Source organism: Camarhynchus parvulus, chromosome 4A (assembly GCF_901933205.1).
Source record: "Camarhynchus parvulus chromosome 4A, STF_HiC, whole genome shotgun sequence".
Taxonomy (NCBI): Eukaryota; Metazoa; Chordata; class Aves; order Passeriformes; family Thraupidae; genus Camarhynchus; species Camarhynchus parvulus.
Genome location: NC_044600.1, coordinates 11,907,994 through 11,979,182, shown reverse-complemented (window position 1 = coordinate 11,979,182; position 71,189 = coordinate 11,907,994). Strand labels below are relative to the sequence as shown.

The window sequence follows — 71,189 nt, the reverse complement described above, 5'->3', positions numbered from 1 at the left end:
TAACACAGTTATGTAAAATAATCTGAAGCCATCCTGGTTGCTCCAGAAAGATTATAATTAAGCATGGGGTTGTTTTTTAAATGTCTGCTATCATCAGTTGATTCTCCTTTGCAACAAAGCAAAACAAAAGTCCTTTTCTCATTTGTTTGAGAAGTGGTTTCTGTTCCTCTCCTGAAAAGGAAAATGATTCGGACATGTTGCTGAGTGCTCTGCTGTCAGTCTGGGTATTTATGTCACAGAATATCTTTTGAATAGTAATTTTTAACATCTGATTAATCTTCCATTCTGTTTGAGCAGAGAAGCACCACCATGCTGGGCTAGAGGCGGAAGGGTCTCCGCACTCACTCAGCAGTGCTGTCCTCTGCAAGGGCTTGCAAGCAAAGTCCCAGGGGTTGTGTTCAGCCTTGCCAGTCAGGAGCCTGGCAGCTGCTTAGCTTAACGTTGGGGAACCAGATTTTTTTTCCATAGGAGTCTATGGCAAGTAGACTTTACAGCAATCCTCTGGTATCCTAACATGTACCTAGGATACACACAGAGAGCAACTCGTGTACCTCACGTGCTGTGTCCCATTGTGGGGTTAGAAGGGGACCCCTGGACCAAGCTGTACCTTATGCATTTTGTTACTTTCTGGTTTAACTCATTTGTCTCCTGCGTCCCTTCACTATGTGTCTTCTGCTTTCTTGCCCTCCACATTACAAGTTTTCCTACATCCTGGATAAAATGACTTTTGAATTAACCTGGACGTGTCATGATTTAAAGAGAGAATCCATCTCCATGCCAGCTGGTTGGGCTAGGGGTTTGGCTATCTGTGCCATTGCATCAGCTGCCACCTGTGCCACACATCTGAGAAGGAAACCTTCAGCTTGTGTTTGATAAGCTCCTAGCCAAGGCAGATAAGCCGCTGTGCTGCTGACAGTCTCCCACAGCTGCATGGTTTAACCACAGTGGAGGGAGACCTGTGGAAGTTATTAGCTGGTACCCAGTTTTTTTTATGATGCTGTCTTCTTTTTCATTTCACTATAACTAAAGCAGAACTTCTCATAGATGACTGTGTTTAGGGTCACTTGGGTGCCCTGCAATATGTTCACATATTTTCCCCCTGCTGAATGAAAAGGAGAAAATGAATGTGATACTTGTTGTGGGTGTCTGTCTTGCTTGCAGATTTCTGCACAGCTCCTTTTCTGTTACATGGGGCTTTCAGATTCCACTATTGATTAGAGTGGTTGCTTTCCTAATTAAAAGAATTCCCAAGTCTAACTATTGACTTGGACAGTAAGTGTGCCGGGTTATTAAAGATAAGAGGCTTTAGTCAGAAAATATCGTACCCTCTGTCACAAAAGAGGTCAGTGTAACTCGAGCAAAAGAGTGTCCTAAAAATCAGAGAACAAGCAAAGGAAACGAGAAAGTAGGAGCCAGGCAAATGCTGCTTATGTAATGACAGCAAAGCAAGTAGGACAGAGGAGAGAGCGGGGAGCCAAGCTCAGCCTCCTCCTGCCTGCCGCTCAGGGCAAGGCAGCCCTGCCTGTGTGGCTGCTGCTCCTGCTGCAGGGGCTGCTCTCCCCCAGAGAGCCTGCATGGCCAAGCACAGAGTGCACGGACCTGCCCCAGGCGAAGGGACAGTGATGGCAAAGTGTCTCTTTTTGGGATGAACGTGCACAGGGCCTCACTGTACAGCTGCTTGTGGTAAGTTCAAGGAGGTTTGAAGGTACATTTCAACCTCTTCTGTAAAATATTCCTTCTCAGCTCTTGACACACCTCCCCAAAATATTACAACAGCACGACCATTTCCAGAAAACAGAATTTCCTGCAATGGGGTTGAAGTCACTGGGCAGCCTCCCATGCCTTGCCCAACAAACTGCCATGGCAAGAGAAGTTGCATGCATGCAATGCTCGTGCCTCTGAGTCAAAGCCTTTGAAGGAACCTTTCTCCCTCTACTGTTTCTAGAAACAAGTCAGCACAATTAACTGGGAGTAAGCATTGAGTTCTTAAATAACTCAGTTTGGCTGAGATGAATCCTGCCCTGGGGAGCCTGAATTCCTTGAGGTAATGCATGGTTGCCCTTGCTGGAAGTTATTCACACCTCCGGGCACAGGTCTTGTATGTGGTTCTCAGTGTGTTGTGACAGTTACAGGACTTGCAACATTTTATTTGTATACTCACATCCATCACCTGGGGACCTGAAATTCCTGCTTATAAGGGTCAATAGACAGGTGTTTGCTGCTGGGCAAGCAGAAATGTGTGCAGTCAGCAATGATGGTTCTAAGACCCAGCCTTGGCACTGGGGGTGTGATTTGTAGCTCTGCTTGGTCTCAGGCTCATGGAGGCACTGGGTCCTTTGGGTGCTGAGCAGAGATCCCAGGCTCAAGGAGGCACTGGATCCTTTGGGTGCTGAGCAGAGATCCCAGGCTCATGGAGGCACTGGATCCTTTGGGTGCTGAGCACACAGAGAGCAGCAGTCAGGACCCTGAGCAGTGCAGTGCAGGATGGTGCTGGGGCAGGGGTGCAGCCAGCAAGCAATGGGAGGGGAGCAGGATGACCAGGAGGTGTTGCCAGGGTGGCTCTGAAGGGTGTCTGGGATTTTGTGATGCAGCTGCTTCTGCAATACTCTTTCACAGTGACAGCAGGGTTGTGAACAGTAAGGTTTTAGTAAACACACACCCATATGTGTAAGAACCAAATGTGGTTTTGGTCCTGCTCTCTTTGTGTCGTTAACTGGTCTTTCTTTCCATTTTCCACCTCAAATTTTTCAATTTCCCTATGCTTTTAGAGAGCTTTACCTTACATCAGATGATTTTTTCCACTTTCTTGTATAAATTTTACCCTTGTCTCCAGTCCTGAAGTATTTATAGCTCAATGGCACACATAACCATTTGGTATACGGTAATTTCTCTTTGAATACTTTCCATATTTCTCCTGTGTGCTTTTCCACCCACACGTGTTCCATTGCCTCATCCCAAAGGATGTCTTTATTCCTCCTTTATGCTTCTGGTATCTTTTGTTTTTTTCATGTCTTTCTTCTTGATGGGTTGAGTGTTTTTGCACATCACACAGCTTGAAAAAAAAAATTTCCCTTCAGACTCTTTCATTGAACCAAATCTTACTCATCTGATATGCACACAGACTGAAATTCAATCCTGAGTAAAAGAGCAACCTAGCTGCTGCTGAGAACCCGTTTCTGTAGAATTTTTGTGACAAAGGCCTCAGATTGGCCTCTGCACAGGGAGTAACTTCACCCACAAGAGTCCCACTGGCCATAGTACTGTTATGACCTTGAGGGTTGTAATTGCACCTCAATTTTCTTGTTGACATTTGCTTTCCTATGGTATTTTTGCACCAAAGCAGAATTTTATTTATTTTTTTTTAACATTGACAATTTTTTTCTGGTGGGAAAGCAAGTGTAATGGTGATCCAAATTGTGCAGTTATTTTTTTTCCTGCTTTTATTTAGCCCTGTAAGGTAATACATAGGGAATAGCTGCCTGTGGCAAACATGTGGGTGAGGGCTGATAGAGAATTATGCATCAAAATACACAGATGGGAAGGCAAACTCACAGGATTGAAAGTAATGGCTCTGGATGAGACTTTAGGAGTCACAGTTAAATAGTCACAGTGCATTAGTTAGAGGGACTACAGTCAGGGATGTTAAGTGATGTTGTTTCTGTTCATACAAGCCTTTAGTTCAAGAAGGATGATGAAAGTCTGCAGAGGAGCAAGAGTGACAGAGGGATTGGAAAATGCATAGGTTGGTAAAGTGCCCACAGCTTCCACCAGCTGTGCTTGCCAAAGAAGAGGCTTAGGGCTGATTTGACTGCAGAAAGGGCTAACAGTCCCTACAAGGAACATTTCTGAGTAGGGAATCCTCCTGTTTAGCACATAAGGCATTATATGAGTGTCAGTGTCCAGAAGCTGGAGTTCTCAATTCAGTTTGCACAGATCTTTGTGGCTCATCAGAGATCAGATCCTCCTGTGCAGGGCAGTTCCAAGTGCAGAGAGATTTTTTAATGTGCTGGTGGCCAGCCCAGCGTGCCCCAGCCAGAGGCATGGCAGCCCCTGCTCGGGTACCCCCACAAGGACAATGGGGTGGCCAGGAGGGACAGCTCAGGGGGAGTTACTGCAGACACTGTATGGGCTGCATCAGTGTCTAGAGCCCTGATGAGATGGCCAAGGTATATTTAGCTTGTAAGGGCAATAGTCTCTTTATAAAGAAATGCTGCCAGAAATATAACACTCTTTGGCCTTACTTTTCAAAGATAAAGAGTGCCAAGAATGAGTTGAAATTGCCTTAGCATTTCTGAAAATCAAGCCATAACTAATTAACCCCTGCATTATTTTTTTCCATTTAATTTAAAAGAGGAAAAGAGAAACTTTGGACTTCCCAAAACTTGCAGCAAGTTTGTGGTCAGAACTTGGAAGATCCTGAATTATCACCCTATCACTACTTTTTTCCCCCTTTCTAATTGAATGAGCTTTGACCATCACCAGTGCAACCTATTGAATAGCATAGCACAGACACAGGACAAACTCCAGGAATCCCTGACTGCATTCCCATTCAGAGCTGGGATATGCCAGCCAGGAGCACATCCTGCCTTTAATTACACTGAAGAGGTCTTGGTGATTTGGTGTCCTACATCAGTATTAGGAAGCTTGGGCATTGAATTGCTATAAATCAGGAGCTTTGCTGCTCTCACAACAAGCCCAGTTGGGAGCCTGACTTTCTCAAAGAGCTTAATTAAAGAGTGCTTATTGTCAGCTCACCCCTGCAGCCCATTAGAGCTCCACAGAGATTTCTGGTCTCCAACATCACTGTGAAAAGTGGGACAGTCCTTGCTTCTGAGGAAGCTCTGTGTTCATAATCACTTCCTAGCATGTCAATACAGTCCTGGTGATCTGATAGTCATGTTGCAATTAGTTGGTGATAGTTGTGAACAGGGTATATCTGAATAACTCTTTATTGGCCAGACAGTTATCCAACAGAGCCATAATTTTCCTTCTAGCTAGTACTTTCTCTGGTTGTATCTCAGTGTGCTTGAAAAGGCAAAAGTAATGTGTGACATTTCCAAAAAACAGCAATTTTCTTTCCTCAGAAGCACGTACAACCCTGCCTTCTGAAGGGATTTACAGACAGAACCCAAGCTCCCCTGTCATTAAGGCCCTTCAAAACATTACTTACTTTTGGCTTGAAATCCATGTCAAGGTAGAGTTGCACTGTAGTTACATGAATTATTCAGTCTGCAACCTCTGCTGCTTGGTAGCACCAGCTTCAGTTTTTTCTGTGCATAGGGCTAGTGTACTTGGGCCCCTGTTAGTGCCATCCACCTTCAGCTGGCTACTTGTATGCACCTCATCAGTGAAGCAACAGCTGCCATCAGACACCAGGACGCACAGGTGCACAGTCAGGGGATGGTGAGAAGAGAGGGTGCTGTTACCCCAGCCATGCTGCAGGGCCTCCTGTGAACCAGTTCCTCCCTGGGCTTGTCCCACCCAAGCTGAAGCCACCAGGCACAGTCATCACCATGTGTGCCCCAGGAATGCTGAGAAAGAGTTTTTAGATTTGATTCAGAATGGACACTTCCCCCATTACAGAGGCACAAACAGGCACCTCCCTGCATGCTGCACTGGGGCAGTGCTGCAGCCAGGCAACCCAGGGATTGTGCAACTTCTGCCTCTGCTGGCTCACCCATCCCAAAGGAGCTGAGAGGACACATTGATTCAGGCTTGTCCATTACTAAGTGTTATTTTCCCAATGCGTTTATGGAGCCATCCTACCTCCAAATTTCAGCTTGGAGAGGTCAGAGATATTTGAAGGCTCCAAAAAGAAATTTTGAGCAGCAAAAAATGAGAAGAAATCTCATGGATCTAGACTTTGCAAGTTCTTCTTAGAACTTGCACATCCTTCATGATTGCAGCTATAAATAGATCTAGTATTAATCAAACCCTGGCCAACTAAATGTGGCAATGAGATTAAGGGGCAAAAGTGTAGGCTGTCATCCTGCCAGTGGCTATTCCCAGTGCAAAACTGACTTTAACAGAGCCATCTGTTAAAGAGATGGGAAGCTCTTATGCAGTGATACCACAAGGAAAAGGCTCCTCTGACTTGTGTTCTTTGTTATTACAGGAGTGTTTCAAACTTGCTGAGCTCTTGTGTTCTTCACTCTGTGCTAAGCAATCCCTAAATTGTTTTCATTATATTGTGTCATCATTGTCATCCTGATGGCTGCTTCCCCACCCAGGAAGTGTTTACAGAATCCTCATGGAGGGCAGGAGTTTATCCTAGAGAATAAATAAGTGGCCCTGAGAGGGAAGTTGTGCCTGTCAGTAAGTGACATATTGTGATATGTAAAGCTGGCAGCCACTTGCTCATGGCTCGTGTGCTGGTTTGTCCACAGTCCCTCACCCTGCTGTTTCATCATGATGTCTTCTGTGCAGATATAGATCTGTCCAAACACAAAGTCTGCAGCTTTCTTGTGGCACAGGTGAAACGCTGCAAACCCCACCTGCACACTGTGCCTCAAATGCCTGCAAAAACAAGTGCTTTTCTGGCAGGAAGCAAACCCTTTCCCTCCTTGGCACTCTGCACACAGCAGATGCTGTGCCACAGGCTCAGGGGGCAGCTCAGAGAGCCAGGTTTGGGAACCAGCCCAGGGTATGGAGCAAGGGAAGTGCCACCCCTGGGCAGGGACAGGGCCTGAGCAGGGATACCAGGGAGGCAGGATTTCCCCATGCACACAATCAGTTTTCTCAGTGGAACTGGGGAACAAGTTTGACTCATCAGGCACAGGGAGATGGAGACCCCCAGAGTCTTGGAAAGGGGAAAGGAAATGCAGCTCCAGTCCTCCTGGCATGAAAGTGGTCTGGGTTTGCAGGTGGGCTCCTGGCTTTGGAGAAGGGATATTTAGCAGCAGAAGTTCCTGAGCACTCTGAAGTTTTGTTTATCACCTTCCACTGAAAATTAGCACCCAATAATTTTCACTGAAAATTCTATCTGATTAACTAACTGAAGAAGTTTCAAACTCCTGGAGTTTAGCTGTTCCTTTCCCCCAAAAAGGATTAACACTGAAAGCTCTGCTGAATTGATTAACCACAGAACCAGGAATTAAGATCTAAAAGTTAGGGTACACTACATGTCACAGTTCTTCCTATGAATGCACACTCAAAGCTACACCTTCATCCCACTTTAACCAGATTATCTATGACAGTAAGTAGGATAATATTTTCTTCCTTATTTACTAAAATAATACTGGCAAGGAAAATGTATTTTGCATGATCACTTCTCAGTCTGAAACACTTCTAGGCTAAATATATTCATCTAAGATATGTGCTTTGGGCATCTGTTTTCAAGCTGCATTCTCCCTGCAAGCAGCACAGAAGATGCTGTTCTTTGCCATCGCTGTGTACAGCATGGGTAGATGTAAGAAGAGAATTCTGCCTGAAGGTTTCTGTTATCTTTTTGTTCAGTTGGAGGATATAGCTCTACTTACTCCTCTTATAAATTGCATATAAGATGCAGTCATACACTTACCTGGCTGAAAACCTTGGTTATATCTTCAAAGTTAATCTTAAAATACAGCTCAGGCCCTGCAGTCCAAAAAAATAAAATCCAGTGCTCCAACATGCAGGGGAGCCTAAGAGAGAGTCTGTCCTTCACAGCACACAGTTATCTCTCCCAGAAGAGAATTGATAGTCACAAATGCTTATTTCCCTTTAAAATTTTGCCCTTTATATGTTTTATGAGGACACAGAAGAAAAGGTCCCTGCTATTACCATTCTGAGAGGATTTTAAGAAAATGTGATTAAGTTCTCTCCCCACCAGACTTCATGAATGGACACCTCACCCTCTGGGAAGTGTAAACAACACAATTTTTGTAGTAAAAATACTGCCTGCTTGTTCAGCTTTATTTTTACAAATGTAAGACTTGAGCAAAGTTCATCTTTACTGGGCCACAGTGCATATCACTCCAAAACACTCTCCAAGGCAGCTCTTTTCAGCTTTAGAGGTTGTGTTGAAATGAGCCACCATGGCAAGGCTGAGTCCCACCCAGGCAGTTTTGTTCTGTGAAAAATTCCACATTTGTTTCTAGCATTTGTGTCTGGGACCTTGTTTGTTAGGTTGAGCAAAATGCTCATTTGCTTATACTCATCTGAGTGAGGAAAGGTCACAATACAGAGACATTAAGCCACAGGATTATTGAATCATGGAATAGTTTGGGTTGTAGAAGACTTGTAAAGGTCATCTGGCCCAACTCCTCTGTATTGAGCAGGGACATCTCCAACTGGATCAGTTTGGTCAGAGCCCAGCCTAACCATGAATGTTCCTGGGGGCAGGGCATCCACCACCTCTCTGGGAAACCTGTCACTGTTTCGCCACCTTTTTGGTAGAAAATTGTAGTCTAAATCAACATTTTTTCATTTAAAGCCTTGTTCCATCACAAGAGGTCCTGCTAAAAGGGCCATCCCTTTGTAGCTGTGAACAGCAGAAAAGCTACACAAAGGAGGAAATTATTCTTCCAAGGATGACAAATAAGCACTATCTGGGATGCCTGGCTCTGCCAGCCAGCCTCAGGATGAGGAGTCTGTCCTGTCTATACCCACATTTCCATTACTCCACTGCCCACTTTACATCTTCCTTCTGTGACTGTGCAGGGTGTCAGTGCCCAGCCACTGTGGGCAGGGGAAGCTGCACACCAAACCCTGCCTTGGCCTGGGCAGGGGAAAGCTTGCATTGCTCTTGGTAAAGCTTTTGAAATCCACTCTCTAGATGACTTGGAAAGACCCATGTTCAAAAGAATGGGCTCCACCTTCTGGTCCAGAAAAAGCAGCCCAACAAAAAGCAAACAGACCATCTTTCATTCTTCTTATAATTAATTGATGGGCAGAAGCCAGTACACTCTGGGTGTGGAAATCTGAACAGGAAAAAGCAAGCTGTTGTCATAGAGAGCAGAAATTCTCCCAGCTCCCTCTCTTCCCCAGCCTGTCAGCACAACCTTAGGCTTATCTGGGCTGGGTCACAGCCAGCTTGCCCTCATTCAGGCCCTGATCCTGGCAAGACAGCAGGTAAGCTGATCAACTGCTCCAGCCAGCTCCAGCAGCTGAGACCTGAAATAGAAACACTCAGCTGAATGTTGGCCATGCACAGGGACATCTCCAGGCCTTCATGGAGGGACGAGGAGGAGGAGATGGAGATGGTCCTCAGAGATCATTTCACTGCTCCCTGGCCCCTGTGTGCTCTGATCAGTGATAGCAAAGCACCTGATGTTCATGTGGACAATGGGTTTTGCCTGTGACTAGCAGGAAATTACAAATTCAATTGGTTCAGCACCTCAAAATATAAGTTTTTCTTTTAGAGGAAACCTGTTGAAAAGTTGAGGTTTGCCCATCTTCACCAGCAGCTGTAACTCTAACCTATACTGAGTATGAAGATTTAAAAAACCCATCCAGAGCTGTAGTCTCAGCCACTAATCTGTGATGAAAGCTGCTTTTCAAAAAGGACTGATCTGACTTCTGTGAAATGAAGAAATGCTCTCCCAGCTCTTAGGGGCTGTGATGAAACCCTGAGCCATGTGCTGAGAAGTTCAGGAGCTGCATGAGACCATGTGCTGCATCTTTCCACCAGGAGGGCAGGAGCTGCAGGCCTGGGTGGATCAGGAGAGAGCTTTTGCTCCCATCCAGGCAGCAGCACTGAGTCCCAGGCATACACAGGCAGGAACCAAAAATCTTGGGCTTAATCATGGCTGTGAAAAACTCCTTGTTCCCTCCTAACATAAAAGTCATGTTTTCAATCTCTCTTCTCCTTTGGTCCCATCACTGAGGCTCCTGAGCTCTCAGCGCTATCAATGTATTGAGCAGCTCCTGCAGAGCCCATGGAGCACCCACCTGGAGCACCCAGGATCTGCAGGGTGGTGAGACACAGAGTGTGTTTGCTGAGGGCTTATGAAAGGCACATGCAACAGGAACAGTCTGTTCCTTTCTCACCTTTATAGATGAAAGTGTAATCTGCCCCCCCAATGAAATACTGATTTTTAGTGAAAAAAATCTTTGGGGCTTCTTAGCACTTTAAGTATTTCAGCTTGTCTGCAGCTTTTTTTTGTACCAGTTCTCATACCTCAGCCATTCTTAAGAGGCTTCTTCAATCTGAAAAGACTTTGTTCACAAGTACCTACGTGTTTATTTACGGAGGAGAAGACAGCCAGAAGGGTTTCTGAGCAGATACAAATGCATGAACAGTTAGGCAGAGACTCTGAGAACAGCTTGTGTGACAGCATGACTGATGGACAGGTAACGTTGTCAGCCACCTGCACGGGGAGCTGGGATGGAGAACACTTCACCCAGCACTTCTGAGGCATGGAAATCACACAGGCTGCTCCTGCCAGGGTTTAGGGGTGCCCAAAATTACTTCTCCTGACGTCTTTCCTCTTTAGTGCAAAGCTGCTCTGTCCAGGGAATACAAGTTGAAGAAAATACACAGAGCTGGTGGCAGCCATTGTGTAAAAGTGCTCCACATGGAGATGGAAAAAACCCAACCCTTCAATCTGAGCAAGGGCCTGAACTCACTGTTAATTCTTTGCAAAATCTACCTCCCATGTGAGCAGGTGGGGTTAAAGACACCAACCAGGCAAAATTTTCTTGGCCATCAAGGCCACCACAACCAGCTGAAATACCCAGGTGATTTATATGGTCCTGTTACTCATTCAGGGCTGCACATGAGCAGCGTTGCCTAAGATGCCATTAAAGGATGTGTTGGCTCCTTGCAGTATGTATTGGAGTCCATATCTTAAGAAACAGTTTTAAGTAAAATACAAAAAAAGAAATTGGAAAGGAAACTATTGCCTCCATATGCGAATGGAAATTAATTTAATTATGAAACATAACTTCTATGCAGCACTGCCAAAAGGGCAAACAACTGAGAACTTAACTAAAAGGAGAAAATTGACAGTCTTTCAGCACATAACCATTTTGATCTGAACAGCAATAATTATGAAAATGGGCAGAAGGCTGTTTGACTGATGATAAATCTGCAACATGCCAAGCAATATTTGAAGATTCATATTTAATTACTGTGACTACACAAATTAAACGGTGGAAAAAAGTTGTCAGGGCTGTTTTTTAAAGCAGGCAAATGGATCCAAAGCCAAAAGCAACATTGTTAACGTCGGGAACTCAAAGAGAGAGAGTTTCCCTCTAGGCTAAATCTTGTGATAAAGGAGAGATGTCACCTATTATGCACTTTTGAACGTGTCTGGCAAGGTTAAGAGGTAAATACCCAGAATAATTATTGTCTGGGTTGGTAATAGTTTTCTCAGTCGCATATTTACTCCAAGCACATTCTTGGTGTTCCAGGTTACTCATAACTCTTGATCACAATTTGTTGTTTTCTCTTTTTTTTTTTCCCATCCAGAAATCACTTTAAGGCAAATAATTTTGGAAAATTCCATGCTCCACTAGAGGACCAGGCATGGCAAGGCTTCAATGAGCTCTTAGGATAGAGCAAGTGCAGCCTGGCCACCCAAGCTGGTGGCGTTGGCTCACCCTGTGTCACCAGCTGTGCCTGTTGGGGAGCAGCACGAGGTCTGGCATGGGGAAGCCCATCTGCCAAAGGGCAGTGCAGGTTTGCAGGGTGCTTGGAGCTGCAGGGTGACCAGGATGAACTCAGCAAGGACAGTGTGTGCTTTATTTTAGCACGCAACATATTACCCCAAGCACAGCTCTGATCTGTGCAGCAGCGCGCACAGCTCCACTGTGTGGATGGGGGAAGATGTTTTCAGAAGCATCTTCTGGAACAAAATGCTACAGGGAGCACAGTCCTTTCTCTGCAGTGCTCTGGCTGGCACAGGGAGTGCCCTCCATGCCCAAACTGCCCAGTGTCCAGCAGTCATGCAGGCACCCAGGTGCACCCCAGACCAGGGCTCAAGGAGATCTCTGTGGCATGTAGTTCCTGTCTGATCAGAGGCACAGATGCTCTGGGCTCACTCAATTTTCCCCCAGCAGCTGTTCTGCCCTGATGGTGCAGATTTTGGCTGCAGAGTTCATCCCACCTTCTTGCAATGCTCCTGTCCCTGGCCCAAGTGATGTGGGTACAAGCACCAGTCCTGATCCTGCTCTTCTGTGGGGACTCATGTGATATTTTTTTTTTAAGATTTTTTTTTTCTTTACCTGAATTGCTCATCTGTAAGATAAACAGAGAAGTTCTCCAGAGATTACCTTTGCAAAGTGCTTTCAGATGTATTACTGAAAGGGATATGTAAGAACCAAGTAATAAATAGTATTAGACAAAAGAACTATGCCATGGTAAAGTGCAGATTAATCACCGTGCCTGAAAAACACACTCTGAATTGCTCTCAAGGACACAGAATTTTGTAGGATGCATGGATGGGAGCGGTTGCTTTGGAAGATGCTCTGTGTGAAGTGGATTATGTGCCACATTCTGCTGCAGTTGTCATGGCAAGTATTCCTATTTCCCATGGCAACAGAACCATCAACTTTTTATGCAGTAAATAACTGCATAAAAAGCTACATTTAGTGACCAGGGCACAAGTTAATTCTCTCACCAGCTTCCTTAACGTCAGCCCTTGAATGGAGATGAAACACTCCACTGAAATCAAGTGTTTCCTTGGGCTTGTGACAGGTTTCCTCTTCATAGTTTCATTATGATTCAGCCACCAGTTGCTGTGCTAGTGACACTATCTGTGCTGGGTATGTGGTGCTGCATGGTGTCTGAATTCACTGAAGGAGATGATGACAAGGCAGCAAACCCACAGGGAGTGCTGCTTTTGTAGTGCTCTGTGCCAGTGCTGTCTAATGCAGGTCACCCAAAGTGCTGCCACTGAAAGGACTGAAGCTCCAAACAAACAATGCACTTTTAAACTTTTATTTTTGGGATCTCTTGATTGTGTTTTTCCTCAGCTGAAATTATTTATTCTGCAAACTAGCACCACCACCAGCGTTAAGGGCAGGCATATGTGTTAAATGGACATGGGAAGGATGAAAACTCAGGGAAACTAGATGTCACAATGACAGCAATGATGGTCCAAAGAAGGACAGCCTTTTGTTTTATTGAAATGAAGTTTGTTGTAAGCTAGAATTTTCCTAAAAATGGTTTCCAGTTCTCTAAGAACCTTCAGACTGTGTTCTGTAGAACTATATTGTTTGCATACTCTGCTGAAATTTAAAAAAATCAAACCCACAAAAAAAAACAAAACCAAAAACCAACCAAAACCAAATAAACACACACACAAAAAAAAAAAAAACAAAAAAGAAAATCTGAAAAAACCAGATCCACACCACAAACCTCATCAGGCTCATCTGGCAGCCTGCAATGTGCTGGGAAGGTGCTGCTTGGCTTGCCAGACAAGGAGCACCAGGAGATGCTCTCCTGGAATAAGTGAGAGGGGGTTTCTTAATGAGGAGAGAACCTGAAACTGTTTCTAAGACAGACAGGGGTGCAGTGCAGGTTTGGGGTCAGGGTGAGAAGTGTGGCAGTACATAACTGCCCTCATGATCACCTCCATATCTGGGCCAAGTCAAGAGCCAAGTCCAAAGACCAAAACTGCAATCCGTTTTTCACGGGTCTTACTTCTGCAAAACACTTCCTGACTTTCATGAAAACATGCTCACTAGATAGCTCCCCTCTCCAATCACAAGCCCTGACCAAAACTGAACTTGATATTCCCATTTAGATGAGGAAATTCCAACTGTCTCCTATACTCATTTTCTATAGGCACACAAAAATGCCATTGCTTAGAGCTGCATAATGAACCTGTTTTCCCCACAGAAAATCAGAGCCAGAGGTTCATTTCCTCTTATTAGGGATGACTTTTTGCAACACTCCTTGTAGACAAAATCTGTCACAGAATACTAGTTTCCAGTACCATAATAATTCACTGATGGTGTTCAGCACCTCCCTTGTGCCCAGAAAAACCGTGTGCTTTTGTGTGAGTAGAGAGTGCAGGAACATCCCACGCAGCTCTGAATATCTTTTGGCACATTTCAGTATCATTTTGTGGTAAAACAGTGATAAAATCTCATAGACTTGCAATTTAACTTGCTTTTGTTTAGGTATGAGCAGAATGGCACAGCCTCAGTAACACATGAGGCTTTCAGCCCATCCTGCTCCCTGGGCAAAATCTCTGTTGAATATGAGCCCACCCTTTTCATGCGTTCAGGAAATTATTTAGAAAGTTTCAGTGTTTTTGAAGAAAGGCAGAAGGAAAACAGTGGAAATTACCCAAGAACCATGTTGACTTTGGTGCAGGGATGAAGGACACTATTTTTTTTTTCTGTGTATCCTAAAAGACACAGGAAGGTGTTTGGGGAGCTCTGCCCTGGGGCTTGTGCTTCAGGCTTCTGTCCTTTCCAGTGTCTGGGCTGTGTTGTCAGTGGTCCCTTGAGACCCTCAGGCTGCTTAGTTCTTCTAAAGAACCACTGGCACAGTTTTTGCCTAAAAAGCCTCTGCTTGACATTTATAATCTGACTGTCAAACTATGCCTGGCCTTTCCACAGTGGTTGTTTGAGGTGAGCGAGTTTGCATGGTACCAGGTACATACACAGATATATTTGTATTGTTTTTTCAGTTTTCCAATCAGGGTGTGGTAAAAGTGTCAACCTCACTGTCTTCTCCACACAAATGCCCTGTCTGCTTTCTGCTGCATCCTTATCCATCTTAAATAATCTTGATTTTAATGTCTTCTTGTAGAGAGCTGGGAAAGGGCCACACAGGTCACTTGGTCATGAAAAGGAAGACTTTGCTTTCCTTACCAAGTGAAATCAGCAGTAGCTTCTCTCAGCACCCATTGCAGGTGGGTCTGCAGGGGGAAGGCTGCAAAGGGGGCAGATGGAGCCTCTGGAACTGCCTGCAGGGCATAGCCACCCTAATGCCACTTTCTGACCCACTTACCCAGTTGTGGGAGATTAGGATATAGCTGGGAGCCCTCTGGAAATAGCCCAGTCCAGACACAACACAGGAGGAGAACGACAGTCAGAAAGATGGGGAGGTATCGACGGAGCAGCTCCTGCACAGCAGAGCCTTCCCAACAAGGGTGTCCTTTGTCACCCACAGGTACAACCTGGGTGTCTGCTCAGACCCTGGGTTGTAGGAGGAAGTCCAGGTGACCAGGGGAACTTTCCATCTGGCATGTTTGGCCAGAAGCCCATTGGGTTTTTTCTTGGAGGCAGCAGCTGCTACTCTAATCCAATATGTTGAAAACTGCAAGATTATAATGTTACCTTTGCATGTGCCCTGAGTAAAGGCCCAAGAGGGAAAGGGGAAACCTTCAGTGCAAGGAATAGCTGACCTACACAATTCCAACTGCTGTGAATGGGATCAAGTAACTAAGAATGGACAAGTACCAAAGAGAAGCTTTAAAGCATTACCACCACGTATGAATAAATTTCAGCTGAGTATTAATAGGAAATATCAGTGTTTATCAATGTGGATTATTTCATGTGCTAAGTAGTAACCACTGATTTATTAGGAAGGATGCATTTGCAGATGATGGACAGTAATTCTGCACTAACTTGTCTGCTCTTCCTCTGTGCTCCATCCAAGGGCAATACTGCAGCTGCTGCTGCTGCCTGCTCCCTCTGCTCATTTGTCCTCTGCCTGCTGAATTCAGTGGGATTTGTGCCTTTAACATAATTATTATTAAGTTTCTATTTTATGTCCCTGTTCAAGAGGCTCCTTGGTAGCTGATTATACTAATCAGAGGTGACTTAACCCATATTTAAATGCAGCAGTCTGAATTTGTCTTCAGCGCAGTCTCCAGAAGATATGAACCAAGCATCAAAGAAAATTAATTCATAGGTACATTATCCTGTGGGAGCAAGCTAAAATGTGGTCAAAGAGCTTTAGCTTGTATGCTCTCATGTAAGGATATGGGCAGGAGAAGGCAGACAGGCTCTTGTTTGTGCAAGTTTCCCCCCTCCCTTCTTTGAGTTAGGCAGAATAACAGATCACAAGAACACTTATCAGAGAATATTTTACTGCAGTTAAGTCAGAACACTTTATTCCTTTACAAAAATAATAATTATTTTTGGAAGTACGATCAGCCACATGAAAAGTATTCTTTAATCTTTTTCTGGGCCAAAATTATGACTTGGGCACTTCTCGGCTTCTCATATAAACACATTCATTTATCTGGCCAAGGTATTACTCCAGCACAAGGCAATACAGGACCCTAAACACACACAAAATTTGAGTACTTCTGTTGCCTCTATAAGAACCATCTTAAAGCATTTTCTACAAAATAAGGTCCTGGATGATGGAAATGAAAAAATTCCAGTTGGTTCTCAAAAGCCTAGGCGGAATTTTGTCCTAAATGGTGATTAATTCATTCATGTATGTTCATAATCCTTTAAAGCAGTTGCATAATATTCCAAGTGGCCCTCAAAGATGCTGTGTAGGACAGTGAGTAGCTCATTTCAGCCCATGAGAATGCAAGATCTTATGCTAGGGGGGAAATACTGTTCACACTAGAGTAAATGTGTTTTTTGTTCTGCCTTTAATGGTGTTTCTGTTCCTTTTTCTGAACTTAATTGAGAATGGGATTTTACCCATCTCCACACATGATTCTGGTTCAAACCTGAACTCTACCTTTGAGCCCTTTTAAACGGGGAAAATGAAGGTGAAACTAAATAAACCCAGTGAACAGATCCATCTCCAGGTGGAGAAGGACTCTGATAACCTTCCTGAAGCAGAGGTGTGCTCTAAGCAAACAGTCCCTCAGTGCCAGCAGTGCTCCAGGTCCTGGGCAGCAGCTGTGCCCCCTGCCCTGCTCCTACAGGTGGGCAGCGCTGTCCCTGGCCAAAGGGCCCTTCCTCCTCCCACAACATACACAAAAGGGGATGTTTGAGGTGAGGAGAAGGTCAGAATGCCACAGAAGGGAAAATGCTCTATTTCCAGGGACTTTCAGTGAAACTTCAGACTTGACAAAGATAAGGCTAGATAAGGAATTTCAGGGACAGAGTTCACACGGGTAAACTCTCAGGCAGTATATTTTTATGTTGCAATTGAGACTAAAATATTCCATAAACTTTCACTATATTCTTTGCATTAAATCCAATAATTAGTTATTCATCTCCCAGCTTTGATTTTGTTAAATAACCAATACCCTAATTCAGAGGCAAGAATTTAATCCATAGAAAATTCTGTCCTGGGAGAAGATCAAAGTGAGTCCCGTGGTGTTAAGCACACACCTACAGCACTTGATCCTGAAAAAAAAATTAGGTGCATGTTTCAATCAGCCTATCCCTTCTTACTGGTTCCCGTGCATTAACCTAAGCCTCTGCTGGAGCATTTTTGGGGTAAGGATCAAGGACCTGTGGAGATGCCCACAATGAGAGAGTAGGGCTCTGAAAAGGTAGCAAGCAAACAGGTGAGAACCCAGCAGGCTGTGATGGCAATGCCTCCTCATTCCTCTGCATCTACCAACGCTACAGGAAGAGATTGAAAGTCTCTTGGGCGACATAAATACGCACGATAAGCTCGAACAGAAAACACAAAGGTGAAATGGCCCTGCTTATCAGGCACAATTAAAATGAATAGAGGATGACTAATAAAGAGGCAGTTTAAAATCTTTACACGACACAGTGTCAAGGCAACAGTGTTGTGCAATAGCACTGACACAATTAACTCTGTGTCCCTGCCTTGGGCTCCCGCCCGCAGCCTCCGATGGCGAGCGCGGGGTGGGCGCTGCCGCTCTCCGCTCCCTGCCGCGCCCGGGGCCGCCGCGGAACCCGGCAGGAGCAGCGCTCCGGAACAAGGCAAGGCTGCTCTTCCCTCTTTGCCATCTCTATTCCCCTCTTTCCTTTCCGCTTGCGTGATCCCAAGCCTCGCGGTTACTGCTGAGTGAAAAGGGGAAAACATCACGCTGGATTTCTGGGCACGCTCTGGAGGGACAGAAGGCTGAGGTGACTGATCCTGAACCGGGGCTGGTTCTTGACTTAGCGCCGAGGAATGCAAGCGTTTCCTGCGTAGGAATTTCTGCAGTGTGTAATTTACAGGCTAGTTTGGACAGCCCTTTGCTCGGGATGAAGGATGGTGAATGGGAGTGTGATCTTCCAAAATACAGCTCAAGGTATCCTTCTAGTTCTTCATTTAATTATGTTGCTCCTTAGTGGTGCCTGTCAGGCTGCAGGATCTCCCAGTTCACTGAGTGAGTGCAGCAGGCTGGGTTTATATACATATATATATAATATGAATATACGTGTATGTACATATTTATACATATACATAGATTATATATATATATTATACACACTTCTATTCACACACAAGAACATATATAAAAACATACACAATAATATTTATAAGAACAAGAAAGATAATTTTTTTCTTTGATGTTCTTATTTTCTGTCCAAAACCAGCTCTCTCTTAGTCTTATTGCTGGCATGTCTTTGCAATGCAGCACTGTCAGAAACTAACAATATAAACAAATTTGAGGCTGTGCCAACCATCGCTGAGCACGGCCAAAGCTGCCCAATGCCACAACTTGCTGAACAATGTGTGAATTTTTGCAGTGGCAGAAATGTCTGTTTCCCTGTTCTTTCTTAACTTTTGGAAAGATCTTGGTGGAAAGTGTGTAATTCTAAATGAGATCATTAAAGAAATTGATATGAAAGCTCCTTCACCATTGCTGCAGGAGGAGGGGCCCCTGTATTTGCCCAGCCTGCTAGCTCTACCTGCCAGGGTCTGCAAGGGAGTTTCTTGGAACACTTCAAATAAGACATGATTTCTGGTCAGCAAATAATGTTTTTTTTATGAGGTAAAGTGGTACTTCTGAACAGTTTGCTTTATTAGAAGGCAGTGTTGATGCTGTTTCCTGTGCCTGTCAGACTTGTGGGATGGGGGATGGCCAAGGAAGTGTCCCAGCAGTGCCAGCTCCCCTGGCCAGCTGCTAGCAGAGCTCAGGGCAATGGCTGTGGCACTTGTACCTTGAGGGGAAACCTACCACAGCCTCTTTGGGGCCACATCCTGCCTGCCTGTGCTTCCCACCCATCCGTCTGTGGGTACTGAATCTTCAAGTGCCTCAGACACAGAGTCTGATGTTCTCATCATTCCCCCTCTACCTCCCCAAATGTGTATCTCCATGTCCATGTAGGGAGGCAGTGACATCCATCCCACTGGTGATGGTCCCGGCTGTGCAGGGCTGCAGAGGCACACCTGAACCCAGGTAAAAGTGGAGAGAAATGCTGCATTTGACATCTGTTGGTGTCTTGCCTGAAAGTGAGCAGGAAGGATTTTTAACACCTGAATGAGGGAAGGGTTGCTGTGTTTCACATGACGAGGCTGCGTGCCTCAAAAACCCACTCTAAGTGAGAAAAAGAGATCTGCCACTTGTGGCAGGCAGCACAACCAAGCTATTTTCTTTGCCTCTGATAGCAAAGTAAATAAGAAATATTAACTGGTGTGCAAAGGTGCCCTTTTACTTGCGCTCATCAATACCAGCTGATGTCCCTCAGGGTTATTGCTGTACCACCACTTCCCTTTCCTCACTGGCATCAGGTTCATATTAGAAACCTCATGGCCTCATAGGAAAGTCTTTTGTCCACTGTCCCATTTGTGGTTTCTGCTTTTGTCCCTCATGCTGTGCTTTGGGACACTGGCACGTGTGGGGATGGGGTGGTGCAGGCTGCCTGCCCGCCTGCCCCTTTCCTTCTGCAGAACGAGGGCTGGGAGAGGAACAGGAATTTTGGCTGAGCAAAGAAAGGCAGCGGTGAGGATGCCAGCTGTGGAAAAGGGCTGCTAGGCAGTAACATACTCCCAGAGGGAGCAGATCCCCCAGCACTGCATAGGTGAAGGAGCAGCTTTCCAAGAAGAAGCTGCTTGGAGTGGAGAGGGGGGAAAAGGACTCCAAAAATTAATTTGCTGGTAAGGGAGTGCGCTCAATTTTGGAAGCTGCTTGGAGTAGCCCAGGGCCAGAGTCAGGGACTCAGCGATGTTCTCCCAAGTCATCCCAACTGTGGCATCAACCAGTGGTTTCCCAGCGCTGGTCCCCACCCGGCGGTGCCTTGAGAAGAGAGAGGAAGAGACTCCAGAAGTCTTAACGCCCCAGCTTTGGTACCTGCTGCTTCCAGATACAAGAGGAGCATAAACCAGACTCTGGCGATGTGCAGGACCACATGGCACGACAGAGCAGCGGCCCCAGCCTGACTGTCCGGCGACACCGTGGCAGCGCAGGCGGGACCCCGGGGCTCCTGTCGCCGGCTGCGGCTCCGAGCACGGCCGTAGTCGCGGGCAGGGAAAGGAGCTGCCCGCTGTCCTTGGAGAGGAGGGTAAACAGTTACGCTGGAGAAAGGGAATTAAAAACCCCCAAAAACCTTTGAGGAAGGAAGCGGCAAATGTTAAATGGGTGACTCACGGTACGGGATGACTAATCCCGTCAGGGCACAGCTCGTGCTGCGCAGGGAGCCGGTGCCGCGCTCCTGGCGGGGAGCGCAGAGCGGCTGCGGCTCCGTCGGGGCAGCCGGGGCCGGGCCTCGCTCCGCACGGAGAGAGGACGGGCCGGTCCCGGCAGGACTCCGCGGCCGGGGCCACCCCGCGGCCGGTACCCGCGCATCGGCGGCGGTGACCGCGGTGACCCACTTTCCGCCGCTTCCTCCCGGCGCACGACACCGCCGCTGCCCGCGCCACCTGCCCGGCCCCGTCCGGGCCCCGCGCCCGCCGAGGTGCGCGGCTCCTCCCGTGCGGAGCGCTCCTCCCGTGCGGGGCGCTCTGCCCGCGGCTGCCGGTGGCGGTGCCGGTGGCGGCGGGGCGGGGAAGCAGCGCGCCTGTGCAGTGCCGGGGGCCGGGCCCAGCCCGCCGCGTTACACAACCGGCCGCCGCCACAGCCGAGTTTCACAAGTCCCGCAGCCCGCGCCCCCCGTGCGCCCACCGCCGCGCATCGCCGCGGGTCCCCGGCACTGCCCCCGGCCTGCCGCGCTCATGCCATGTCACCGCCGGGCAGCGAGACCCCGCGGGCAGCGGTAACCCCTGTGGCCGGGGGGACACCGCGCCGGGGCTGGGCATGGCACTGAGAGCGGCTCCGGGACGCGCATCTTCCTAGGCGGTACGTACGGCCGCGGGGCCGCGAACCCTGCGGGGTCAGGCGGGAGGGACGGAGGGAGGGGACCCGCACCTGCAGCCCGTGGGAAAAGCCCCCGCTGCAGGGCCGGGACGCGGCACTCGCCGCTCCGCCCTACCTTCGGACGCTGCCAGGACGGTCCCAGGTAAGTTCTGCAAAGGAAAACTGACAGCCGCAAGTCCTCTGTTTTTTTCCTTTAAAAATCCTTGTACCGTGAAGACGGGCAGAGGACGCAGCACAGGCTGTCCGGGGGGCTCTGGCTGTAGAGGGCAGGCGGGAAGGGGACCCCGGGACCGGGATGCAGGAGCGCATCCCGAAGCCGGCCCCGGCATCCCCGTCCCGCAGAGCCCGCGGACCGCGGCGCTCGGAGCTGCTCGGGAGCAGCCACGGGCTGAGCGCAGCTGAGAGCTGCGGTGATTTGGGATTGAGAGAAGCTGATTTTCAGGAGACTGAAATGGGTCTGATCGCAGGCTTCTCGTTCTGTCTTAAAGTTCGTCGTTCGTGGAATGTATTTGGCTGAAATAGGCTGGAGAAAAACCTCCGAAATGAGTCTTGCACCTAAAGATATCGTCTAAAATCCAGGTTGAAAAGTCATTCTTCCCACCAGGGTTGTTGTGTCATTTGATTTTACAGAATGTTTACATTATAAGTGGGGAATTAAGAAGGCTTTGAAAGTCCCTCACATGTTTCAGCCATGGATTTGTGAATGATAACTCCACGCCTTGGTCCTTAGTGGCAGAAATTGTGAAGTGATTGCTCTGGGTGGCTCGCACTGGAAGCGCAGGTCGGAGCTGAGCCCTGTGTGATTCATCAGTGAGGTGTCGCACGCGGTTTGGAGAGCTGTAGTCCTTTGTGAAGTGCCACAGTCCCCGAGGGCAGGAGGCAGATCCCTGCTCAGTGGGTTTTGGAGAAGTCCAGCACATCAGTCCCTTTTCAGAGACAGAACTGGCACCCGAGTGCCAAGTACCCCTGATCCGTGGATGAAGTTGTGCCCTTCAGCAGGGGGGTGGCTCTCGAAATAATGTCCTGAAATCAAAGCTGTTGAAATGCCCCATGCCTTACCTGCCTGGGGAGGGTAGGGGTATTTATTAGCTGAAGTTTATTTTGCTGTGTGCAGTGAAAGCTGTGGTGCTGATTTCACTAGAGGGATTAGAATTTCTGGTGTATACATGAGAAAATCTTAGGAGTCACTTCTTTCATTTTTGAGCAGAATGCCGGTGCTCCCCTGTCCTTATTTTGCTGGATCACTGCTGGCTAATCCCTAGCTCTGGAAAGGCGAATTTGGCTTAAAGAGACAGCTAGCTCTTCATGGGTTTGATGTGTAGGCTTCACAGTCCTCAGAGATGTAAGGGATGTTGTTTGAAGCTGCAGACACTTTCAAGAGTACGCAATGTGCAGCCCTGGTACTGAATGTCTGACAATGTGGTGTTTTGGTTGGGAATTTGTGTAATTTTTATAAACTTCCTAGGCTGCAGTCCCTCACCACAGTTATTCAGTCAGAATAATACATTCTGACTGAATTTCATGTGTTTCAGAAAAATACATTGGATTTTTGGTTTTTAGAAACTGTATTAAAAAAAAAAAAGCAGATCATTCTCCTGTAATGTGTTAATCAGAGTAAGGCAGAGTGTCAGTGCTGCACCAGGGAGGACCAGAACAACTGCACTCAGGACTCTGTGGCTGATGGAGCCCTGACAAATGCAGCAGGCACTAATGAGGACACAAAGCTCCAGGAAAAGCCAAAAACTGAAATTTGTGTGTAAGGGAGGCGTTTGTATCTCTTGGGCTAAACATGTGTAGTACCAAATCTTTAGGATTTTTCTGGAAGAGGTAATAGGAAAAATGAACTTGTTTTCAGGAGTGGTTGCTTGCTGCTTACTTATCCTGACTGTTCCAAGTTGTGGATTACAATTAATTGATTTAGAGGAAAAAGTTAAATTGGTTTGAAATGTATAAATGAAAAAGTTAAATTGGTTTGAAATGGAAGAAACTGCAAACTTCAGTAAGATGTGTGATGGTTCCTGGGTTTTAGCCACTGAGACTGTATCTGTATTAAATTATTTTTCTGGTTTAATACATACATCAAGTACACAAAAATAGCTCAGAGTTAAAGATTAAAATTAGCAAATGAGTAGTTCATAATTAAAGTCTCATGATAGAGGAAGTGGCATTACATTGCAGAGATACTAATGTCAAATCCAACTTCTCCTCATTAGTAGTATCAAAATACTGGTAGGATGTCTTTACAGTTTGGAGCCAGGGCTTGTCTGTGAACAGAAGTTGCTTTGTTTTGTCCTAAATTACTCAACCTCCCAAGATTCACATGTAATGCTACAAAGGTTTTAGTGCCAACATAGATCATTCTTTCAAGTCTGGAGAAATAAGCTGTGTGCCTATATCAGAATAACTGAAGTCAGGCTTGTGCTGGAACACTTACAGATCCTAGTGAAATAATATGGCTTTAAGCAGAACAGTAAAACTTACAAATACCAAAATAGTATGAACCAATGCTTTCTGGTATTATTGAAATGATAGACCTCTCTACCACTTCAGTTACAAGTCTCTGTCAGGGAAGTCAGGCAGGTGAACAACTGTATTTATTTGTTAGGACCTGGATGACCCCCTTCTTTTGAGTGAGTCCTGGCTCAGCTGGGGCCGTGCTCTGCTGCAGCAGCAGCTCTGTGCCCACCACAATGGCCCTGGTGATCAGCTTTCCTGCCTGTAGCTCCACCAGCTCTGTCCCATCCACAGCCCAGGCTGAGGCCATTCTGGGTTTTTTTGCCTTGTTTCACTGCTACTTTGGTGTGACCAAAAAGATATGGCCTATATGCCCTGTGGCCATAAGCTGAAGGAGCAATGTCCCTGTAGAAAAGTCTGCAAGACCCTACTTATTGTTACTCCAGTCTCACTTAAGCCCGGATTTAAGGGAGGCTGAGGTGGTGGCAGGCCCCAGCAAGAGCTCTGTGCTCAGCTGGGCACATCTGCCCAGCCTCAGAATCACCAGATTCAGTCAAACCACAAAGGTGTGTGCAATTAATGAGAGACTTTGACCTGTTTCATATTCCTTTATTGTCTTTGGCCTTGTCTACATGGGGAAATTGCACCAATTTAGTTTAAGTCTGTTTTTAAAGTGATTTGATTAACCTGATGTGACCTTGTGTGCGGACATTCTTATTTAGGTTCAAATGAGCTTATTTGGGTTCAACCAAAGCCTGCACTTAGTCAATTTGCACAGAACCGAAATTAGACATGCCTAAACTGGAAGGGGAACTGATGTCTCTAAATAATGACACAACTTTCTCATGAAAGCAGAACCTTCTGTAGAATCTGGAACAGAGTGTAATTACTGACAAATCTGCAGGCAAGTGAAAGCTATTCATAGCAAAGGTTTCAAAAAAACCCAGGGAAAACAGGCAAAACTTAAATATCTTGGTGAGACAAATGAAGAAGTGCCAATAATCCCAGTCCTGGAATACTGAAAGCAGTGGCACAAGGCTTGCAAAGCTTGCAGCAAGACTCTCTTGTGGCTCTTCAGATGCAGAAGAGGGGAAGCATTTGTGTCCTTTACAGGGAGTCCCTAGAGACTCAGAAAATAAAAAAGCAATGCAGGAAATGTTAGGCCAGCTGGTTTGAACACAACAGTACCCAGCATCTTATGACGTATTTTGTAGGAAAGAATAATCAGGCATGGAAATAATGAGGAAGCAGGCTAAATTACAACAAGATTTTATCAAAGATGGATTGTGCTAGACTAATCTAACATCTTTTTCATATAACAGATTATTTAGACGGGGTAGGGTAGGAATGTCATTTATCTAAAGCCAAGTATGTGGTACTATGCCCCACAGGATGTTATGGCTTAAAATGAAGATGGTGGTTCAAGACAAGAATTGAAAGGTAGAAAAGAACCTGGTCAAAGAGTAGATACAACCATTGCATGCAAATAAAGTTCTCTGAATGGAAAGAGGTACTCAGAGAAAGTCACCAGGATAGAGGGAGATTGGTGGTGCTGCTCCCTTGGGACCGGGCTTGAGCCTGTTGAATGGATCCACTCTGACCTGTGTGCAGGGTGTGGGTGTGTGCCCAGGAGCTGTGTGGCATGACAAAAACTGGGGAGGAATTGTCAGCATAGAGGAGGGTCAGATTATCACATGAAAGGTATTTAGATGACTTTGTTGATTGGGAGTGATAGACATAAAATGGCATTTAATAGTGCTGAGTGCAAAGTCAAGTCGTAAGCATGGAGACCAGTAACAAGAATTTCCAGTGTGAAATAGGAGCTCATCAGTTGTCCATGACAGAAGGGAGAGATGTGGATGCAGTGGCTGCTCAGAAGATACCTGGGAGCAAGCACTGAGATGTAGCTGGGAAGGAGACCACTGATGTCCTTGGATACCAAAGGAAAATAATGTGAGAAATTCAGGGCAATGTGATAATGATCATTGTACACATCATCATACAGGGTGTCAATACAAGAGCACCAGGATGGTTTTGGAGTGGTTTACTGATATTTTGCATAGTTCCAGACGCCTCTTCCAAGAAAACATTAAATTCCAGTGGTAGGAGGGCGAGAGATGTGGTTCCACAAACACATCTGTTGTACAAAGTGAGGTTAAAGAGCATCATCTCTTTAGCCAGGCCAGGTGAACCAGTGAAGGGACAGGCTACACTGGGGTATTTTACACACAATTGGCACTATATAACAAGAGGACAGGAAAAAAGTAGTCTAAAAGATAGCATCTGCACTAGGTCAAATTTTCTAAATTGGTCATGAATAAATTTGGGTGGAGAGTTAGAAGAAAGCTTGTATCTACCCAAGGATTGAAGTTGCATAAGAGTCTTTCAATTAGGGTAGTTTTGAGATAGATCTTGATAATCTTATGAAAGAGGTTATACAATTAAATTAGAGAGTTCCTGGAGATAGGAAATTACATTTGCAGAATTAGTTCTTTGCTCTGCAGTGTAGTCATATTTTTAATGTATGCTTGAAAGGAGAACGGATCTTGTTTGTTTACATTTTAACCCCATGTATCAAGTCTTCTGCTGTTTTCTTGGGAGATGAGGCAAGAAATATTATTCTCTGTTGCTGCAGGTCTGAATCTTTGTTCTCCCACATCTGAGTTCCTCTCGACACTAGACATTGAAAATGAACAGTGCAGATTCCTTGTAGCATTAGACAGGCACAATTGCCTTCAGATTTTTCTGGCATGCTCCCTGGTTCAACCTGTTCATCAGATTTTGGGCCAGAGACGTTTTTCCTTCAGACTGTATTGCCAGTGACCATATTACACTCCATGGTGAATTTTCTGGGCTCTGTTGCTGGCATAAATAAACTCTGTGTGGCTCCATGGGCTTGCAATACTGGCAGTGATCTCTACCTGCCCTTTTCTGTGTCACAGAACAGTTTAATCTTACATGCTTCTTATGTGAATCATAGGTTTACTGTATGACATGAGGATGTGTTCTTGGGCTTCTGGTGCCCCTTGGCAGGTTGAAGAGATGTTGTTGTTTTCCAGGATTATTTTCCAAGACTGGAGTGCTGGGTTGGGGTTCCCTTTTAACCTGATATTCCTAAAGTAAGTTGGGAACCTGGACTTAGTATCAGCTCTGCTCTGGTGCTGATCAGAGCAAAATTCTCTAAATCATGCAGGATAAAATCTAGAAGAAAGAAGTGACTGCTGACCACTAGTGATGAATTAGTAACTTTAAAAACACAGTGTAATTAGTGTAAAGTTGAATGTATTATGTCTATCTTATTAAAAGAAGGAGAGAAGGAAGTAGATAAAACAAGACAGAAATGAAGCAGGCAAGGAAGAAGGAAAACAGCTCAACTTAGCGTGCAGCAGAGATCACCTACCTGCCAATGTGCCTGTAAAGGGAAATTGAAATATTGAAAAATGTCAGCGCCAATGAGGGTAACACCGAGGTGGTAGAAGAGGAAATACGTTAACCAAACTCCATGGAGCTGTTGAAATGCATTGAATCATCTGACTGACTTGTATTCTTAGGCAAACACAATTATACAATTGATTAATTTGTCGACATTCCTTTAGTGCATAACGCTATGGTAACCGGGAGGCTCGCTAAACATTGCTGTGGAGAGCGCTGCAAAACATCTTTGTTTGGGAGAGAGGGAGGGGGCAGAGCCAGGCCTTGGAGCCCGGGCTTTGGAGGACACACACACAAACACACACATAAACACACAGACACACTCACATACAAGCATGCACAGCTGTGCATTGGAGCTGGGCTCCTGTTGCAGGTGGTGGGAGGTGAACATCGGGTGGTTTGCAGGTCACACACATGTTCTGGGATGATCAGAGAGGTGACCTGGCTAACAACTGCCTTCAAACATTTGCTGCCTGATCTTTGCAGAGCTGACAGCCTGTACCACCCTCCTGCTGGATCCCTGTCCCCTGGTGTGACAGCAGGCAGGGACAGCAAGGGGTTGGTCTTTCCTGCACCACTCTCCCATGGCATGCAGGGCTCTGCCACCCTGCACAGCACCTTCCATCAGCTCCTGGGACCTCAGTTCTTCAGGGCTGCTCTGCAGGGGCCTGTTGTGTGAAATAGAAATGTGTTTTCAGTTTTACACTGAGTTCCCAGGTTTTGGCTGGCTGCTGTGTGGTACCTGCACTTGTACCTGCCTGTTCTCTGGGCCCTGGCTCTGGGCAGAGGCTTCACCCCTGTTTATCCAGCAGCAGCATCACGGCTCAGCAGAGACCTGCACTGAGCCTCTGCCTCCCCAGGATTGTGGAATATTCTGAGTTGGAAGGATTATCGAGGTGTTCCCCCTCACCTATAAGTAAATGTGAGGTGCTTTGCTGAGTGTCAGTTATAAGCAGATTGACTGATTGACTAATAGATAAATGCAAAGATATTTGTAGGTGTGTTTATTCTTGTTTACAAAGTGCCAAAGCCTAGGCAAGATTTTCGAGTATGTAGCAATGGCAGGAATCATATCTATAAAAATGCTAATCTCCTTTCTTGCATCATCTGTTCAGCCCACAAACACATGCATACACACATGCTTAAAGGAAACTAATAAAAGGTTTGTTGGTTCTTTTCTGGGCTCAGCCTACTTTAATCTTGGTTTAATGCAGAGCACAATGCAGTGCATTGCTTCTGGACAATAAAGTTTTGATCATAAACAACGAACTAAGTAAACCATTTTTTGGGGTAATTAATGAGCAATAGATGAGCTGATAAGAGCTCCCATTGCTGACAGGTATTTTGCATAGATATAGCAGCATTATAGGAAGATTTTCAAGGCAATGCAGAGGCTTTATCTGAAGGGAATGAGGTAAACCCCTGGCCCTGATGAAGACAAAGGTTGAACTTCCACCAGAGCTCTTTGTGGGGACCTCTCCCAAAGTACCAGCCGAAGAGAAAAAGAGGAGTCAGTGCTTGTTTTTAGGCTGTTCAAAGCTCTGCTGCACAAACTGCAAACAGGTGTTTATGTGTAGAGGAGGATGCTGTGTGTTTGGTCCACTGTTGGCTTGTGACAGCAAAGGCAGCAATTAGGGAGGCTCTAATGGCTGGGGAGGGTTACACCCCTTGCTGAGGAAGTTTGACTATAAACCTGTTTGTCCTGTCTCTGAGCACAATGTACACTGGCTCAATTTACAGTAACTTAAAAACATTCACTCTGATCAAACTGCTTCCAATCAAATTTTATTAAGTGATGTGTTAAGTGTGTGTGTTAAGTGACTCACACGAGACAAAAAGGTGGGACTTGGGTTGACTCCGCTACTGATGTATATATTAAAGATGAGTATTAATAGTTTGCTTTTACTCCTGAATAATTGTAATGGCTTCCTTTTGTAGCAGCCTTTCCGTCCAAAGGGCACAGCAGGAAGTATTAATAAAACAAACTCTTTGTGCTAATCTTGACACCTACATCTTCTGTTTAATTTTGCTTATGCAGAGGGCTGAGCCTTCTCATTAGTGGAGACAATGTGTCAACAGAGGAAAAGTGAGTTACTGTATTTTCTTTCCGTCATAAACTCTGGGGTTAACCTCCCACACTCAGCAGGGATGTGCAGCTGTGTAATTGCACGGGGCGCTTGCACTGGCCTTGGGTGCCAGTCCTGGGGCTGACAATTCTCGTTGCTCATTCTGCTGCAGCATGGGCTTCTGAGAAAGCACCTTCTCATCTGAGCCATCTGCACATCTCATGGGACTTGGCCTTTCAGCTTGGCCTTTCAATGGACTTCAGCTCCAGTCCGGTGAGACCTCCAGGTGTCTGTGTCTCACTGGGGCTGGAGCTGAAGTCCATTATTTGGGGAAGGTTGCACAACTCAGGAGGCCTTGCTGAAAATTATTTTGCATGGGAAAATTGTCTGCAATTCTGTTTCTCAACTTTCTGGAAATTATTCAGAGAATGGAAGGAGAGGCTCCCAGAAGAAGGTGGTTAGAAGGAAAATGTATTTGATTCTGCAATAATCCTGGTGTATTGTCTGGAAAGGGCAAAAATCCATCGCCTAAAATGGGAGAAGAATAATTGCAAAAAAATGGACTAAAATTGCCACTAAGCCATTTATAAACCTGAAATGGGGCTGAGTCAGAGTTTTGTCTTATCCAGGGTACATGTTTTGAATCTGGAGCTGAATTCCTTATATTGGATATAGTCATAGTTAAAAGGGCAAGGAGTGTTCAAATGGAGTCTGAAGTGTTAGAATGATGAGTTTGTTGGTAATATACTGTTGTGACTAGAGCAGAATTTCTGTTTTCACTTGGGGGATGAAAAAAAGACTAATGCCAACAAGAACAGCTTCTGTGTTGTGATTTTTTTTTGAAGGAAAGCATGTGAATATTAATAAATGATCCAGCTGGGATAGCATCTTTCTTTAAAATTGTCCTTAGAGATAGTGTATTATATTAACAAACATGAATTTAGTTGTACAGTAAGTAGAATTTTATAAATATAAATCATCAACTTATTTCAAAAGTTGCAGTGCTGAGGAAATTTTTCTGGGATTTGCTAATATAGTCTGGTTTGAATTGTTTGAATAAGAAGAGATATTGGTGAATAAATCAGATAATGGGCTGCTTTACATAGAAGCCATAATGCCTATTTATGATGTATAGAAGTCCTAAGAGAGATGAATTGCCAGTTTAATCTTCTTTGGATTGTGTTTGAAATCTACTTTTATGCAGCATTTCTGACTGCTTTAGAGATTACTCTTCAGACACTTACATAGACTTCATTTCTATTTGAATTACAGCTCTACAAGGTCACTGGCAGGCCAATGTTCATTTATTTCACTTGGTTTTTACTCCCTTGACCTTCAGGTAATACTTGATAAGTGTTGCCAAACATTTTCTTCTGGCCTAGTTGCTCTGGCCAGAATTTAGGAAGCTCAATTATCACCCTTACCAGGAGTAATAGAGACCAACTCTTCTGTCATTGGAGTTTTTGCTTTTATGTGAGAAAATATTTGGAATTATTTTTTGTCTTTCCTGACATGAACATCGTGCTTTGTGAGGGTATAATGTCAATCAGCTTTATTAGCAGCTGATTTTTCTCACAACCTTGCAACACTTGCAGCAGCTTCCATCAAAGGGCCCTGATGGGGAAACATTGGTGAAAGGATGACGTGCAGTGCTGGAGAGTGGAGGAGTAGGATTGCTACTCTGCATAAAGGAAGCAAGCATCTGGGAGATATTAAAAACTTCTGACAGGGATAGGAAGATAATTCTCAAGATAATTCTGCATTGAGCTCTGCTCTAGCTTCTGTCTCCTGCCAGGCTTCCCAAGCCCTGGGTCACAGGGTTAGAGGGAACTGTGGGCTGGTTGTGTCACCCTTCAACTGCAGATGCAGCAGAGCTCCCCCATTGCAGTGCAGCACCACCAGACCCAGAGTCTGTTATCACCCTCCTATTGAGGATGATGGTTTCCAAAACATTAACATTCACGTCAGGTCTAGATAGGGATCAGCAGAGGCTTAAATCATTGTCAGGAACAGATGTGAGACACCTAATCAGTTATTTCCTAAGGAAAATGAGTTTGATTGCATGAATAGTTGTAAATATTTCATTCAGCAGCTCAGCTACTACAGCAATGGTAAACAAGCTTCTGAGGCTGAAGAGAAGCATTTTGTGGCACTGTACTTGATTTCTTATTCATTTTAACTTCAGTGTAGAAGGAATAAGTTTAGGTACTTTGGATTACATTTTGCAACAGCACTGATCGTAGCCAGGGGCTCACTTTGAAGACAGCCAAAGAGAAGCATTGAAAGGTTTGGGCTGGAAGGGACCTTAAAGATCATCTGATTCCAACCCCTCTGCCATGGCAGGGACACCTTCCACCAGACCAGATTGCTCAGGGCCACATCCAGCCTGGCCTTGAACACTTCCAGGGTGGGCATCCACAGCCTCTCTGGGCTAATTGTGCCAGGGCTTCACCACCCTCACTGTGAAGGATTGCCTCCTAATATCTAATCCAAATCTAATCTCATTTGGTTTAAAACCATTCTCCCTTTTCCTATAAATATCCACCTATGTAAAAAGTATCTCTCCCTCTTTTTTATAAGCTCCCTTTTGTCTTTGAATGCCACAGTGAGGTCTCCCCAGAGGCATCTCTTCTCCAGGCTGAAGAACCCCAGGTCTCTCAGCCTGTCTCCAGAGCAGAGGTGCCCCAGCCCTCTCATCATTTTTGTGGCCCTTTCTCTGGACTTCCTGCAGCAGGTCCACATCTGTTTTTGCTGAAGACCCCAGACATGGATGCAGAACTCCAGGTGGGTTCTCATGAGGGCAGAGTAGAGGGGGAGAAGCACAATCCTTAACATCCCTAACCTGATAACCATGCAGCGCTCGTCCTCGGGATGAGCGCAGAGCTGGAGATCCTTCCACTGGGAGATGTTCATGGCACCAGGGTAAATTCTGGCTTTGAGAGGAAGATGACAGCCTGAGCACCCATCCTCTGCCTCAGCTTTTGCAGTTGGTGCCAAGCTGTGGGGGTGAGCACAGCCATTGTGGTGGCTGGGCCAGGATCAGTGCTCTGTGCCCCTTCGGGCAGTGCTGCCTCAAATCTCTGCTGGCTCTTTGGAGCACTTGCTCTATGTAAGCAATAATTAGGGACACAGCTTTAATTCCTTGTTTGTTTTGCACTTCTCACTTGTTAAAACCAAATTGAATTGGAAGAAATTTTGACATTAAATCAGGGCGGGTGTAAAACAAGTTTCAAAGTAGATAAAGAGTTTCAGTGCTGATCTCTTGCAGAAAGGCTGCTAAGAGGAAGGAAAGGAAGGAGAAAGCTAGCTTTTCTCTCTGCCTAATTGAATGTTTTCCCTGTTTGAGTTTCAGTTAAACTACTGTGTAGTTTGCTAGTGATTTTCGGCAGATGTGCACGTAAGCAGTGCACTAAGGAAGGAGCCTGGGAGTACAGATGATGTTTACCTCTCAAACGTGGTGTGGAATTCTGAGGAAACTGGGACTGCCAGCTAAAGGTCATGGGCATTTTTAACTGCTGCTGCTGGCTTCATGCTCCTGTGTAGATGTTTGTCAGGAATCTTGCTGGTCTTGGTGGTCTTCTGTAGTCAGATTATCATAGAAATAACTTCCATGTGCTTTTTATGCATCTACATTACAATGTGATTCCTTTCATCAGCTGATTTTAATGTGGATTTCCTCAGCCAGCCTAATTTTGTTCTGTTAAATACAGTAACAGACATTATTAGTATATGGTTACACAATTTAAGGTGCTTTAGTCAGGAAAGCCCTAGGTAAAAAAACTCATGGTTACCCTAATTCTGGAAAACACAAATATATCCTGCTTCTTTCACCCAAGAATTACACAGATGGTTAAAAATAGAGACATGTGCCACTGGATCTGGCTGAATGGAGGGCCAAGCTCTGAATACTATTTTCACTCTGTCCCAGGTGAAATATGTTCTCACACTGCAGCCTTTTCTGCTGGGCTAGTCTCTTACTTGAAAACCAGGGACCAGAGATGTCAAACATTCAGATTCACCATCTTTGTCAGTCACATTCATGCTGCCAGGATTGCTCAGCAGGATGGCAGTGCCCACTGCTACTGCCATTAACTTACTTGAGTAGAGGAGAGTTATCCTGTGAGAGAGAGGGACCCACATATTTCATTAGTGGTCATGCTGGAGTGTTGATTTTGACTGATACTAGGAGGATTCTTAGTACTGGACTATTGCAGATGTGAAATAAATCATATTTTAAAATATTCTGTGTGCTTGCACAATTGCAATAACCCACAGACAGAATTTAGGTGTCCAGAAAAGTACATATGTCCTTAATATCAAGGATGCCCATCCTTGAGGAACGTGACCTCTGTCCTGCATCCTCCCTCCACCCTGAGGAGGGGATTTTGGGACAAATCCCCCTGTCCATGCTGCAGTGGGGCACAAGGGACCCTGCACCCTGCAGCATGGTCAGAGCAGCTAAAGAGGCCAGAGCCTCTTTGAGGGCACAGCAGTAGAAATGTCGCTGTTTGATCCATTCCCCTTCCCCTGACCTCTGTGTTGAATCAAATCTTTTTTACATTAACATTATCTGGGAGGGACACATCTTTTCTGGTCTTCAATAGTTAAAAAAAAAAAAAAACTCCAAGAAAATCCCCAAAATGAATTGGACATTCAGCCATGCTGAGTCATATTTTGTTATTATGACTGATTATCCAGCCAGCCATGCAAATAAACTGTAAGAGGAAAAAAAGGATGTGTGTGAATAGCTTATCTATGACAGAATGAGGCCTTGGGTCTTTGTGCATAATATGTGTAACAATAATGACCTAGTATGAAAGTGTTCCAGTGACTGACATATTTGTAGTCTAAAAAAGATAAGAAAGTAATGAGAGAGAGATCTGTGGGTGTTTATCTTCTCTTTTCTTCTTCCTGAAGGAAAGTTTTACTTTCTCATTATATTTCTAGTGCATATCCATGGTACCATGCTGGATGATGAATATGATTGCAGTTAATTGTTTAAATATTCCTTTATTCCTGAAGCTTTCAAAACAAGTATCCATCTTTTGAGGAGCTAGTTGAGAAGTGATGTGGGCAAGATCGTGCAAAAGAGAATATTGGATGTGAAGTTAAAAATGCCTCAGAGAAGAGAAAGAGAAGCATGTGGGGGTGTTTTTAAAATAGGAGAAAATACCCCAGTTATATTATTACCAAGATCAGTTATATTATTAGCAATACTAGCATAAGTGGCAACAATTCTTCTTGAAAACAAAATTTGTAAACTTCATTAGTTCATCCTTGGTGTACCAGAGAAAGAATTACAGTTGGGCCAACATCTTTTCTGCTGCATAAGTCTTCTAGTGTTACTTAATGCAAATACTACAGATGAGTACAACTTTGTCCAAAATACATTTGCTGACTATATTTATCATCTGCCTACTTCATAGTAAACAAGAAGAGACATCTGTGGGGAAGGTCTGGTAGCCACAGAAAATATTTTGCATCACAGTCTCTAAGTGGTGCCATTGTGAGCTATTCTCAGCTCAAAGAGCCGTTCTCCAGGGCAGCTGAAACACAGATGGATATTTGGTGTTTGTTCCCCTTTGTGACTGTATTATATGTTTGTAATGCAAGGAGTAAAACACTGGGTGGAAAGTGCCACTTCAAGACACCTGAGAGTGATTTTGGGAATTGCAAGTAATGTAGTAGGTTTTCTCACAATAATGCTCAAGTCTAGCCCTTAATCATGCACTTGAAAGAAGTGGGCTCAGGCCTTATGAAAGGTGTTTACTTACTCAGCTTTAAGGCACAGGCCAAGAAATAACTTGATCGGATTAGCCGAGTTTGAATAGGAGCAGCAGCAAATGGAATCAGATGAGTGTGAACCATGTTGCTGTGCTCTCTGTTAGAAAAATATCTGCCAGCTGCCATTGCAGAGAGTAATCCTGCAAGGTGCTGACACCTCCAGTCCACATTGCCCGGGGGAGCTGGACCAGGGCACTCCAGGCGTGCAGCTCCCATTACTCACCTTAGCTGAACAATGTTTTTTCTGTGAAATCCTACTTTTCCCTCTTATATAAAGGCTGGCTCTTCTCTGCCTCCTCCTCCATGAAAGGCTCTTGATGCTCACAGGGACTGAGTGCATTGCTGGTTATTCTCAGCTGCAAGATTGCAGAGATGGCAGTGGTCAGGTCAGTGGGGCATGAACGTGGCTCAGCTGGAGCGCAGATGTGAGCAGATCATGTAAGGAAAGCAGCTAAAATTCTGGGAGCCAAATGAGGATAAGACAAATTTTGAAATCTAACGGCTTTGTTTAAATGCCTTTTGACTTAGGTGCAGATTATACCTGAAATGCTCTAGAATTAAACACACCAAGAGGGTAAAGATGTTTCTTATGCTTGAACTTGAATGCATGAAGGCAAAGATGGAAAATGAGGTCACTTAGCTCAGCTGCAGTGAATCCTTTGATATTCATTTAATGGATAAGTAGGTATAATTGAGCTTGCAGTGAAGACTTTGGATTTTAACTACTAAAGCTCCTTATAATTTTCTCACAGGTCTTTTACATAAACTGGACATTGGGAAGCCTTTCTTTAAGGAGAGGGTGGTCAAAAACTGAAACAGGCTTCCTAGAGAGGAATTGTCAATTTCTCAAGCCTAACAGCATTTAGGAGGCATTTGGACAATGCCCATAATACCATACTTTAACTTTTGGTCAGCTCCGGTCAGGCAGATGGACTAGCTGGTCATTGCAGAATATTCCCTTCTGACTGAAATATTCTGTTTCATTCTCTTCTGCCAAGCAGTTAACCTGTACAGACAGGTAGTGCTGTTCCACTTCTGTGGCAATACCACACAGGTCTCCTCAACTTGTTCCCTCTGTTCTTCTGCCCCTGAACCAGAGGTGAGAGGTGGTCTGGTTCTGGGAGATCCATTGTTCTTGCAGTGTTTGGTTTGAGATGCTGGTCAAAATTGAAAAGTTGAACTCTGGATGAGGAACTGGATTCTTCTCTGATAGAGGGAGTCTTTCAGTCTGGGTCAGACCTATCTCTAATCCTTTTGTCCTAGTATTTCCTTTTATTGAATAGCTTCCTTATGTATTGAGTTCCAGAAATTCCAGGTTGGTGATACACATGGGATACAGATTGCAACAGAGAGCAGATTTAATTACTCAGGTCTAGAATTAATGAGGCAGAACATTTTTTCTTCATGCTTTTTGAAAAGGGAGAAGAATCTTCCCTTTTTTTATTTATAGGAAGAAGTTTGAGATCAAATGACTCTGAGCTGCCCTTTGATTGGTCATTCAGTGATCACCTGAGGAAAAAATAATGAACTGGGGTTTTCCCCCCCCTTCTTCATTTGAAAATCAGGTTTTACCAGTGCTGGGTGTTCAGGGGAGTTCTAAGACTATAGTCTTAGATGCTTCAGGAAGCTTATTTTAGGAGGGAAGACTTGACTGAATGCCAGTAGACAGAGCTAATCATGGGGACATCTGGATTCACTTCTTAACTCTGCTGCATGACCTTGGGTCAATGATTTAGGTCGAGTTTTTCCAAAATGTTCAGTATTTGTAGGCGCTTATGCTGGATTTCAGCATTACTGAAAATTAGGCTGTAGCTGGATTCACTGTTTCAAATTCAGCTTCCCAAAACTGGGACACTTGTAAAAAGGAGACAGAAGTAAAATGTGTGCCCCTGTTTCCTCATTTGTACAACAAGGATGGATAACTGTTTGTAGAGTGTGCTGAGACTTCCTGAGGTAAAAGCACTAGACAGGAGAAAGGATGGCAGCAAGCTGCTTGCAAAGAGTCAGAAAAGCAGACATTGTTCAGTAGAAATCAAAGGATCCTGAACAAGAACCAAACTTCCCAGAGTTCACCAGCTGAAGGGCTCCCCAGAGTGTCAGAGGACCAAGCAGATCTAAGGAAGTGCAGAAATGCCGGAGCCAAAGGTTGCTGGCTGTCTGCAGACTGAGTGTGCAGCATCCAGCCCATCCAGCTGCCTCCCACCTGCTCCCACAGCAGCAGAGGGGCAGCTGAATTGTCCTTCCTTGGAAGGGGCATCCAGAGCCATAGGACTGATCACAGTCAGGGTCATGCAGGTGGAGCAAGCTGTGTGCTTCTCACAGACTCTGTTACACTCTTTGTGTCACCCACAGTCAGTCCAGGCATGCCAGACAGGGGCAGACCTGATGTGCAGGTGTGGAGCAGCTCTGCTGAACATCTGCTCAGACAGTGGAAGAGCCCTGGGAGTGTCCAGCTGCTCTCCTGAGCAGGGCTGGAGCTGCTGGGCTCTTCCTGCTGTCAGGGGTGTGAGTGCATCACTTCCATGGTGCATCCTGGCTCCTGGCAGCCTTTAAAGTGAGCTGGAGCACACTTGTAGAGCAATGGCCAGGGAGCAATGCTTGTAGACAGAGGATAGGAAGGAAAATCCTCCAGTCCACAAATAGCTCCTACCCTCTGCTGGTCCTGCAGTAGATGCACCATGGAGCCAAGTCATACACAGTGGTTTTGCCCCACTGGAGCAGAGCACTTCTGCAGGGTGGTCCTGAAACCACCTGGGACCCACCTCTGACCCAGCTGAAGGCCCCTGCTTTTACTGTGCAGAGCAGGCAGCCCCTCAGGCCTTACATTTTATTTTTGCAATATGAGTTCAACCTCCAGCACAAGCAAACACAAAGCACAAGTGCTCATCTCCGTATCTGTACCATCCTCGAGCATCTGAAATGCGTTTTATATGCAAGATAGAGAAAGGCAAAGAAAAACAACACAAAAAATGTATTTTTGAGGAGAAAAAGAGAGCAGCTGAGGACATGGATGCTATTATTGCCTCTTTCAATGAACTGGTAGTTGCTAGGAGTGTTCTCTTACTCAGAAAAGTAGAGAAGAAGGTATTTAGTTTAATTAGATCACTGATTTTCTTTGCTGTCTAATGATTGCATTTATTCTGTGGACAAGGAGAGCTCAAGGAATAAAGGTAGGCAGGTTAATGGCACACAGGCTTCATGCAGCTCTCTGCTTAGGATGAGTTTCACCCATAGTAAATAGAAGAGGAATTACAAGAGGATTTCAGGGTGATGCATCCAAACAGGCAGCTTTGACATGTTTGTCCTCATACCTACCCTGTTGCCAAAACAAAATCCAAAACCGAAAAAGGAGCCAACGACCTCAGTTAATGCCCCCAGTGCAGGTGATGTGAGCTGTGTCCTCTGGGTGGGAGCAATGCACAGCGCCTCCAGGGAGTCTGGTGATCCCTGCTCCAGCTGGCACTCCCTGAAAACGGAGCAGGAGGGGTCAGGGTGCCCAGCAGCAGCCTGGCAGGCAGATAACCCTGCAGAAGATAACCCTGCCAGCAGAGCAGAGTGCTGGCTTCTTTAAAAACTGACCTTTGCTGGTTGGCTCTGGCAGTGTTAAAACTCTTCTGAATGAAACCCTGAAATGAGCCAGGATTTCAGCACCAGGTTTGTGATCAGATGGTGTAATTTTTTTAAGCTGGAGGATCAATAGCTTTGGGAGGAATGATTTTAGCTTGTTGAGTCACTGTTTTCATTGCTGAAATTTATTGGGTTAAGCTCCCCACACCCCCCACACCTTTGTGATTTGCCAGAAAAGTGAATATGCTAGGAAGTGACCTGGGGCAGGAGAAAGGGCTCTGTGCTCCCCTCCCAGGCACCCAGCAGCAATGGTTACTTAGCTCCCAAGAGCAGGAGGTGAGCACTGCAGGAGTCACCCTGAATGTCACCCCTGCTTTCCTGGGCAGAAATGGCTCTTGGTATTTTCTTTGCAAATTGCTCTGAAGTAAAATATGTGTTTATGCACTCACCCCCACACACATGCATTTGCATCATTTGGATCAGCCAGAAACAGAAACAGAGCTTTAAGAGCTATAAGTTTTGGAGAACATTCTGTTCAAAAGACTTCTGACCATTCACTTTCAATATTCTTGCCTTGAAAATACACAGTCTCAACTGCTGCTGAAGGATTGACTGAACAACTACCTTTGCTCTCATCCTACATGAGGGAGAGTCATCTTATTATTTGAGAATCATTTGGCTCTTTGGTAAAGAATTGTTTATATGTTGGATGTCATCATTTCATATCACAACACACATTTATTTACCTTTTCTGTAGTAACTGAATGGCAACAAATGAAAACAGGTATCCACACAAGACTGCAGAAGAAATATTATTTTGCTTGTGCTAAAAGTACAGTTTTGTATTTCTTAGGGTTGTGAATCAGCATTCTGCTTTTTGCCATGTTTTGGGAATTTTAAGAGGCCATTAGACAAATTGGTAGAATTAATTAGATGCATGTTCTTCTTGTTACAGAAACCCCAGAGACATTTTGAATAATATTCTACAATGTTGTATCTTTACCCTGCAAGGTTCAGCAATTTGCTAGAACAGAGCAAACTTGGACAGCTATTTTCTCCAGGATCTGACAAAAATCCTAGAGAACAAAATGTTCCAGTAATCATCTTTTCTTTTTAAGTATCTGCTAGTTTTTAATCCTTTTCTGCCTTTCATTTTGCAGAAACACCATATATTGGTTGAAAACAAAACAAAAACAAACAAAAACCACCAAAACAAACAAACAAACAAAAAAACCCAACACACCACCATTGTTCCTGCCTGTATCTTTCATTTCACTTCTGTGCTGAATCACAGTGTTCCATTACAGCCATTTTTATGGTGTAATTGTTTTGCATAATCCATTTTCTTTGGACACTTTTTAGCTTCTGTCTGAAGCTGTTCCTGCTGTAATGAATGTTGTCATAAATCTGTCACAGGTAACAAGCTAAATTTAGAGCTCAGTAAACCAGGGGAGAGTGTGCTGTAGATAGGAGCATTGGGATGCAAAAGTTACAGTGGTAGCACAAAAAGTCCACTTGTGGCAGGTGACAAAGGGGAAGCACAGAACATTTGGCTCCCACTGACCACCATCACCCACCTTGTGGCAAACAAAGATGCTGTGAGGATTCAGGTGCAGTCAGAGCAGCCCCAGAGCTGCAGGGTGTGCTGTTGCTGCTGCTGAGGAGGGCTGTGCTGTGCTGGGGCACTTTCCTGTGCGTGTAGGGTGGTGTTTGTGTCAAGCTTGGAGCTGCACAGCTCTGGAACTGGGAGCTGTGAGGCAGGACAGGACCCAGTGCTCCTGGAGCTGGACACTGGAGCCAAAGCCCATCAGATCCCCAGCCTGATTCCTCAGGCAGTGTGTCCCTAAAGAGGAGAACCTGTCAGGCATGGGGGCCTCAGACCTGGGCAAGCCAAGTTCCCACAGTGGAATGGCTGGGTGATTGTCAAAACTGAGATCATTGTACAGTTTTTTCTCTTTTGAGAAGAAGAAAGTGAAGAATATGGAGGAGAAAAAGCAATGGAAAGATGAAGGCAGGTGGTATAAGAAACAGCAAGATGGAGAGAAACCATATTCAAAAGAGATCAGTTCTCTGAATTGTGATCCAATGGATGTTAAGTACAGGGGATAAGTGAGGGAAGGGCAGAAAAGAGTGAAGAACAGCAGGAGGCAAGGCAAGGAAAGGAAAGGAGAGGGTGAAGTAGAGGCAGAAAAATTTAAGCAAGCAGATCAAATAACACAGATCTGCAACTCCTTTGCCCCAGCTGGTTTAGTCTCTGTGTTTCTGTGTGATGCCTCCATGCAGGGCTGTGGCACAGCAGAGGTGAGGCCATGCCCGTGGGGTGCTCTGGCAGATGGGGATGGCACAGCTGAGCTGCTGCTGCTGTCCGCCACTCACTGTGACACTGGGGCAAACATCTGTGCCCGTGTGGCAGAGGATGGCTGGAGCACGGGGTGGGTGGCACAGCAGGGCCAGGACTTCAGGGCTGCTGGCATCAGCAGAGCTGCTGATCCTTCCTGTGCTAAACAACCACAGGGACTCAGCCACACTGCTTGGTTTTTCAATTGCCATCTACATAAACATCAACTATGAACCAGCACTTGACTGAAGAGGTTAAATTCTGCCTTTTAAAAATGAAATCAGCTGTTTTGCTGCCAGGGAGTTGTGCCCTCCTGTTGCCTCAAGAATATTGAAACATTGGCATACTGACATGTAAATCATATTGCTGGAGAATGTGTTATCTCTCTTATTTGTGACTGCATCGTGCCACAAAGTGCTGCATCTTGTAATTGAGGGCTCTCTGATGAATTCACTGCATGCAAAGTCTGTGAAAATTATTAGCACAGCACATTTCCATAATTAAAGTGTTTCCTGTGGTAGAGATTTGAAGACTCCCTAACTGCTGTATCTTACCTTAATGCAAAATTCTATGAAAACTCAAATACAAGCAGAACAAAGCTTCTATGCATAGAGAATGCTTTTCATTAGACCAGTTGTTACAGCTGGGAAAAGCAATCAAATCATCAGGGACACTTTTAGGTGATAGATGGAAGCTTTATTCATTGCTGATCACAAAGAAATGGGCAGCATCTCCCATTGAAATATCTTTGCCTTGCCATGAGTGACATGACCAAATCACTAAAATTTAACCTATAATGAAACATTCATAGGAACTGCTGGTTTCAGGACACAAGTCTGACTGTTCCATTAAGAATTATCCTAAAGTAATGTTAATATTTTGATGGTTTGCAACAAGTCAATAAATAAACATTTTCTTTACTCACAGGTTTGCAGTTTTAGGAGTCAGATAGTTCTGTGAAACAGAAAATTCCCTCTGCCGTTCTCTCTTCAGTAAAAAATGTGCCAGAATATAGCAGATAGCATGGAATAATGCTTTGACTATTAGTTGTTGACTGCAAAGTCCATTTGTCTTGTTAAGGCTCTCATTTGGCTATATTACCCTTTCTGTAGCCCTGGAAACAACTTCAAATACTGTGATACTTGAAAAGTCTGAAATATAAGGTACCCTTAAAGTGCTATGAGTGGTTTTTGAGACTCCCTGTACAAAGGAAGGAAAAAATAATTTCCCTTTTCAGAGGGTATTAAGCAGTGATGGATGTGCACTGCTTTGTGGGAAAGCTGATCCTCACCTATTGTAGGTGGGGTGAGAAACTATGCCAGCAGCACTGACAAGTTTCCTCTTTACCTGCCCACAGGGTTCAGGAATCCCTCTCTCAAAGTGTTACAGAAGGGGATTTTCAGGAGGCAATAAATAAATTTTGATCCCTCTGGTTAATGCAGTTAAGGTCAAAGAGATTCTATCTGGATCTATTTAAAATACTCTTAACCTGCAGACATATTGCTGTCAGTAGTGCTAAGTGTCTTAGCTGGCTGAGGAATGTATACAACCCTTATGAAACTATTCTTAAGTATTCTGGCTACTATATTTAGCTCTGTCTTATAACAAGACAAAAAGCACTTAGCTAAATGCAGTCCTGAAGTGCTTAATCCAGTTAAGATTATTTTGTCCTTAGGTGTCTTCTGCTAAGACTTCTTCTTGCACTCTGTCCTGCTGCATCATGCAGAAAGCTGCTCTGTGTGGTTGGGCCTGTGAATTCCTTTATGGGTATTTATTCTGTGAGCTCCTCCAAGTCTGCTGCTGGCTGAGGGCATTGCTCACTTTCATTAGGAAGCCTCAATCCTCTGGCAGCCCACATCTGCTGTACTGCAGCAGTGACAGCGCCTCCTGGAGACTGGGGAACCCAGTTTGGGCTTCATTTCCCAGTTTGGGCTCCATTTCCCAGTTTGGACTCAGTAAGCATCAGCTGGACTGTTGACACTCTTGGTGACCAAGACTTCTCTCAATTTGTCAACAGTTGTTCAGTCTGTTGAGAAGTCAGAGAAGTCTGACTTCTCAACAGACTTCTGTTCCAGCTGGGTGGGAAGGAGGCCAACCGTTCTAATGGGGCAGAAAACCCACCAGGCTTCCTGGGAGCTTTCAGTTGTTAGACAACCTGTGGGCAAAGTTTCCATAAAATACAGTTACCATAAAATAATGCTTTGCACTCCAACGTGGGAAGAATCTTTTTCTTTAGCTGAATTTTTGCATGGGCAAGTCTGCACACAAAGAACGTTCCCTGAAAAAATTGGTGGATCTTTCTGTGTATCCACAAGCATTTTCTCATAATTTAACCCATTGCTTTAAAAGGATTTTTCTTTATACCTGTGTATCTCTGAACTTATGCCCAGTCACCAAATCTTCTGTAGGGGACATTCTTCTAGAGAAGAAACAACTGAGTGATTTTGATAGAACAGCACAGAGGGATGAGCAGTGGGGATAGGAGCCACAGCTCAATAGGGTAACAAATAAGATCACACACTCCTTTTGAACTGGAGTAAAGCATGAGTGGGGTGGCACTGCTGTGAGAGCAGAGACACAGCAGATGCACTGAGTTTAAGTTTGCTAAGGTCATACTTCTGGTTTTCACAGCACAGCAGGTGTACTGTCACATTTGGAAGAACTCCAGTTGCTCCTCAGTGGCTCCTGGCCAGTGGGGCCATTCTCCCAGCCTGCTGGGTCACACAGCTTTTTGGACATGAGAGCTCACATTGGCCTTCCCAGGGTGGCTTCTGTGGCAGTGGGTGGTGCCCACAGAGCCAGGAGCCCAAGAACTTGGTCCAACTCCCATTGCTTTGCTGAGCTTTCATTGGTCATACTTGAGCATGGTTCTAATTTGTGGTGGTAGACTTTTCTCAGCTTGAAGTGATTGCAGCTGTCTAGGCTGTCTTACCTGCAACTGTGTTTTAACTGGACTTGCTTTTCCTTCCAGGGTTAATTTTTCTCCGTCTCTATTTACATGGTGATAAGAAGTGCTAATCCCACTCTGTCAGTCTGGACTGATGAATCTGAGGAATAGAACAGGTAATTTCTAATTTGGCTTGTAGCTTTTGGTGACTCAGGCAGTGAGAACCACTCCCTCTCTATGGAGTGCATTCATAACAAAGGAATTCATACAGTATCTCCTGCCCAGGTCATCTGCAGGGAGGGAGATCCTTGCCCTGGAGCAGGGAAGGATGGATAAAATTTTGTGGCTGTTGCTGTGAGCAGCATCCTTGACTTCCTGACAGTTATGGGTGGTTCTGTTTTGTGTTATTTTTATAGCTACCAACTTGTTTGAGCTTGGAGTAGTCTCTAAACAGAGAAAATCTTTTGGATGTACCTATTGAAAAATGCCCTTTGAGTTCTGGGCAGCATGGGGTGTTTTTCAGGGAAAGTGCTCGGCGGAGATGGGGGGCAGATTGGTTCTGATGGTGGGGATGGGTGTGATTTCCTCTTTGGAGGTGTCTGAAGGGCAATCCAGCAAAGCTGACCTGGGCAATGTGGTGTGGAGTGACAGCAGCTGTCTCACCTGCACCTCCCTGGCTCCTGTCCCTCAGACTCAGCCCATCTGAGTCACAGAAAGCAAGTCACCAGTGAAGAAGTTACCTTTGTGCTGAATTTTCCATCATTTAATGGAGCTTGAGAGTACTGTGTCCTTACTGGGAGTTGTTGCCACTTTTCTCCTTCCCTGGTTAGTGCCAGGTGAGGAGGATATTTTAAATTGAAGCCTTGGGTATGAATCCCAGGACACAGCTCAGATGATGTGGGAGCAGTCCAGCATGGCAAGCAGCAGTCACTGGCTGCAGGATGCTCTGGATGAACCTGTCTATCTATCATCTCTTAGATATCCTGATAACATGCTGCTGCTGTTGCCTAATGCCAATCCTTTAGGGGATTAGCACAGTTTCTTTCTCCTCTGTCTTTCCACTGAAAAGAAATCTCAGATATGTTTCAAGCAGGGCGGGCAGTGACTGAAATCAACCAGTAACTTCTGTGATTTCCCAGAACAGGACCAGCTGTGGGGCTGCCTGCTGCAGACACCAGGGCAGATTTCTCTCTTTTTTGCTCTTGCATTTGCCAGGAAGATGCTGATTCCTGTGCAGAGATGGGTGCTTCAGCAGGATTCCCTATCCTGGCTCAGAGGGCAGGACAGGGGCAGGCTGACGGGCTGCTAGCTTTTAATCTTTCCCTTTAAAGTCCTTGTAGGAGGATGTTTGGGCATGTAGCAGCAGTCTCACTTCTCATGCCTCAGTAGCTGGCTGAACAAGCAAGGAAAGACATACCAAGAGTGGAATTTGGGAAAGGGAAGATTGAAACATCCAGGAGGTCTTTAAGTACAAACCACTACACTCCATGTTCTGACATTCTGAGCAAGATAAGGAATGTGTCTCAGTAAGTGCTTCTGTCTTTCCCTTGCAGAGCCCTGTGTTGTGTAAACGAACTGATGGATGAAGATGAGAAGGACAGGGCAAAGAGGTATGACAGGGTGCACTCCTGGAGGAGAGCTGTAAATGCTGTGCTGTCCAGTGCTTGACAATGAACTTGACCCCACTGATGTCAGAGGCAAAGCTCCCACACAGTTTACAGGCTGTGTATAGCTGACCACAAGCAACATAATTTAAGTTCAGGCTTCTCACAGAGTTTGGCCACCCCTACAATGGGTTATCTGGCTGAGTGGTCCTTAAATTCCGCTGCTGTGCCCTCAGCATCTTGTGCTATCCCATGGTTATTTATTATCTTGAAGCAGGATTCCTGACCTGTGATTTTATGGGCATCAAGCAGTGCTGCCCACCTGGGGTAGAGCTCCCTTTGCAGTCCTGCTTTAGCCCAGGCCCGAATTAGTCTCTGTCATAGAAACTTTTGGCTCAGTTCTGTTTAGTCATTGTACACTAGTGCCAAAACAGAGATGGCTGTGAATGCTGGATCTGAGAACATCCAAATGCCAACCTGAATATGAATGGAAATGCTTTCTGCATACCACCCTCAGTCTGGATCACAGCAAGTATGCATCATCATGAATACACTTGTAAAGCAAATTAATTACTGCTGGAAGAGGTTGTATGAAAAGTGTTATCTCAGATATGAGCACTGGAAAGAAAACTTTGGAAGGAACTAAATGGGTTTGCTTTCTCCTTCAATGTTTTTAATGGAGGGGGAAAGCCTAATAAATATTCTTGATTTGTGAACTGAAAACTAGTTGTAGTTCTGCAGCCAGACCTGTAACATTCCCAGTCTCATACATCACAGCAGTAGATTTTCAAGACCACATACAAGATTTTATTCTGTAGTTCAGTTGCCTCTGCAGAGTGTTGTCTCTTGATAAGCTGCTTTTGCAAGTGCAAATCAGAGAAATCCTTCACATTCCTTCCTTCACAGACCTTTATATGTTTGTGTACTAACTGCAAAACAAAAGGTCATAAAAATTAAGTGAGCAAAACATGAATATGCATGAACACACTTTTCTCTTATTGGAGGAATTTGTCCCATAACACCTTCACTATCACTGTTTTTGAAACAGTGGGAACTGAAATGTATGAAATGTATATCAGGAGATGATCTTTCCCAAATGAACCCAAATATGTGTTACCTCCAGGTGTTCCTTGCTGCTGGTGAGTTCAGTCTTGCTACCAGCAAAATCATTGTGTGCAAGCCCAATTTTAAACAAATAAACATTCCCAGCAGAGTTTAGATTCTGGTGTTTAAAGTGCTTTGCTGGGGCAGGGTAGATACCTCGCCCTGGTTTGTGCTGTAGGTCCTTCATTCTGCTGAGTGGCATTTGTGGTTTTGTCCCCAGGGCATCGCGCAACAAATCTGAGAAGAAGAGGAGAGACCTGTTCAATGTCCTCATCAAAGAGCTTTGCACCATGCTGCAGGGCCACGGCCACCCTCTCAAGATGGACAAGTCCACAATACTGCAGAGGACCATCGACTTCCTACAGAAACAGAAAGGTACTGGGGTGCTGGCCCTGCAGCTGCCCAGCAGCCAGCTTCCTCCAGAAAATGCAAATCCCAAGCATCTCAGGTGCCACCCAGAGAGGACATGAGCCTGAGTGAGGGGCAGAATACGGGACAGCAGTTGGTCTCAGGACATGGCTAGACCTGAATGCATTGCTGACCAGTTAAACACAGACAGATTTTCAAAGGTGCAGTGCTGTGTGCCTTTTACTGTGGATACATCATTACCCTCACTGCTTTCTGCACTCTCAAACAGAAAAGCTGAGGAACAGCACCCATTACAAAAGTCAGGGGAGAGGGTGTTCTATGCTATCTTCCCAGGTCTCTTGGATTAGGAGATGAGAAGCCTGTCCTGCTGCCTGGGCACTCACAAGAGCAGCTTGTGAAACAGCTCCAGAATTGCAGACACCCTTTGCTCACAGGAATGCTCTACTACTCTAAAATTAGCCCATTGATCTTCATTTTTAAGGTTATCTTCAGGCCACCTAAAATGTCAGCATTTCCCTTTCTTGATTTCTAATGCATTTGTATTATGATAGCATGGAAAATGACTGTTGCATGCAAGAAGGCTTTGTGTGAAGAATGATATAAGGATTATTCCTCCAACAACCTCTTTAAAGAAATCTTACTTGAAAATGAAAAAAAAGTCCAAGTAGCATGACTCATGTTGCTTTTTTGATATTTTCTCTTTAAGAAATCACAGCACAGACAGAAGCCTGTCAGATTAGACAAGACTGGAAGCCTTCATTTCTTAGCAACGAGGAGTTCACCCAGTTGATGTTAGAGGTAAGAAGAAATTGATTAGTGAGAAATAATCAGTTCAGTGGAGTAGTTCAGGGATATACAGTTCTTTTTCACCTGTAGGTCCCAATGTTAATGATTTCTACTCTGCTGGCACATACAATGCAAACCTGACAGAGACCAATGTTGAACTAAATGTTTTGCAGACACAGAATTAAAAATAAGATTGCTTCTCCTTGTAGATAAATGGCTTTTCGTTTGGGAATCAAGGCTGATTTGGCCCAGATTTGGCCTGGTGAGAGAGGAAAAAGAGAATTTCCTTTTCTCAGAAGAGCCGCTAGAGCTGGCAGTTTTAGGAAAAACTTGAAAGGACCTGAAAAAAGCAGAGCAGCTCTGTTCCTCCCACATGCCACTAGGCAGGCAGCACTGCCTGTGCTGCCTCTGCAGCTGCTGCCTGTGCGCTGCTGTCCTCTCCATGGCAGTGCTGCCTCTTCTGCTTGAATTGCCTTGAAGTGCATTCAGGAAAACAGCTCTCATACTCCCACCTCTGAAATGCTGTGCTGATCTAGAAACATCCCCCAAACCCACATTTCTGCCCTGGGTCTGTGCTGCAGGCTCCTCTGGCAGGGACATCTCCTGCCCTGCGTGGGCAGCTGCTGCTCTTTGCCCCACCAAAAGAAGGGTGGATGCTGGGCTGAGCTGGGAGGTGCTGCTGTGTCTCAGTTACTCCTTTTCATCAGGATGCCATGACTCACCTCTCTGGAAAAGTCTGTTCATTCTTTCTGGGAATCTCTCTTGCCAAACAAGCCAGCTTGTTCCAGCTGAATCCAAACAAATTCCCCCCTTAGATTGGAAGTGGTGGGGGAGAGCAAGCTCTGTAATAACTGCTGCCTTGCTGGACTCTGGCAGGCCATTGAACAGTTTGCTTAAAATCAGTGGGGTTTTTCCAGAGTGGACCCAATTTGAGCAAAGGCAGAGTGTGGCAGTGAGGTGGGGGAGATGGGGAATGCTGCATTTTTGGTCCCTGTAGCTGAGCTGCAGAGCAGCCTAACAGTGTCTTTAGAAGAGCTGGCTTTGTGCACAGTGCTGACCAGCTATTAAACCTCCCAGATCTTGATGTTAGAGAAGAATAAGGACAGACACTGCATAAATGGTACAAGGAGATATTGTGAAGAATAGGGAGAACACAACATCCAAGGGGAAGAGCACAGGCAGTGACTTAAAAGGGACAGAGAGGTTTGACTCTGGGACAGAAACCACTGTGAATGAGAAAGGGGAAACAGAACAAGCCTTAAAATTGTTTTGTCACTAACCTTAAAATAAATAAGGCTTTAGATCCTTTTCATATTGTCCATAAACTGCTAAAAATACATAATTTTGTAATTTTTCTGTCTCTGCTTATCCATCCACAAAGCTGGATTTGCCATGATGATATCTGACATCTCCTTACGCACTGAGTTTGTTAACTATTGTGTAATTCAGAACACATAATGAAGTGACTGAAGTCAGCAGGATTGTGTGGGTGTTGAAATTCTAAGCATCACTGTCTCACTTCATGTTAAATAAATACTCACTGGGTGAAAAATACAAGTCAATTTAATAATAATGAGGATGAGAAAATAAGAATATAAAAAGAATGTTGAATTAGACAGCATGTGTAATTTTTATTTTTCCACATTGAACTGTCATTTCTTTGATTAATTTCTGCTAGGTTTAAGCTGTTAGAAGCATCACTAAAGAATCAGTGAATCTAAAATATTTTAAGTTTTTCCATTGCATAATTCTGTTTTGTTTTTTTTCCTTTTTATTTTTTCCCTGCCTATTATCATTAGGCACTGGATGGCTTTCTCATTGCTCTTACCACTGATGGGATTATTATTTATGTATCTGACAGTGTTTCATCTCTGCTGGGACACTTACCGGTAAGTTCTGACCATGCAATACCCTGAGGCTCATTCCCCTCCTCAGTGCAAATCAGTCAGTGCAGGGCTGGGGATCGGTTTTGTCCAACCAAAGAGGGAACTGACTGTGTATGGGAGGTCAACCAACAAACTCTTGTGGAGTTTCTCAAGTTCCTGTGAATAACAGATTCTCTCCCAGGGTCTATGAGTTAGCTTAAAAAAACCCCAACTATGCAAAATCACTGTACTCATAGCTCATCACTTGGCTATCCATCTAAAGGTCTGGGAGGTGTTTGACCCACCAGGTTAATGGAAAATTTTATGATTGTGAAATGAGTGCTGGAGCTCTTCTTAGGTAATGTAAATATTATTTCAGAACTGAATCTGTGCGCTTTGAATGACATTGGGTTTTTCTACTTTGAGCCCACAGTCTTCAGTAACAAATGTGTGGCCTCAGAGTTTTCTGGGAGAACTTCTGGAAACCAGCTAGTTGTCAGGTGCAGAAATTTCAGCTTGGCCCCTCAAAAACATTTTTCTCTTTATCTGGTGCCAAGCATGAAGCACCAAGGATGCTCTAAATGAGGGAAAATTGGACCACACAGTTACCTGAATGTCATGTGTGCAAAGAACAAATCTGTGCTGACATATTGGTAGAACCCCTTTAATCAGGATATGTGGGTTGATGAGCACTGAATCACTGGCAGGTCAAGCTGATTTTGCCAGATGTTCAGCCTAGAAGACAAGTGGAGGGTGTAGGGAGGAGCTCTCCTTCTACTGTGTCCTGCTTTCAAAGAAAAATGTTTCACTTCTCATCATGTTACATTCCTGTGGTACCAGGGTTTCTTCTCCAGCCTGTATCTGCCTGAACTGAAGGGCAACCTCTGGGACTCATTCAACCGTTTGCAAATAGACAGTAATCTTGGGGTAAAATAGTCTAAGGGCTACATTCTGCTCCAGATCCATCTGCAGATTGACTGGGCTTCCTTGTCTTGGGCATCTGCACCAGACCAGCAGTGTCTGTGCTCTGCTGAGGGGTGAAAAGGCATGTGGCTGTGTCAGGCTGTACTGCTGAACATGACAAAGCATTCTTTTGTATCAGTCAGATTTGGTGGACCAAAATATATTGAACTTTCTGCCTGAGGGGGAGCAGAGCGAGGTGTACAAGCTACTTTCTCCACATGTGCTCCTGACAGATCCTGTTGCAGCTGATTTTCTGAATGGTAAGCTCCATTCTTGTCTGTCAGTCAGAGAAGTTTGCCAAAGGTGAACAGCTCCCAGGGAAGTCTGCACAGAGCTCTCCAGCTGGCTCTTGCCTGCCACTTCTGTTTTGCTGCATCACATTGTGGGTTTTAGTGCATCACATCTCTAATGTTCCTATATGCTCCCAGTACTTGCTCTTTGATCAGGACAGTCTTTGTTTTACCATCTGCTTTGCCCCTTGGATGGTAGATGCTTTTCCCCAGATGGGATACTAGACTAACCCTGAGAAGGGAAAAAAATTTGGAGAAATCCCAAACAGTTTTGGCAGAGTTTTCTTAGGAAGCTTGCATGTCTCAGGACACAAGAGAAGCCCTAAGGTAACTTAAGCAATTTCCTATCTGAACAGTTCATCTAGATCTGTACTGCTGGCTGCTGTCCCATGTCCCCTTCCCTCAGAAAATGTCCCCAGGACCAGAGCAGGCAGCAGCATCTTCGCAACACCTGAGTTTCATTAATTAATGCTTCAGCCTGTGCTGAGCCCCCACGCCTTTCCCAGTGGGTTTGGTAAAGCCACTGAGCAGCACTGGGCTCCCCTCCTGCTGCCCCACGAGCACCAGTGGGAGCTGAGCACCCTGAGGATGCTCTGAGCACCCTGATGATGCTCTGAGCAGCCTGGTGATACTCTGAGCAGCCCTGATGGTACTCTGAGCAGCCCTGATGGTGCTCTGAGCACCCTGATGATGCTCTGAGCAGCCTGGTGATACTCTGAGCACCCTGAGGATGCTCTGAGCACCCTGGTGATACTCTGAGCAGCCCTGATGGTGCTCTGAGCAGCCCTGATGGTGCTCTGAGAAGCCTTTTGGTGCTCTGAGCAGCCTCTTGATGCTCTGAGCAGCCTGATGGTGCTCTGAGCAGCCTGATGGTGCTCTGAGCAGCCTCTTGATGCTCTGAGCAGCCTGATGGTGCTCTGAGCAGCCTGATGGTGCTCTGAGCAGCCTGTTGGTGCTCTGAGCAGCCCTGATGATGCTCTGCCTGGGGGTGGCTCCCCTCAGGCTGGAGGCCATGTGGTCTAATCCACAGAGTTCAGACTTGGGGCAGAAAACTGGATTAGAGCTTGGCACAGTGCCCTCCACTGTTAATGGAAGGGCTTAGGGTGAGTTCAGTGCCCTTTGGTCCTACTGAGCAGTGCCAGAGCAGAGTGCTGCAATACCATGTAACTGCCCTGCATGAAATCCTACATCCACGGAGTCAGGGGAAAATCCTGCTGGCCAGTGCAGCCAGGGCTTCACACTTAGCTCACTGGGATGTACTGCAAAGACAGGAAAAAAGGGTGAGAATACATTTCCTTAAGCAGAAACAGATGATAATTGCTCCTAGTAGTTATATATTTACTTCTGGGTATCAGAAGGTTCCCAGCAGGGTGTGCTCAGATACCACTTGGTAGATAAATTAAAAATGTGAGCAAGCTAAAGTGCAGACTTCTAATAACATTGTCTGTGTCTCTCTCTCTTTCTCTCATTTCAGCAGAAAAACAAATAGAATTTTGTTGCCATTTAGCAAGAGGCAGCTTAGATCCAAATGAACCCCTGATGTATGAATATGTGAAATTTGTAGTGGATTTCAAATATTTTACTCATGGTAAGTTACTGTTCCAGCCTACCTTTGTCTCTCCACCTCTCTCCTTTAAATTGTCTTGACCTGTAGCATCTTAAAGTCTCTATTTCTGCTGAAAATGCCCCATAATTGTCAGGGATGGAATGAGCTGTGTGTACATTGGATATATTTTTCATACAAAAGTGGTGGGGAGTCTGTTGATCAGAAGAGTGCACTCTCCTGCATGTTGTGCCTAAAGCTGATACCAGACTGAAAATGCCTCTGTTGGACCCACTGCCAATTGTAAAGCAGCCTACTTATTCAAATAGCCAGTAAAATCTGGTATTCTGTTTCACTTGTGGCAGTGAAATGACACTTCACAGAGATTAAGTACTTTGAGGTGCCTGTAAAATCCTGAATCTTGCAAATGTTGGCCTGGAGAAAGACTGACAAGGAGACTGCAGTTGCACACTGTGAGCTGCTCTGAGCTGTCATACAAAGCTGCCCTGGGTAGGGGTTACAGCTGTGTACCTTGGAGCCTACAGGGCCATGCTTTAAATATCACCAGCGTGGATCAGGGTGGCATCAGCCTGTGGGCAGCAGGAGCTGGTTGCTGGGTTTCTCCAGTCACTGTACCTGTCTTAACATGAGAAGAAACCTCTCCTTCCTCTTCTTCTTAAATAAACTGTCTGGTTGTTCCTAGTGCCTACACCCTCCTGTAATGGCTTTGAGTCAGCTATTGCACGGGCTTTCCGGTCAGCCCCGGAGGAGCAGATCTGCCTGGTGGCCACCGTGCGCCTGGTCACACCACAGTTCCTCAAGGTGAGCCTGAGCACCCACGGCAGCAGGGGCAGCACAGGGCTGGTGGGGGAGAGGGGACGTGGCTGTGGCTGGGTATTGGAGTATTTACCAATATAGCCAGAGGGACGCACCTGAGCTTGTCTGGCCCTTGGTGCTGAACCAAACAGTGGCAACTGTGGGGTTTCACCCCACAGACACTTTGGGCTGGCTGGGTGTGTGGTGTTTCACCCCACAGACACTTTGGGCTGGCTGGGTGTGTGGTGTTTCACCCCACAGACACTTTGGGCTGGCTGGGTGTGTGGTGTTTCACCCCAGAGACACTTTGGGCTGGCTGGGGGTGTGGTGTTTCACCCCACAGACACTTTTGGCTGGCTGAGTGTTGCAGCTGGGTGCTTGGAGACAAGGCCAGGCCTGCAGGAGCTCTGGTGCTGGTGGGATGGAGCTTCCCCCTGTAACAGGGTCTGCTCCTCGGGTTTCCCTCTGCCAGAGAAGCTTTAAGGGGATGGTGAAGGAAAGGTGTCGGTTCTGATGCAGGGTTTGGATCCAGAGCTTTATTCTGGCCCACAGGCCTCTGAATGCAGCACCAGCTCCAACAGAACTCCCTGAGCCCGTGGTTGCTGTTCTGTTTAACCCCGGGGAGAGGGGCGGGAAGGGGCAGGAGCCACCAAGCAGGGACAGGAGGGGAGGTCTTAAGGCACAAAGGACACCTGGATGTCCCAATGCCCCCCAGGGGTAGAGGGCGTCCTTTGAATCTGCCAATCACTCTATGCCCTTCTGGAATGCCAGGACTGACAGACAGTGCTGGGAGGGGGCAAGGGAGGGGCAGGGAGAGGTGACTGACACACCTGGCAGGGAATTATCAGAGAGGGATCCGGGGCTCTGGAGTAAACCCTGAAATCACAACATCTGGCAGTGGGAGATGACATAAGTCTGTATTTTGGAGAGATAAGGGATGGAGCAGGAGCTGCTCTTGAGAAGAGGTGGGTTTGTGGTGGGGTGTCTCAGAGGGAAGCTCCAGGACAAGGTGACCGGCTGCACCACTTGGGAATTTGCATCCTTCAAAGACCAGCATCCACCACGCCTTTGTGTAAGGATCTGCATCTTGAAACATTGACAATGTGTGTCAGGGCCTCTTGCTGGTCTGTGAATGTCCCGTGGCGCTGATGGCAGGGATAACAACCCTGGGTGCTGCTTGCTCAAGAGGCCATTAGCCAGCTGGACCTGGAGCTGTTATCCATATTCAAATACCAGTATTTGCAGAAAGCTGGGGAATTTTGCCTAGAGTGCAAGACAAGACTCTTTGACTATTTATCCTTGCTCTGAAATTCAGCTCAAGGTAAACCATTCAGCCATTTTTCATCAGTTCATGCATCTATAAAACAAGTCTTACACATTCCTTAGAGGAAAATAAGTCAAGTGCTTTAAAAGCACTGTATTTTGCTATGGCTTATTATATCAGCAAGATGCATGCTAGGTTTTGATAGCAGGCTGCTTTTGTCATTTCACAGAATTAAATGTCTGAATGTACCCACTCTTTTGCAGGAGCTCTGCAATGTTGAAGAGCCGTGTGAAGAATTTACATCGAGGCATAGTTTAGAATGGAAGTTTTTATTCTTGGACCACAGGTAAGAGATTTGGGTTTAGTCACTGGAGAATAAATAAACTTTACTTTAAAAATAGAAAACTTTGTATACCTATTGCCTGAGATCCCAAATGGAATAGTTCTAATTACATGCAGCTTAGTGAGTAGCTGTACTCTGAGCTTAGCTATTAGGCATCCTTAAATGCTTCACTATTTTCCATATTTTAGGCAAGTAAGAAACCATGGAAAATGTCTAGAATGTCTAGAAAAATCCTAACCAAGATAATAAGTCATTGAAAGTGAGCAGTGTGGGTCCCAATATGTTCCCCATATTGGTTTAGCTCCTCTGTTCTACAATTACAGCTCCCAGGAATCCTTCTAAATCTTTTGCTGTGTCAATAAACTTTTGACTTTTCAGCTTGAGAAAGGATAGAATTTCTAAAACCAAAATAAAAAACAGTGTATTTTATTATTTAATTGTAGATTAGTTTTTGACAATGCAATATGGTGGGCTAGAATTCAGCTTGGGTGAATGAAACAGACTGGAACCAGTTTATTAAGCTGCTTAATTTAGGATTAATTTTCTTCAAAAGAAGCTGCTGGGTTTTATTCACTCTCTCACTTCTCTGTATTTGACATATGTGCATAAGCACATTGTAAAATCCTACCCTCTTCATTTTCCCACCCCTTGTGAGCTGTGCAAAGTAAAAACAGAAGACTAGTAAATAAGGGTGTAAGGGAAAAAATATTGGTGAGGAAAAAAGTCTAAATACCATCTCCACCTTTAGAGCAAGAAAGAAAGAGAGCAAATAAAAATGGGTAATAACTTTCATTTATATAGAACAGAAGCTGTGTGCCGCACATCATACCTTGATGCATGGAGGAACTGACCCTGCAACACCCCTACAGTTGGTTATGTGTGGTTTGGGACAGTCAGATAATTATTAATTCAGATGAGATCTTGCTGGAGTGGCTTTGTTAGACTTATATTGGCCTCTCTGATAATGCACATTTTTAGAATCAGCTGATTGATGTTAAGATTTGTAAAAGAGCCCTAAGCCCCTCGCATCACTGATGAAGTGAGCTGCTTCTCCTCAGGGCTGTGTCCCAGCAACTCCTGTGAAAAAGCTGAGTAGGAGCTACTTTGAAACTTGTCAAAGAGTCTTTTGATGAAAGTGGGTTATGACTCGGAGAGGAATCTCTGTGCTGGGTGCTTGCAGACACTCCAGTCCCTCTGATATCCCCAGAGAGGAGGCCATTGCTACTGAGAGGAAATTAAGACGATGCAGATGCTGAGGCAGAGTTTGTGACAGATCCAGCTGCAAGCAGTGAGCTCAGACCCAAGAATGAGCAGGAGATTGTGGGAGTTGTCTCATTTAATCACTGATTCCAAGCTCTCTCCAGTGCAATCTGCAGGACACTGGAAGTGTTGCTGTTTTTGCTGATTTGCATCAGCACAGGCTGCCTGACACTGAGGTGTGCCACAGCAGGGCAGAGGGTTCCCAGCAGAAGCTGGAATCAGGACCTTTGCTGTCATTATCACAATTCAAATCAGAGTAAAGATAGATGCAATAAAAACATTCCATAGATGTAGATAAACATGAGAAAGATAGGAAAACCTGTATTCTGGGTCTCTATGTAAATATCTGTAGAGGAAGAGAAACCCATCAACTTTGATAATGATTTGTTTCTCTTCTGCACTGTGGTAGTGTTCTTATTTTCCCTTCATTTATTAAAAGACTGCACCCAAAAGACTCTCTAAAGACTGTGCATTCCCATTTGCACAGCAAGCTGCAGATCTCAGGACTGGAACTTGAGCTAACAAGACACTTTTAAATTGCTCCACAAGGCATCTCCTTGTTAAATGACAGATGAGGAGCATTTTGTGGTTTCTTTCTTTTATGAAGAGCTCTGGTGATATTCAGGAAAGCATAATAATTTCCTGATCAGCTTAAATGTTTATCTGATGTGCATCTGAAAGACACTACTGTCTTGAATATAAGCATGTTATTAAAAGTAGGAGAAACAGTGATGCATTCTGCCAAAGAGACAGCAAGGACATTTTAATAAATACACAGATTATCATCATTAACAGAAATCTGGGTCACATGAGGAAAAGGAACAGAGTGCTATGAAAAGTTACTTAAATAAATAAAGCTGTATTGTGACAGAGACCACATGTGTGCTCAGCACATTCTGTTCCAGGGAATTTGCTGTTGAGGGGAGGCCTGGCTCTCCCAGCTGACCCCTTGTGCTGAGACTCAGGAGCTCCTGCTCACACCGTGCTCCTCCTGGCACTGCTGTTAGGCAGATTGTCCTTCTCCCCCATTCCTTGGTGCCAGGCTGCCACAGCTGTGGGGAGGAGGGAGGTTATAACCTGCATGGGCTCTCTGTGGCTGAAGAACCAATGCCCACTGTGCCTCTCAAGGGGAAAAATGTGGCACAGCCAAGAGAGAATTTCACACAGTAATAACAAAGAAACTTGGGACTGAGATGTGTAATACACTGAAATAGCTTTTTCTTCATAGTCTTGGCCACTTTATGGCCTTCTTCCTTAGGAGCACTCAGCTGACCAGGAGAGGGGCAGCAGGAGAGGCAGGTTTGATAGGCACCATCACCTCCAGCCTGCCCCATCTTCTGTCATTTACTATTTTGCCCTATTCCTGAGAAACACACTGAACTTGGCAGGTGAACACTATCAGCACATCCTGCAGCCACATTAGCACAGGTCCTGCCTCCCTGAGTGCTTGAATTGGTGCAGGCAGGGTTGGACCTGAGCTCTGGGAGATGGAGAGTGTCAGGCTGATACGGGAGCAGAGACAAAACTGGTGGTTTTCTCCCCACATTTCAGTGTTGTTTCATAATCATAAGCTATCAGGCTCTGGTGAAGGCTGTGTTAGGATACTTGCTTTAAAAAAGTCTCATGTTTGGCCTAGAAAAAGGAAAATCTAGAATTGATAGCAGAATAGTGAGGTAAGTCATTGCAATGTGCCTGTCTAAATCCTTCAGCAGTTCCTTCTCTACCAACCAAAGCACAAACAGCCCTCAATCAGCCCCATGCCTATTGCTATCTGCACTACCAGCACAAGAAGTTTTGGTGGCTGTAGTTTCCCAAGCTTTTCCAGGGGAGCAATTACTTTTTCCCAAGCTGCAGCTTCCCACTTATTCTCTCTTCTCCAGTTACTCCCCAGTGACACTTACATCCAACCTACTGGATAATTTTACTCTGGCTCCAAGTTGTTGTGTGCAGGATCAGCCATAGCATTTCTCAAGCTGTGTCTCACAAGCATCCTTAATGAATTGAGTCACTCACATATGTACATGCCTTCCTCTACACCCACATAATGAATAGGCTGTGGAACAGTAAACACACACCTTTTCATTTTCCCAATTTGTACCTCTCCCTCGCTGTCAGTTTTTTGGTTTGTATATGAAAATGCATCACTGCCTAGATGAAAACCCACTCCAGGTTTCCCTGCCAAGTGAGTGATGGTGTTTGTTGCTGTATCACAGCTTATCTGCCAGGATGTCAGAGTCAAGTTTTGTGCTCACTCTCTGCCCTTTGCTTCCTTTCTAGGGCTCCACCTATTATAGGATATTTGCCCTTTGAGGTTCTGGGAACGTCAGGGTATGATTACTACCACGCAGATGACCTGGAGCTTCTTGCTAGGTGCCATGAACACTGTAAGTTGCCCTGCCTCTGCAATGTGTCTGTCTCTGATCTCCTTTGTCACTTGTGCAAAGCCTTTTACTGTCACTGCAAAAGGCTTCTTCTTCAGGAACATGCAGGAACTCTCCTGTCCGTGTCAGACTGTCACAGCTGACACTTACCTGGGAGGTTGGAATCTGCAGAATTCCCTCAGATCAGGAGCTGTTAGTGCAGGTTTCCTAAATTGACACATACCTTGTTTGAGCACAAGCTGTCTCAGAATGAAATGAGATTAGAAGATTGGGAGTCAGAACTATCCCCCCTCTGCTCTGTGAGTTTTGTTGATTTGTCACAGTTCACGGGGTCTTGCCATTCCCCTGGGCTCTGGGGTTAACCAGGAGGCTCAGCTCACCTAAGCACCTTCTGAGAGCATCATTTGGATCACCTCCCTGTGCAATTAGGTGCTGTGAACCTCACTTACTCATTAGTAAAATGCTTCTGGAGGTTCAGAATTATTTTACATACAAAAGCACTGAACGCAGTTTCCCTGTGGGTGAAGATGGCTCATGTTTGGTCAATCTGAAAGGAAAACAACAAAGCAGAAGAGTCAAGTTCAGGCTAATGTGTGAACACCAAAGGTCCATGAAGAAATATTACTTACAGGTTTCTCATTGGGGACACTGTCTGTCTCTCTGCTATCTCCACTTGAGAGTGTTTTGCTCAAAGGAAACAAGGACACCCCAGAGAGTGGAGCAAGCAGGATGCTGTAATTGCACCATAAAATCCCCTTTTGCTATAAATTGTTTTCTCTTTCTGTTAAACAGTGATGCAGTTTGGAAAAGGCAAATCCTGTTACTATAGGTTCCTGACCAAAGGGCAGCAGTGGATATGGCTGCAGACTCACTACTACATCACCTACCACCAGTGGAACTCCAAGCCTGAGTTCATTGTTTGCACTCATCTGGTAGTTAGGTAAGCACCAAACTCTTCACAGTGTGTTATGTCTCAGTGTTCAGCCACTGCTTTTTCTAGTTCTGTTTCATGTTAACCAACATGCTCAGTGTGCCTTGCTGTGTCTTCTGACACATGAAATGATGTGTAATTCAATGAAACTATTCTAACAGGGAATATGTCTTCTATTTACTCTTTTGTTTTCTTTTTTTTTTTTTTTTTGGGCAACTGAGCCAAAAGCCTGGAAGCCAGCTTTGGCCAAATCTATTGGTGTGTTACATTCCCCTTTTGTCTCTAGTTGATGACATAGCCACAGAAAGAATTAAAGCTGTTGGGAATCAGACATATCTTTCTGGGCATGAATGAGATCATATAACTCCTACAAAACCTTTTGATCAGAGCTTTAAATATTTATGACTTGAAGTTAGCTGCTGGCTTGCTGGCCTTATTCCTCACCCAAAACCAGCCCTGGATCCCCCCCTAGTGGGAAGCTGCTGGTGCTGAGTGCTGGAAGGCAGTGCATGTGTAGGATGCTCTGTGAATGCACCTTCTGAAGGGGAATCTGCTGGATTACCACAGCCATCTCAAAAATCCCATGTGAAGAGCAAGAATGTATTTTCTGAAGGGCTTGAAAAAATAGTGACACACTGGTTTGCTCTATTAACTTGAGTAAATTTATTGCTCACAGTATTTTTGTAGTGTCAAGAATGAATTTTTTTCTGGTCCCCCTCTTTTTCCTGTCAAACATCTGGGAGAGCAAACACTAGTAAATGTGAAATAAATGTTGGAGTGAGCCAGAGGAGGGCCATGAAGATGCTCAGAGGGCTGGAGCACCTCTCTTGTGAAAACAGGAAGAGAGAGCTGGGGTTGTTCAGCCTGGAGAAGAAAAGGCTCCAGAGAGACCTTAGAGCCTCTTCCAGTGCCTAAGGGAGCTCCAAGAGAGCTGGAGAAGGAATTGTGGAGTTGTAGAACAAGGGGGGATGACTTTAAACTCTCAGAGATAGGTTTAGATTAGATCTTAGGTAGAAATCCTTCCCTGTGAGAATGGTGAGGCACTGGAAGCCCAGAGAAGCTGTGGCTGCCCCATCCCTGGAAGTATTCAAGGCCAGGCTGGCTGGGGCCCTGAACAGCCTGGTCTAGTGGAAGGTGCTCTGCCCACAGTAGAGGGCTTGGAACCAAATAATCTTTAAGGTCCCTTCCAACCCAAATTCTCTTGATTCTGATTCTGTGATCTGTGGTATAAACTACATATGAAGTGCTAACATAAGCAAATGTTACACAGAGAGATTACTTCTCAGTTGTCTTACTTGTGCCATCCTTCAGGGGATTCAGCTTCACCTTAAGGGCTGAATTTATTGTGCATGAACTTGTTTCTTCTTTCTGCTTCCAGTGCCTCTTAAACCTAATGATGTAGTCCTAAATAGGTTTTGAAGTTCAATTCTGTCTCAGATAGTTAAGGCTTAAAATATGTTATTGAAGCACAGAAGTTAAAATGTTCTTTCAGGAAAATTCATTACCACAATGATATAAGTGAGGTCGGTTCAGCAGCTTCTCTTGCCTCCCACAAAGGTTGCAGCTCATTAATATTTCATCACCCTGAAGTCTGGCACCTCTCAGTGCCCACGATGCATGAGCACTCAGAGAGTCTTTGAAACATCCTCTCCAATTTATCCCAGTGGGGGCTCATGGGGCATTTGTTACTGTAAATATTTCATTATTTCAGAGGGAAAAAAGGAAGGAAAGAAAATATACAGTTCTAGAGGCACCTTGTAGGGGGTCCTGCACTTCACATTGCACTTGTGTAGCTGCCTGTTTGTATTTGGAGCTTCCAGTCGAGTGCAGGATGATAACTCTGATGCATGTACAGTTCTGTGCACCCTCAGAAGGAGGGACCTGCCCAAGGCACTGTCACAGGGATCGGATCACTGAGCTACCATGCAAAAAAAAAGGATACTTGAAAATGAATGTACACTTGTTGTGGTAGGATACCTGCATAGAAGCTGTAAAATAAATTTTTGTTGGTTTTGGTTTTTTTGTTTGTTTGTTTGGTTGATTGGTTGGTTGGTTGGTTTTTTTTTGGTTTTTTGGGGGATTTATTTTTTTGGTTTTTTTGTTTTTGCTGTAGTTACGCAGAAGTTCGGGCTGAGAGAAGACGAGATCTTGGCCTCGAAGAGTCATCAATTGAACTGGCATCCTCTTCTCTAAAGGTACCACGTTCCTTCACAGCTGAATGAGATGTTTAAACCAAACTGAGTCATAGCTTACCAATATGAGGGAAATATCTGTTCTCCATTTTCTTTACTGCCATCTCATTCCAAGCCTTGAACTGGGTCATGATTCAGGCAGGCCCTAAGAAGGTTTCTGGTGCATGGCTCCAAATTGTCTATGCTGGTTTAGAACAGGCTGGATAAGCTTTGAACTGCCTGATCTTGTGGAAGATGTCCCCGCCCATGGCAGGGGGATTGGAACTAGATGGTCTGTAACACCAAATATTCTCTGATTCCACAATAGCTGTGAATTCAGCAGTTGCATTCTCTGTTCTCGTCCCTGTAATCTTTCTGAGACCAGGACACAAACCTCAGCTCAGAAGCAGAAAAGCAGAGCTGGAGCTGGAGGCCAGATTGCTGTACCTGCCGCCCTTAGCAAGGCACAGAGGATCCCAGGGTAGGGCAGTACCACAGGGTACCTGTTTTGCTTTGCTAGCTCATCACTGGTACTCAGATGAAGATGGGAAGGCAAGGGAAAAAACACTTACCTAGATTTCAGCTCAGTTGCTGGATCACACCAAGTGATTGTGACCCATAACTTCCATGAGCAATAATTTCCATGCCTTGAGTCAGTCTGGCATCACCACACACCAGCCCAAGTAACAGGGTCATTTTAACTACTTTTAAGTTTCTCCTCTTTGTAGCTTACAAATAAGACCAGCAATCAAAGTAATTTCAAATGGGCTGTTGTGTAGTTGTTCATTCCATCAGCCTCATTGCCTTTCAGACATTATTTTATGGGAGCTCAGGCCGTTCCCCTCTGCTGCTCAGAACAGGCTGCTGGAGCCCCTGCTGCCCAGGGAGCAGTGAGTGGGATTGCAGCTCTCAGCACTGCCCAGTGCCTGTCCCCCTCAGGTGACATTTGCTGTAGGTCCTCTTGGGGCTCTAGCCAGCCCCTGTCCCTTCCCAGTCATCTCTCTCCATCTCTTCCATGGATAAAACCATTCCCCAGGGAGCACCTCCTGCCACCTTCATTCATTCCCCCTGCCACCACCCCCAGCCAGCTGTGACATCCCTGAAGAGATCGGGCAGAAGGAGGCTGACAAAAGCTTTGTCAATTGCTTTGTCAAAAGCAAATTCCCGTTACCCACAGCTCTGTGGAGGTGGGCACAGCAGAGTTCGGGCCATGGGCAGCAGTGCCAGGGAGGAGCAATCCTCCAGTGCTGCTGGGTGCCATCGGCTGGGTGCCCGGCCATGAGCGAGGCTCCCGCGGGCTTTGGGGTGAGCGCAGCAGGGCCGGGCGGGCAGGGTTTGCTGGTGTGCACACCCAGGTGCTGGGTTTCTCGGCAAACAAGGGCTCCAGGAGGCGGAGGTCCCTTCCAGGGCCATTCCCTGCTGCTGAGGTCTCACCCTTGTGCTTCGCTCCCGCAGAGCCACAGCAGCTACCTGGAGGTGGGGCAGTGCGGCAGCAGCCAGGACGCCAGCCGGGAGGGAGTGTCGCTGTCCTCGCACAGCTCCCGGCGCTCCTCGCACACCACCCTGTCCGACTCCACCTGTAGGTGCCGGGGCAGCCCAGCTGGGGTGGGCTGGAGGGCGGAGCAGCCTCCCGAATGCCGGGGTTGGGCTGGCAGTGACCAATGGCGGGAGGGGTGGCAGGGGGATGCGCAGCGCTGGGGCTGACACAGCGAGTCATGGCGAGTCACAGAGCAGCACAGAGCCGAGTGTCACAAGTCACAGAGCAGCCACAGAGGCAGCCGAGGATCACGGCTGTTTGCTGTGCTTCTGGGGACAAGAGGGGACTCGCTGGCTTGATTGAACCAAGCTCACTGACAAAAGTGTTTTATTGGGATAATATCATTTTATTATGGGGTCTCTCATGTGAAATCCCAGCAGAAGGAGCACGGAAGGATGCCTGCCTTGCTGGCAGCTTCATCCCAGCTCCCATCAGTGCCCTCCTCGCCCTGGGGAGGCTGCCAGATGACTGCAGTGCCCTGTGTAGGGTCATAGGTAGGAAACTCAGGGGATTTTTCTTGCCGAAGGGAGATTGATCTCATCTGGATACACCCATGGAGGGCAGGCTGAATAGGGGGTTAGCATCAGGAGGGAACCCAGCAAGTCAGGTGGGGAGCCCGAGGGACCAGAGAGGGGCAGGTTGAGGCGCTGTTGGGGTCAGTGCCCATGTGCACAGGTGGATCTCAGGCTCAGCCCGGATACCCAGGCAGGGCTCTGCTGTATCTCGGTGAATGTCTCTCCCGCAGCCACGTCCTCCATGCGGCGCACGGACACCAGCACCCCCACGCGGCCGGGGGCTCCGGGGGCTGCGGGGGACAAGGCGGCCCTGCGGCTGGCAGCGCCCGGCAGCGCCCAGGTCAGTGCCGAGCCCTCTGAGGCTGCGGGGAAATGAGCACAGCAAGCGCTGATCTCACCCTCGGAGATGCTGGATCCCACACTCTGGGTGTGCTGGGGCTTCCTGGGGAGCACCGCTGGCTGGCAGGGCCATGGAGAGACACCAGAGGCTCCTCTGCTGCCTTCTTCCAGCATTCCGTTTGTTCCTCCAGGCTAAATGCCTTTTCCAAGCTAAATGCCTTTTCTCACCACCGACCCTCTTCTCTTGGCGTTTGTACATGTGAGGTGGCCTTTATCCAAAATGGGTGCTGACACCAAGGACTTGGAATTATCAGGGGCATGCAGGAACCTAAATTCTCCCTTCAGACTTATCCTTGTCCAATTCCCTGCACTTGCTCATCCCTGGTATGAGCTGTTAAAGCACCAGCTCTGCACTAGAGGTGCTATGGACCTACAGTAAGGCAAAGTTTCCATTTCTAGGCCATAGCCCCTCCTCGAGCCCGTGGTGAGCAGCTCTCTCAGCACCCCGTGGCTCAGCTGGCAGTGCCCTCCCAGCACCCTGGGATGGTATGTGCTTTGGTTTTGTCCAGTGCACTGCTGTGTCCTGTCAGCAGGGCAGCCTAGGTGGCTTTGGTTCACTGCCCTCATGTCCTTGCTGGCTCATCCCAGACTGGGGACAAGGTTTCTGTGCCCTTTCTGTTGCTGAGATTTACCTGCAACAACCTTATTGCAACCACTTATTTCAGTGAGCAGAGAGAGCAGGTGGGACACCCAAAGAAATAGCATAAGAGAAGGTTTACACTTGTAAAAGTGTTGTGGGCTGCTGAAGGCTTCTCCCTAAATCTCTAGCAGCTACTTACAGGCTGATACAATGCTGAAGAGTTTTAGTAGAGGAAGGGGATGTCATGGAAGGTTTGAGTTAGGCCAGGAAAAGAAAAGAAAAAAACAAAAACCCCAGGAAAAATGAGTCATAAACCATAATGACAAGGTCTGCCCTTACAGGGCTTTGATGTCAGTGCAGTAAATGTTCAGACTATAAAACAGAGATTGAAAATGGCCAGTGTAGGTGTGAAGAATGGATCCCCAGGTGGATTGCATCCTATCTTGGGCCTGGCATCTGCCAAATATCATTAGCAGCACAACTGAAAGCCCAGCCAGGAGGTGTGACAAGGGTTTGGATGCAGTGTCTGCCCCAAAACACAAGTGGGCCCAAACCAGCAGGGTGTTATCCTGAGGGGACAGGAGAGTCCCATGTATAGACACTTCATCTGTGCAGAAATTATAGAGCCCAACACCTGCAGGGAGGCACTGTAAGCCAGATGTGCTGCTGCTCTGGAGCTACAGTGGCATTTGGTTAAATATGCAATTGCCATTTTTTGTCAGCATTGTATTTTTTATGGCAAAAGCTGAAAAGCAGCCATTTTTCTGAATCTAGCATTGCTATGGATGTGAGTAGCGGGACTGGTCCTACCATGTGGTCCCTGTTTTCTGTTCTCTGCAGCCAGTGTACCATTTCCCCACCCAGCTGGGGATGATGCACCAGCTGAAAGAGCAGCTGGAGGAGAGGACTCGCATCCTGCAGGCTGACATCAAAACACAGCAAGAGGAGCTCCATGTCATCAAGGAGCAGCTCCAGCTCGTGCAGGACTCCAACCTGCAGGTACCTGCTGCCCCTGGTGCCCCCAAACTCACCAAACATTTGCTTTTCCTTTGAGCACACAGAGCAGTAACAAAATTGTCTGTGGCAAAAGCTTTTGGGAATGAACTCTTGACAAATTGGTAACTTGGTTTCGGATGTCGGAGTGGTGTTTCCCAAGAGATGAGTGATGTCAATATCTGGCTGAGTATTGAATCAGTAATTTCTGTGCTTTTAAAAAAGCAATCCCAAATTAATCCAAAGTCTCCCATGCACAAAAAAGCTTGGTGGTTCCATGTCTGGTTAGTGCTGCTGGATCCCCATTGCCACTCCTGCAAAACACAGCAGGCACAATGGAGCTGGAACATTCCTGGCTCTGAATAAATATTTGACACAAGCCAACATCTGATTTTCTGTTACTCATGGTCCATTTTGCCCCTGGATTTAGAGGTACTGCTGCTGCTGCAGTGCTATTCCTGCCAGCAGCTCCTGTGCCTGTCTCCCCCACAGATGCTGATGCAGCAGCCGATCCCCGTCATCCTGAACGCCGCCGTGCAGCAGCCCAGCCCCCGGAGGCCGCCCCAGGGCACGCCCAGGCACAGCACGGCCAAGAAGTCGCAGCAGCCAGCCCTGCCGGGGACAAAGCAGCTCTGCAGCCCGCACCTGCTGTCACCGCAGCCATTCCTCAGGGACCCCTGTGGCACCGCCCCCCAGGTCACCGGCTGCTTCATTGTCCTCATCATCCGCTTCTCTGGCTTCTGTGTGCCGCGGTCCCCTGCATCCTCTCTGTGCTGGTTTTACTGAGCAGCTGGCGCTGAGGAGTTTGTGTCAGGAGTCACTTGTGAACAAGTGTCTCCTGACACAAATGTCATTCAACTGTAAAAATAAAAACCAGGTGTCTCCTGACACAAATGACATTCAACTGTAAAAATAAAAACCAGGTAGCCAAAAAGCATTTAAACCCCAGATAGTGCTGGAGCTCTCCTGGTGCCTGGGGAGGATGGAATGGGAGGTCTGGGCTCTCATCAACACCGTGCTCATTATTCATAGCCAGTGAGAGTTGTGGTTTCATAACACAGGAGCAGGTATCATTTTAAAAGATTACTTTGGCTCTGTCTGAGGAATCTTGCAAGGCAGCTTTGAAAAAACAATTTTGTCACCACTAGACCTAAATCCACTATTAAGATGGGAAAGACTTGAGTTGTTCAAAAACAAAAAAGCCAACACTGCTGCTTTAAAGGACTGATGAGATATTTTCCTTGGAGACTTCAGATTTGCACTTTCCCTCTTAAGCTGTTCTCTTCTCAAGCCTTGTGCCCTTACCCTTGTGTTCTAATTTCTCAAAAGACTGTCTGGGGATGCCAACACCTGCCCTGCAGTGACAATAAATGCAAAGGGGTTGGTGGTCTTGAATAGATACACTGTTCCTACTGCTGTGTTCAGGGAAAATATCCTATTGTTCCTTCTCCTTTTCCCATCTGCCCACTGCGAGTGGTTATTTTATCCTTCCACTAGGGAGCTTTAAAACTTAAATGGGTGCCTCTGTCTTCATTCCAGGTACAGCAGCAGAAGCAGCAGCCCCCAGTGAGAGGAAGCCAAGGCCAGCAAACGTGTGTGCCAGGGCAGGGCAGCATCCCAGTGCCCTTCTACAACAGCCCCATGGTGTTCTCCCAGGCTCACCCCATCACTGTGGCTGCACAGGTGCCCACTGACAGCACTGAGAGGCAGCCAGCAGCTGAGTACAGCCAGGACAGGAGCCTCAGGTACCAGAGCCCTGCTGGGACCATCCTGGGGTGGTGACAGGAACAGCAGTACCTGGGCAGCAAGGAGGGCAGGCGTGGCTGGGCTCAGGGCTTGGGCTGCCACAGCCAGCATGAGGATGTTCCCTCTGTGGGGTGAGCCCAGTGTGCAGGCAGGCAGGGTGCTGTGCACTTCCTGCTGTGTCATCAGGGGCCTTAAATCCTCTTCTCACCATATTTCCATAAATTAATGCAACCCCACCCTCTGTCAGTTTAAAATCAGTCCCCCATGCCCTTGCCAAAAGTCCCTCTCCTGCTCTCTTTCAGCCCCTTTAGGTACTGGAGGGTGCTATAAGATGTCCCTGGAGCCTTCTCCAGTCTCAACAATCCCAATCTTCTCAGCAAGTACTCACAGGAGAGCTGTGAGGTGATAAGAAGCATCCTATTTCATTAGCTTGTTTCCTAGGTAGTGGTTTGCTTGCTTTCATGGAGGATTTTCAATGAATTGTTTCTAGAGACTGACAGGACCATGGACCCTGGACCTCTCCCTTCCCTGACCATCCTGTTTTCCTTCCCCCACAGGATGCTGTTGGATCAGTCCATCCAAGCCATGATGCCCACAGCCAACAGCAGCTGCCAGCCCGTGCAGAGCAGTGCCAGCAGGCAGCAAGGAAAGTGAGTCTCTGTGGCCCGTATTTTCCTGCAGTTCTTAGCAGGACACTTTATGGCACTGAAAAAGACATGCAAAAACTTGTACCTGGTCACACAAACACAAACAGTCTCAGTCTGAAGTGAAACAAAAGTTTATCCAGTTAGGAGAAAGATGAGAATATTTTTTAATTACAAAGAACTTTATGATAAATGAAGTGCATTTAAAAATTAAGTATTTCCTGGCTTTTGCAAAGCATAAAATGCTTGACCAAGACATGGAGAAAATGTAAAACCTTAAAAACCTTTATTTTCAGTCTGTGCTTTGTGGGCAGAGGGGAATCAGGTCCCTCCTGGGGCTGCATGGTTTGAGCAGCCCTGCTCCAGGCTGGTTCCTGCAGCAGCTGGGCTCCCCAGTGCCCGTTCTGAGGGAGGGTCTGGCTGTGCGTTCTCATGCCTGGTTTTCCTCCCTGTGGCAGGTTTGTTGCAGAGCAGCAGAGCCTGGCTCCCCCAGCAGCACAGGTGCAGCCATCCACCTGCAGCCCCGCCCGGCCTCCAGCCCTGCCGCCCATCTTCTCCCCATCCCTCATTGTCCCACACTCCAGCTTCACCTCCCACCAGCCCAGCACACCCCTTCATCTGCACCAGTGGCCACAGCAGCAGGTCCAGCAGCACCGCCTCTACCTTCAGGTATTGGAGCAGCTTTCTGAGGAGGCACAGGGATGGTTTAGGGTGGGTTGGGGTTTTTGGAGGGAATGGGGCTTATCTGGCTGATCAAACCTGGTCAGGGCCATTGCACATCCTCTATTCCCATTGTATCTCCACACAGCCAGGTGCTCAGCCTCTCCAGGCTGACTCTGCACCTGCTCAAGGCCATATTTTCCAACAAACTCTGTTATCACTTAGTGCACAGAAGAAATACCCAGTTTTTCAAACACAGCTTTTCATCCAGAGGAGCTCTGGTGGGAAGCTTGCTGTAGTAATGAAAAATGATGAGAGAAAAGGTCTTTGGGAATCATGCCTCCTGCTGTTACATCTCATCAAAGCAAAGTTTTTATTGGCTGCTATCACAGCTTTCTTTTTTAAAAAAGGGTATTTCACAACACACATGTCTGGATGAGGTGATTTTGGTTTTTTTAGCACACAGTTTATATCAGTACATGCTGAACTAGTGACACCACCAGGGAAAGGGGTTGTTGGAACTAATAATTCATCAGTAACACACTCTCCAAGCCTTGCCTGGATGGCAGAGGTTAAGTTACAGTCCTCCAGGCAAAGATAGAAAGCAAGAGGAGGAGGTTCAGCTGAAAGCAGCCACCCAGCAGGACTGGATGTAAAGTGAGAAATGAATCGCTGTTGTCAGGAAATGCGGAAAGGAGCTGTCCCTGCTTTGGGTGTGTCCTCATGGGCTGCATTGCTGTCCTGAGGACCAGCAGTGTGGACAGCAGAATGATGATGCTGGAACAGATAAACAGCTCCAGGGCCACAGTAAACCAGAGTTTGATGACACAGTGCCTTTAACAGGGGGTGAAACAGCAAGTCCAGGTCTTTGAGGTACCAGCCATGGGTACATGGTTACTCTAGGACCTCTTCCTTGGTTGTCTGAAGATCTTTCTAGAGAAAGATTAAAGTTTCACATCCTGTAGATTGTACTTCCAAATAGCTTTTGGAGGTCTCCATTCCTGCTGGGCTCCCCAGGAGCCTGTTAGGACAGATGGGTCTGTGCTCTCCAGGCATTGTTGTTTTTGCTGACAGCAGCAGCATCCTGAGGGACACAGCTGATACCCTCATACCAAGTTTAGGGCTTGGTGCACACACTCTGGGGCATGAGTCTCAGCATCAGCCCTGCAGCAGAGAGGGACAGCTGGGTGCTGGGGCAGGTCTGACTGCCCAGGTTTGTGTCTCCCAACAGATGCAGGGTCCTGAGCTGGTGCCTGGGGCTCCGACACAGCGCATTTTCCAGCCGCCCCACGCCCCACAGCAGAACCCTTTGAGCTACTTCCTGCACCCACAGCAGCAGAGCCACCACACACAGGGTCAGCCCTGCAACCTGCCTGACCTGCCCGAGATGCAGCTGCCCTGAGGTCACTTCTGGGGACAAGGAGCACACGGCTGCAGCTGCCGCGCCCGGCGCGCGCGAGAGCACGCCCTCGGAGCACGGCTCGGGAGAGGTCGGGCTCATGGGGAGGTGGTGCCTGCAGGGATGGATGTCTCTGACAGGGATGCATGGCTGCAGGGGCCTGGTTTGGGGGGATTGCCATGCAGCCAGATGCATGGAATGTATTGGGTGATGCTGTTCCAGCAGCAGGGTGTGCCCTGGCCCAGTGCCGTGGTGCCACTGGGAGTGGTGCCTTTTGCTGCAGGGAGGGCAGGTATCAGGCCATCATGGAGCTCAGTTTGCAATGGAAAAAAACCTTTTTCCATTCAGGACTTCAATGCTGAAAGTCACTGTGAATTTAAGCCCAGCATTTGGAGCACATAGACTGTACCAGTCCACAGGACACCATTGGATTACCGTGTACATAACTCGTTTTGCTGTAGTAGGTCCATTGTGAATTCTTTTTCCTTTTTCTATACCTCAGTCCCGCAGGTTTTTTTTCCAGGAGTTTGGATAATGCTGCTAATTTACATAACACCACTTTTGCCTGAATTTCTTACTGTTGTTATACCAGCTCACATCGCAGCTAGTTCAATATTTGTTGTGTTTTATTTTTGGTTAACAAGTGAAGATAAATTTGTATGGTTTTTACTCCCTGTAGCCAAATATTTTTCAGGTTACGGACAAAGAATCTTTACTCCTTTTTTTTTTGTTGTTGTTTCAAGTGATGTAGTTGTAAATGTTTCTATTCATAAAAACAAACATGCATAGAACAGCATATGACAGCAAACTTTGTGGTTTTGCTAGGTCATATTTCAATTTGGCAAACCCGAAATGTATAATCACAACACGCGATGTTACAAACCCATAGGGTCAGCAATAAATTGTATTTTTGTAATTGTCACTTTTTAACTGTAAGTTTATATTTATGAATTGAAAAGCCAGTTTATTCCTCAGTGGGTGTATAGTTAAGTGTCCCTACTGTTTGTGTCTTTCCAAAGGAAACATTTAAAAGTACATTTTTGGAGTGTTAGTAGCTGAGTACTAACTTTGGGCATTGTTAGAGCCCAAATGTAGATGGGTTTGGCCATTACTATAAACTTTGCAAGGCAGTGAAGGCAGTGGTTAGTTAGGACCAGGGAGTAGAGGACCAGTTAGGACCAGAGCAGTAAAGCTCTAGCTGGCAGACAGAGCAAGGATTAGAGAGGAGTTAGTTCCTAATGTTTAGTTCCTAATGTCTGTTGAAACTAAGTGAAGAATACTTGGTTTTGCCTTTTTTTTTTTATTAATATGGTGTTTTGGGTTTTTTTTTGTTTCCTTCTATTCCTTCTGCAAGCCTGTTTCTGGGCCCTTGCAGCGCTGCAGCAGCTGGTGTTCCTGATGTTACTGGTGGGGTGGCTTTTGGCACAAGCAGCTGCCAGTAGCCC

At 46.0% G+C, this 71,189-nt stretch overlaps 1 protein-coding gene across 2 annotated transcripts; it reads left to right on the top strand.

Annotated features, from left to right (window-relative positions):
- The first annotated feature begins 43,662 nt into the window (after positions 1–43,662).
- On the top strand, positions 43,663–70,306 carry PASD1 (PAS domain containing repressor 1). Of its 2 annotated transcripts, none has more exons than XM_030967594.1 (20): positions 43,663–43,757; positions 45,135–45,191; positions 46,510–46,664; positions 47,365–47,456; positions 49,244–49,333; positions 50,412–50,532; positions 52,037–52,150; positions 52,809–52,927; positions 54,449–54,531; positions 58,066–58,172; positions 58,962–59,109; positions 61,214–61,295; positions 62,727–62,850; positions 63,554–63,663; positions 65,143–65,301; positions 65,788–65,991; positions 66,835–67,040; positions 67,599–67,691; positions 68,144–68,354; positions 69,577–70,306. In XM_030967594.1, exons 2-20 carry the CDS (start codon positions 45,160–45,162, stop codon positions 69,745–69,747), a joined length of 2,421 nt encoding a protein of 806 aa, XP_030823454.1. In that variant the 5' UTR covers positions 43,663–43,757; positions 45,135–45,159; the 3' UTR covers positions 69,748–70,306. The 2 variants fall into 2 exon arrangements, with proteins under 2 accessions (XP_030823454.1, XP_030823455.1); XM_030967595.1 differs by having other exon boundaries at positions 52,040–52,150; positions 69,577–69,747.
- The last annotated feature ends 883 nt before the right edge of the window (positions 70,307–71,189 follow it).

Bases quoted from the DNA above. Each gene is read 5' to 3' on its own strand.
- PASD1 (XM_030967594.1), top strand. From the start codon at position 45,160: ATGGATGAAGATGAGAAGGACAGGGCAAAGAG. The intron at 52,151-52,808 runs GTAAGTTACTGT...GGTTGTTCCTAG, and splicing joins TTTCAAATATTTTACTCATG to TGCCTACACCCTCCTGTAAT. The intron at 62,851-63,553 runs GTAGGTGCCGGG...TCTCTCCCGCAG, and splicing joins CACCCTGTCCGACTCCACCT to CCACGTCCTCCATGCGGCGC.